Consider the following 71,378-nt stretch of genomic DNA (forward strand, 5'->3'; position numbering starts at 1 on the left):
ATGATTTCATGATTCCTGTATTGATTAAAAACGATGTGTTAATGTCACAAATTTCTAAAACAAATATTGGCTGTGAATTTTACCTTTTTCGAACTTCCATCTTTCTGCTGCAAACTGTTAATTTACTATTAAATACTGTTAATTTCACGCTATCGTTTTATGCTTGCAGGTGTACAGAATATTTTGATCATGTTTATTAGAATTATATTAGAATCTGAGATATTACAATACAAAACGTACACTTGAAAAAATATACACTACATCGGAATTAGGCAAATCAAAACAAAATGAAAAATTGTTGAAATAAAAATATTATTGTAGATTCAACAATAAAAACATTATTGGTTCCACAATAAAATCTTTTTGATGCAATAATAGGCCTATTATGAATTCAACAATATATTTTTTAGATTTAACCATACCAAATTCTTCTGCGTGAACTTAATAATTTTGTTTCGTGTTTACAACATGAGTGCAGTATTCTTTGGCTGTTTGTTTCCAAATGTCAAACACGTCCTGCATTGCAATGTTAATGAAACATTGATCAGATTGATGAGAAAAAAAACAATGATCACAATAAACGCTCGAATTGACATCTTGATGCTACTTTTTCGTGCTTTGATGTTTTTCCAATGTCTTCAATGAAACTGAATAGAAACAAGGTGCTTTTAGGAAGATGTTGCGTGTGCTACTTGAGACGTACTTTGGACTCTGCAAAACGCTCCGATCGAATAGAGCTCGCTGCCGTACCAAACTGACTATCTACAAAACGCTTATTAGACCGGTAGTTCTCTACGGACACGAGACCTGGACGATGCTCGTGGAGGACCAACATGCACTGGGAGTTTTCGAAAGGAAAGTGCTGCGTACGATCTATGGTGGAGTGCAGATGGCAGACGGTACGTGGAGGAGGCGAACGAACCACGAGTTGCATCAGCTGTTGGGAGAGCCATCCATCGTTCACACCGCGAAAATCGGTAGACTGCGGAGGCCGGGCACATAGCCAGAATGTCGGACAGTAATCCGGTGAAAATGGTTCTCGACAACGATCCGACGGGAACAAGAAGGCGAAGTGCACAACGGGGAAGGTGGTTCGATCACGTGGAGGCCAATATGCGGACCCTCCGCAGACTGTGTGGTTGGCAACGTGCAGCCATGGACCGAGCCGAATGGAGACTTTTATGTACTGCACAGGCCACTCCGGCCTTAGTCTGGTAATAAAAATAATAATTAGAACAATAAATCTGGATCATTCGATGAGGGTCTAAGATGCTCAACGAATTTTAAAATGCTGAGTCTAAGTTACGGTCGCCATTTTTAATGTCTAATAAATTAAAACTTGCCGTTTCTTGACACAAATAGCTACACATTTATTTCTGTTATCGTATAAAATGATTAACAGCAGCAAAGGCTTTGCGTTTTGTCTCTTCACAAAAAAATACTTTCTCGTAAACTTCGGACTGGATTGAAGGGCATTTTTTTTCTTCTTCGGAACCAATCCAGAACAGTGCCATCTTTAACATCCTATTTATGTTTCTTTTTGTCGTTAAAATGCTGTTGCTGTTCGACTTCATCATCATCTTCGACTAGTTCAACGGCACACTGCCGCGGGAACCACCCCCGTATTCGAGGTAGTTTGTGCGTTTCGGTTAGGGGTTCAGACTGTTGTTGCGATTTCGGCTGTTTCTTCTTCTTGTCCTTCTTGGTGCCGTTTTTGGGTTCTTCAATCTCTTCGAATATCTTTTCTCCAAATAGCCAATGTCTGCAAAACGGAATACGGAATAATATAAAAGAAGGAAACTGAAAACTCGGAATTGATCCAATTGAAACTTACTTCCGCCAGCGTGTAACACGCACTTTATCACCAACATCCAGCTTAATTCGAGCTTCATCCGTCAATGGAGGACTGAGACAAACTCGGCATCCTTGGGACCACAAAGGGACCCAACTACCGGAGACCGGTTTAAGAATAGAGTAAGTCCGCGTTCGAGCTCTCTTCGCCGATTTCTGCAGCAGTTGCTCACGCTAGAAACAATCCAATATTGTAAATACAAAAAATTTAAAGATCGAATTAAAAAAACTTACAGTTAACGTGAACTGATCGCATCCCTCCGCTACCACCCACTCGATCCCATTACCTACTGGGGCACAAGTCCAGCTGGCCACCTGTTTAACATTCTTCCACTTTCCCAAATCGTACGGATACTGGAACGTGTGGTCTGTGCCCTCCCGCAGGTGTTGTGCCTTCTCCAGAATCCAATCCTCGATCCCGGTGCGATTGTTAACTATAGCTCGTGCTTGGAAGAAAAGCAACATTCCAACAGCGATGATAACCCCGATCGCCAGCCCCACGTTGAATACCCCCAGGATCAAACTCCACAGCCCCAGATACACGGTCGCCTTCGAGTACTGTCCGTAGTACACGTACCAATCCCGGTGCAATCCTGCGTAAAGTGCTCCGCATAAAATCACCGTGGCGTGGATGCATCCCACCACAGCAAACGCCAGGAAGCACGTAAAGTACGCATGGTTGCCCCAACCGACGCAGTGGTTGATCCATGGACAATGGTGATCCATCTTGATCACACAGCGATCGCACTTCCGGCAGTGATGCGACCGGGGAGCTTTGAAACCCTCACAGGTGCCGCAGTACTGTAGGAACTGTTCATCTTCGGGGTTCTTGGGACGCCACCGCAGCGGCAGGAACTTGGGCCCCACCAGCGATGCCATCACAAAGTTGAACCCGGTACTGGCGGACAGCATCAGGAAGATGGTTTGATTTAGGAATCCTCCAAACGACCGATTAGGAGGCCACCACATGGCGTTCAAGTACAGGGTCATGAAGGTGATCGATTTGATGATGCCTGAAGAAAAATAAATCAAACGATGGGTATTAGTGTTTTATTTTAATTTGGAGTGCCTAAGGTGATAAACATGTAGACTGAAAAACAAGAATGTTGAATTCTGTAATATGCCTTCATTGATCTTTATTCTATCACTTTACATCTTCTCTTATTATTCTTTGGCTTTAAATTCCCACTTGAGCTTGGCCTGCTTTTAATCCTTCTATTAGCTTAGAAGCTTGGCTTAGAAAAGCTTTCAATTAATAAATAACTGAGGAATTATTGATTGAAAGCTTTTCTATGCCCGCCTTGACTATTACTTGTCCTATACTTTTGAGGTCTGTACTGAAAAATATTTAAAGAAAAAAAATAATCAAAAAAAAATGTGGATATACGTCAAAACATAACATTTGTGTTCCGAGTAAGTAAAATTAAAACCAAATTGGCTTGAACGGGTAGTTCAGCTCTATTTTTATTATCTTCTTTATAAGTTTCGGCACAATCCTTGGAAACATGGTTCGGCAATTAATGTTTGACTTCCGTCAACAAAGGCTTGCGTAGATTCGGTTAGGCCATGCGAGGAAATGTTTACCCATAATCAAAGTAAACACTATCTCGGATATTTTATCGCTTGCACCGCGCACACGGACATATCGTGGTCGTTTATGCTAATCAATTTGCTTCCACGAAATTGCCCGGCACCTTTGGGGGTTGTTTTTACAAGTTCCACATGTGCACGAGGCACGACAGGATATTCGCGCGTACACTTGAATGTCGCCGTGCATTCGGAGGAGGGGTCAACCGTTTACGTGCGCCACCCAGTGAGTGACAAACTAGGCGCTCCTGTGGAGAGACAGAGAGTGAAGTCCACATAGTTTCGCATGACTAATGGCGGTTACCTGTTTTTGATCCCACCCGTTCGATACCGTCGATTGCACAGGGCGAATCATTTCGGTGTCGGTTGGAATTGTTATACGATATGACTTAATAAGGGTCGGGCATGTAGGCATGCGGGTGGAAAAAAAGGAAGCTCAATAGTGAAATCACGAACTAGGTCAAACCTAATCCTAGTTTAATTGGGAGCTCTTGATTGAAGGCTTTTTTGCTGGACATTTCACGAATTTACATTTTTTGACAAGTTAAGCAGATTTAATCTGGAAAAACGTCTTGAAAACGACCAAATGGATATTTATTTTTCTTTCATAATATTTCACATGGATGTGACCAGGGTAGCCCGTAGCTCTTGGAAGGTGTGTCTTTCTTGTCTACGAATTGTAATGACGGTGTCAGTTCCAAATTTATGAACGGGTGACGATAAAACTGTATTAGTGACGACAATATATGCCGAAAGTAGAACAGCAACATGTTTTAATGAGGTTTCTGCACACAAATCAGCTGAAGAATTTTCCTGTCAAGCGACCTAGCATTTATTTAGCTGATTCTCAATTAATATTCTCAAACCGAAATTCATACAACCAAGATAAATGAATGAAACTAAGTGTACGCATAACGATGATTCAACACATTTATCATATTTTGTTCTTTTAATGTCAATGATATTTGCCCTAATTTTTATAAAATTTAGGATCAAAAAATATTGGTAAAATAATTAGATTTTATTATTTCTCTCCACCTATAACTGTTTTAAAAGATGTTTAGAATTCCCAAACATATCGTACTAAAATGTATGTTTGAAAAATCGTTTATTAATCTTGATCTCGGTCGAGGGATGAATTGTACCTGTCTACTTTATTGATAAAGCTTTATGTGAAATTGAAAAAAAAAATCCGAAAGTAATAAAGATGAAAACAGTTACTGGTTTAGGGTCATTTGGCCGAATGTCTGCCCGAATGGATGAATACCAATATGTCAATACGTTAGGAAATCCTGCTAGGAGAGTTAGTCAGTAGGGGCAGTTTTATGCAACGTGGCGCATCACGCCACGCCGCACTGCAAATCAGGTGTTAGGCTGCGCAAATGCGCAAGGTAAGCATAATTATTCATAGAAGCGAACTAGCAGCGTGGCTCGCTCTATTTATTGTTCTAGATTTCGTAGTAAGTAGTCGTTAAGTGAAGTACGCGGAAATAATGCATTTTAAAATTTAGTTTTTAAAAACTCGTTAAAGAAAAAGAAATGTTAAAGAAATCCCTAACTGGTGTAAGAAATGGGGTTGCGGGTGATTTGTGGTGTTTAAAAAAAAGATATCGACGACAGCTACAGCCTCAAGGACCGCAGAAGCTGAAAAGGCAACCGGACGACGAACGATGTCCGACATATCGCAACCCACAGATGTTCTTCAAACTCACGTAAGTTTCACCGCATCTTCTACCCTTTACTCAGCGATTTAAGTGAGTTTAGTGCGTCCATAATTTCACGAAATGACCCCTACTACTTGAGCTACGTGATCAAATGACGGCCCGAAATACAAAATTCGGAGATGCGTTTAAGCTCCCCGATCCGTTAAAATTCTTGTCCGAATTTTCGGGCAACAAAAAAAAACTCGCAGCATGGCTCAAGGAGGTCCTTGACCTCTATAACGACTTTAAAGTCAAAACACAAAATGGAGGATACACCCTCTCCAGCCTATACGTAAGTGCTATGAAAAACAAAGTTAAAGGGGAAGCTCGCACGTTTCTTTGCGATAATGGCAACCCCAATACGATAGACGGTATAAAAACGATACTCGTTGAACATTATGGTGACGAGTAGGACTTCACCACGAACCTATCCACGAGGCTTCCAAGCCTCTTGAAAGGAGGCTTCCGAGCCTCTTGAAAGGAGGCTTCCGAGCCTCTTGAAAGGAGGCTTCCGAGCCTCTTGAAAGGAGGCTTCCGAGCCTCTTGAAAGGAGGCTTCCGAGCCTCTTGAAAGGACGCTTCCGAGCCTCTTAGAAGGAGGCTTTTGAGCCTCTTGAAAGGAGGCTTCCAAGCCTCTTGAAAAGGAGCCTTCCGAGCCTCTTGAAAGGAGGCTTGAGGCCTCTTGAAAGGAGGCTTCTGAGGCCTCTTGAAAGGAGGCTTCTGAGCCTCTTGAAAGGAGGCTTCTGAGCCTCTTGAAAGGAGGCTTCTGAGCCTCTTGAAAGGAGGCTTCCGAGCCTCTTGAAAGGAGGCTTCTGAGCCTCTTGAAAGGAGGCTTCCAGAGCTCTTGAAAGGAGGCTTCTGAGCCTCTTGAAAGGAGGCTTCCAGGCCTCTTGAAAGGAGGCTTCCTGAGCCTCTTGAAAGGAGGCTTCCTGAGCCTCTTGAAAGGAGGCTTCTGAGCCTCTTGAAAGGAGGCTTCTGAGCCTCTTGAAAGGAGGCTTCGAGCCTCTTGAAAGGAGGCTTCTGAGCCTCTTGAAAGGAGGCTTGAGCCTCTTGAAAGGAGGCTTGAGCCTCTTGAAATGAGGCTTGAGCCTCTTGAAAGGAGGCTTCTGAGCCTCTTGAAAGGAGGCTTCCAGGCCTCTTGAAAGGAGGCTTCTGAGCCTCTTGAAAGGAGGCTTCTGAGCCTCTTGAAAGGAGGCTTCCTGAGCCTCTTGAAAGGAGGCTGGAGCCTCTTGAAAGGAGGCTTCTGAGCCTCTTGAAAGGAGGCTTCTGAGCCTCTTGAAAGGAGGCTTCCTGAGCCTCTTGAAAGGAGGCTTCGAGTCTTGAAAGGAGGCTCTGAGCCTCTTGAAAGGAGGCTTCCGGGCCTCTTGAAAGGAGGCTTCCAGGCCTCTTGAAAGGAGGCCTGAGCCTCTTGAAAGGAGGCTTCTGAGCCTCTTGAAAGGAGGCTTCCTGAGCCACTTGAAAGGAGGCTTCCTGAGCCTTTTGAAAGGAGGCTTCCTGAGCCTCTTGAAAGGAGGCTTCCGAGCCTCTTGAAAGGAGGCTTCCTGAGCCTCTTGAAAGGAGGCTTCCAGGCCTCTTGAAAGGAGGCGTGAAAGGAGGGCCTCTTGAAAGGAGGCTTGAAAGGAGGCTTCCAAGCCTCTTGAAACGAGGATTCCGCGGCTTTTGAAAGCGGGCCGCCGCGCCTCTTGACAGGAGGCTTCCGAGCCTCTTGAAAGGAGGCTTCCGAGCCTCTTGAAAGGAGGCTTCCGAGCCTCTTGAATAGAGGCTTCTGAGCCTCTTGAAAGGAGGCTTCCGAGCCTCTTGAAAGGAGGCTTCCGAGCCTCTTGAAAGGAGGCTTCCGAGCCTCTTGAAAGGAGGCTTCCGAGCCTCTTGAAAGGAGACTTCCGAGCCTCTTGAAAGGAGGCTTCGAGAGCCTCTTGAAAGGAGGCTTCCAGAGCCTCTTGAAAGGAGGCTTCCAGAGCCTCTTGAAAGGAGGCTTCCAGAGCCTCTTGAAAGGAGGCTTCCAGAGCCTCTTGAAAGGAGGCTTCCAGAGCCTCTTGAAAGGAGGCTCTGAGCCTCTTGAAAGGAGGCTCTGAGCCTCTTGAAAGGAGGCCTGAGCCTGGAAAGGAGGCTTCTGAGCCTGTTGAAAGGAGGCTTCTTAGCCTGTTGAAAGGGGGCTTCCGGGCCTCTTGAAGGGAGGCGACCGCGCCCCTTGGAAGGAGGCTTCCGAGCCTCTTGAAAGGAGGCTTCCGAGCCTCTTGAAAGGAGGCTTTCGAGCCTCTTGAAAGGAGGCTTCCGAGCCTCTTGAAAGGAGGCTTCCGAGCCTCTTGAAAGGACGCTTCCGAGCCGATTGAAAGGAGGCTTCCGAGCCGCTTGGAAAGGAGGCTTCCGAGCCTCTTGAAAGGAGGCTTCCTGAGCCTCTTGAAAGGAGGCTTCTGAGCCTCTTGAAAGGAGGCTTCCGAGCCTCTTGAAAGGAGGCTTCCAGAGCCTCTTAAAAGGAGGCTCCCAGAGCCTCTTGAAAGGAGGCTCCCAGAGCCTCTTGAAAGGAGGCTTCCAGAGCCTGTTGAAAGGAGGCTTCCAGAGCCTGTTGAAAGGAGGCTTCCGGGCCACTTGAAAAGAGGCTTCCGAGCCTCTGGAAAGGTGGGTTCTGAGCCTCTTGAAAGGAGGCTTCCGAGCCTCTTGAAAGGAGGCTTCTGAGGCCTCTTGAAAGGAGGCTTCTGAGGCCTCTTGAAAGGAGGCCTGAGCCTCTTGAAAGGAGGCTTCCGAGCCTCTTGAAAGGAGGCTTCCGAGCCTCTTGAAAGGAGGCTTCCGAGCCTCTTGAAAGGAGGCTTCCGAGCCTCTTGAAAGGAGGCTTCCGAGCCTCTTGAAAGGAGGCTTCCGAGCCTCTTGAAAGGAGGCTTCCGAGCCTCTTGAAAGGAGGCTTCCGAGCCTCTTGAAAGGAGGCTTCCGAGCCTCTTGAAAGGAGGCTTTCCCAACTTTGCCAGTAGAGGACAATATTTTTTTTTGCAGTAGAGGACGTACGTTGCAGCAGTATCTCCGTGAATACTTTGAAAATCCTTATACATATCTGTCGCGGACAGATCGGAGGGGAGGTAGTAACGGTTGGGAGCGTGCTCTCGGCGATAATGCGATACTGTAGGACCATATGACATAATATGCTTCTCTATGGCATCTCGTTTCTCTGTATTTCTTTTGTACTTCCCTCGCTGGGACTCCTTCAGCTGCTCACCTTCATCACACCGATAAATTATGTTACTGTTGGAAAGAATTTTAGCTTGGCGTATATATTATTTAAACCATGTGAAATATATTTACTTTCCCACAGTGATCACTGTACCCCAGAGTATTCAAAAACAAAACCTTCCGACAAACTTTAAAAGAAGAACCATTAGAATCTATCAATTGAAACATGAAGGTGTTACTTTTTCTCGGATCTTCACCGTCTTCAAACTTGTAACGACGACGTTTCTTTTATCTCCATGCAGTGGACGTGTTGGCGAATGTACTTTTTTTGTTGCTTTAGATCTAGCGTCTAGAACAAGGTATTAATACGAGTTCTGTCGTCTTAAAAAAATAGTACATCGCACTCCCGCTTACATTCGCAACCGACAAGCCTTACTTGGTGTGAAATGCGGCGCTTTTTTGCAATGCTTCTCGCACGTTGCTCTCTTTTAGTAGTTTTTCGCTTCTTAGCACATTCATCAACGGCCGTATAGCTGCCATCCGAATCAATTGCACTGCTCACTGAAGATTCTCCTAGAGATTTCACATAACTCACCCAAGGGTTAGGAAAATCTTTGGATGGGAATAAATCATCGTTGTCATCGCCAAATCCCGTAAAATCACCTTCCGAGCGTGTGAGGTCGTAATGCACCGTGCTGTCCTCGTCCATCTCATTAGCTTCCTCGTCAGAACTATCACCGCTATCACCATAAATTTGTAGATTTTGAAGGACCGACGTTTTCAACATTAAACACGAGCACAGAAACTGACAGAATAATTATGACATGTGCAAGAACACCCGATGCATCATAGTAAGCGCTGACACTGTAATGCATTTATTCACGTATAATTAGGTGAATAATAAACGCATGTCAGTTTCACTCATATATTTGGGCGTTTTAATTAATTATTTGAAAATTAAATTAAATTAACATGGAACACTATATGATACAGTGTGTAGCGTGGTTAGGATGCGAAATCCCAAAACTAGAACTTTTTTTAGAGACAAATAAACAGGAGAAGCGTTGAGACTTTTCTCGCGTTTTTCTCGGTTGCTCGGTTTTGCTAGTGAGACTAATATGCATTTATGGGCAGTTACTAGCACTCTGATCTACACGCTCACCAGTTTCAAAGTCAACGATGTCCATCCATACAGCACCTTTCAAATTTTGCCATTACTAGTTGACATTCCAACGTTAAACATTCCTATCCTGGACCGCCCTATATGACACATTTAATACTTAATTAGAACCATTGTAACAACGCTAACAATAATCGCAAGTGTTTATATACACGTGTCTCATGCACAACCAAGAGAGGAAAGTTGAAAACAATAGACTTCCGCTCATTTCTTATTTGAATTTTAGTTTTCCGAGCCCAAACCAAAACAAATTTTTCCACATGGTCTCAAAGTCTTACAATACCTTGGGTATCATAACTCGAAACGAGCTGACCATGTAAACTGTCGTACGAAAGTAATGTTGAGTCGAGATGTACAATGAGGCCTTAGTTTTAAGACTAAAGTAATTATAATTGTAAAACAGTGTAAATGAATAACCATGTACACTGAGGAAATAATACTCACTTATGGCTGTCAGGGGTCCCCAGTGGAAGAACCGCCAGAAAATTGCCAAAATTCCACTCGTCATTATTCTATGGTTATTGCCTGTGACGTTTCAATCATAAATCTGCCACAGTCTGCCTTCTATGTATCACTTCTGCAGCAACAGAGCACTATTTTGGTTATGGTACTTGCTCCCTTCACACGGCGAATGTGACAAATGCGATGAAAAACAAACAAACTGAATCACTGAAATAGAAAAAATGGTGAATTTATTACTCAGTTATCGAATGATTGTATCAAATTCACTGAATTTCAGTAAAGTCGATAAATTGCATTCGTTTACAGCTTATTTCAGTGATTGTTTCACCTGTGTCATGCTGAAAATGAGACAGTCAGTAGTCACTTACCGAAATTGACGATGACATTCGATTGACAGTCAACAAACCTAAATGGTGAAATTTCGGGGATAGTAATACTAGAGTTTTACATGTAGTCACCAAACCTTCTTAGGTAAAATGAAAACTATCACGGCAAAGTCATCAGGAAAGTTAGCCAATCACCTAAAGGGAAAGGTAGAATTCGACGATGTTTAGCTACGCTTTCGGTGCTTCAACGCCTACGGCACCGACAGCTACCGACTGACCGAGTGCTCGTCACGCAATGAACGGTGTTGCTCGGGAAGCATTCATTCATCCAACAAGAAAGGATAAAGCAAACACTAACACTAGCACTGCTACATATACGATACCTGACACCGATACAAATGAGAAATCAACTAGTGAACTATTTACCAACAAAATTAGCGATAGTAGGAAATAAGAACCGACAGTAATTAATTAATGAAAGATAGATAATGATTTTAAGCAATAGCTAAATTATTAATAAAGAATGTTTTACTAGAAATTTTATGAAATTTAGCTGTGACTGTAATTGCTTTCGACTGACAGTTCTGTATAATGACATGATTGATTACAATTTGGGACACTACAATCGCACTGCTTTACCGACTACAGAAATGCAAACTGACAGTTTATATTCATATTTTAATCTCAACATTTCAGTAACAATCGATAAACGTACCTGTCGGTATCACATTAGTAAAATTAATTTTTTTTTTCTCAAAATAAAAATAGAGATAAACTTATAAGCAAAACAGAAAAAGTTTTCAAAGGGTTCGACAATCCATTACAAATTTGCAAAATAAATTCGCGAAACTCTTACTTGTGTTAGTTCTGTCCGAACCGAAGCAACAAAACACAACCAACGATATAAATTCCGGTTCTTCTGTGAACAAAGATGTAAACACAAAAACAAACATGAATGAATGAACCTCGCGAACTGACGACGACGGCGGAAGTGTTGCATTCGGGCTGAAACCCTCTCTGGACAATCCACCCGTCAGCCAATCGCAGTAGTAGCTGCCCGATCGACCATTGCGTTGGTTGAGATCGAATCGTCGTCGTTGTCGTTGCCGCGATCGTCCACCGAATACTCCTACGAGCCCAACAACAAAGGCCGAAACAAACCCGTTCACCTTTCTTCAAGTGCGAGGGAGAGCAAGAAAAAAAGGGAAAATTTGTGCTACACAGAGGGTCGCACACCTGTTGGATGCGGTTGCATTAGAGTTGCAGAGGTAGGGTTTTTCATTCATTAGAATGATTACATTTTCTTTATTCAATGGAATGTCACCAAGTGTAAGCAGAGTGAAATTCGTTCTCGAGTGAAAGTGAAATCCAGTGAGTGAAGAATCCTGAGTCGTTGACCTACATTTATCCGTATGTGAACGTGTCGGAAGAGTAGGAGAGTTTTTGCATTCGTCATCGAAACGAGTTGTTGTTGGGGTTGCTGCAGAGGAAATCGAACAACTCGTAAATGCATGCCTGTGGTGTTGTGCAAAGTGATCTATTAGAAGCAGAATAGTGTTTTTTTATCATTCTTGGCAGGTTCTTGCACCTGCTGTATGTCCATCGACAGCAGAATCTGCTGAGGTACTTGAACCCGCTACCGCTTTACTGAGGAAACATCTTTAAAATGGACCAATTATAGTCAAATTGGAATTCATTGTGCCTGCGGCAGTCGTCATTCAATGACTGCGTTCAAGGAGAAATCTAAATTTGGCTTGAATCTGGGAGTGTTAAACATTCATTCAGAGATCGAGGTTATTCAGTGCTAATCCGTTGCCATCAGTTTTGAAGAATGGATGTTGATATGCGAAGGAAATCATCGAAGCGGAAGCAGACTGTATAAAAAATAGGGGTTAAGCCACTATTTTTTTTGTTTTCTAATCTTATTTGCCTACTTTATTTACCTATACAGTAAATTACTTTATTGTTTAGGTAGAAACTTGAAGAGCCAAGAGCTGCCATTTCCCTGATCCTTATTCAACAGCGCTGTTTGTACCTGTCGGTGGATTTCCAAACTCTCAGCTACATCGAGTTTCCATGGGGAAGAGACATTTCTTAAGATTTTAATATTTGATGCCGTAATTGGGTGATTTTCCTTATACACATGCTCTGCTACCTTAGATCTAAATTCGTAATGTAATCCCTTATCGTTTTCTCTTTTCGCCTTACTCACTTCCGCCATATGTTCCTTAAACCTTATATCTAATGATCTTTTGTTTGGCCTACATAGATTTTTCACATTGGGAACAACTTATCTTATAAACGCCTGCCTTATTCAACATTTCTACTTTATCCTTCGTTGAACCCAATAGAGACTTGAGTTGGTTGCTTCTACTGGAGAATACTAGATCGATGCCGAATTTCCTTAGTCGAGGGCGTAGCTGGTTGGTGATGTGTTTATCATATGGGACCGAAACTCTTTTCAGCGGCTCCTCTATCGGTGTCAGCGTTGTATGTCCATTTCGTCGTAGGGTCCTTTCCTTCTTGTTGATGATCGCTCGTATAGTCCTCTCCTGGTATCCGTTGATCTTCGCTGTTTCCAAGATGTATTGTAGTTCCTTCGTTTTTCCTTCTTCGCTCAGGGGTATCGTCTGCATCCAGTGGATCATGTGATGAAATGCTGCCATTTTATGTTGGTACGAATGGTTCGATGTATATGGGATGACTCTCATGGTGTTCGTGGGCTTCCTGTAGATTTCGAGGCTCAATGTTGTATTTGCTTCCCTGATGACCAGTAGGTCCAAGAAAGGTAGTTTACCTTCTTTTTCTTCTTCGAAGGTAAATTTGATGTCCTTATGCACGTTGTTTATCGCTTCCAAAATCCTGGGTGGATCCTTTCGGTTGATGATGCTGAAAATGTCGTCGACGTATCTCCACCACTTCTGGGGTAGTATTCCTTGTTCTTGTAGGTTGTTCTCCAGATTCGCCATGAACAGTTCGCACAAAAACGGTGATAGCGGATTTCCCATCGGTGCTCCTTTCGTCTGTTTGTAGTAGTTGCCACGAAATGTGAAGTATTTCTCCGTCATGCATAGCCTTGCCAGATTTAGGTACATCTTCACCTTTCCTCGCCATGTTGTTTCCATCCTTTGTGTTAGCAGCCAATCCTCTTGAAGATTCAGAGCATCTTTCACTGGAACGCTAGGGAACAATGCCGCTACGTCGAATGATACCATTATGTCCTCTTTTTCGATGTGTCCTGATTCCAACAGCTTCTGGGCGAAATCCTGGGTGTTGATGACTGACCTGCTGGGGAATGGTTTCGGCATACTTTGGAACTCCTTTACCAACCATTTGGCTATGTTTTGGGTAGGGGAACCCACTGATGAAACTATCTCTCGCATCTCCTTGCCGGGTTTATGGATTTTTGGTAGTCCTTTAATCCTAGGTAGAACCGGGTTTACTGTCTTTACTCGGGCTTCTCCGATGATCGCCTTACACTCCTTTATTGTTTTGTCCGTGAGTCGTATTAATCCTGGTAGCGGATCCACTCTCAAATGTATATAAGGTCCTCCGTTGATTTTCGTCGTCATCTGTTCGTCGTAGTCCTCTTTATCCATTACCACTACTGCGTTTCCATTATCGGCTTTTACGTAGTATACTGGTTTTTCCTTAAGCTCCTTTAGAATCCTCCTTTCGTCATGGTTCGTTGTCCCGTGCCGCCCTTCTTTGATGGCGTCTGCCACGATGTTCCTCGCTGTATTTTGATCCTGTTGCTCGATGTTTCGGGAAATCGCTGTCTCCATGTCCACGATGATCTGTTCCACGTCTGATTTCTGTGTGATCGCATACCCCAGTCCCTTGTTGAGGTGAGCTAGTTGTTCCTCCGTAAACTGCTGTGTCGAACGGTTCACGACGAATTCTTCGATGATCTGTACGGTGGGTTTGTCAGTACGGATTTCCTCTGCTGATTTCGCTCACAAGTTGTTCAGTCTTTCCTTGTGCAGTCTCCGCTTCCGGTCTGATTCACATTCTTCTGCCCTCTTTACCTTCTTCAAAAACAGGTCGAATGATTCCGGGTTATCCTTAGCTAACTTCAAATGCATATTGTAGCACTCCAAAGTCACTCGTTCTAATTTAGCGTAATGCCTCTTTATCGATGTCTTCATGAACTCGGACTCTGCTTTCTTATTAATACTTTTTGGTACATGAGATCCCATCTTAATCTTATGGCTGGTGGATAAAATTAACTGGTGGAATGAAATTCCCTTTCTTTTCCAATTGCAAACTTGGGAGAAGGATGACCATTTGATTTAAATCGTCACCAATACTATCATTCGCTCCCTATAAAACGTCTTCTTTTACATATATAAATTCTTCTTTTGAAGGAATTAACCAGAAAAGTATTTTTGTAAGAATGTTGAGTCTTAAAAATGAAAATCCTCCCGAAACAGCTTGTTAGTCGTCGACTAATCTTGAATCCCTCTCGACTGCAGGTTTATTGATATCTTCTCAATTCTGTGTCTAAATAATTGATGGAAAAACAGACATATCTGTGTAGATCAGTTCGTGAATGAACAGCCGTTTGGTAATGGTTTGGCCTGGACCGACAGAAGACACATCTTACATTCAACGCTGCTAAGATACGAAAAAATAAAGAGTATTAGGAGGCCTCGGCAAGGTCTACTGAGTGATATAGCTGATATGTATTGATACTTTGGTGAAATATGATTAAAATATACCTTTGCTCATATAAAAAGTCAATTATGCTGTTAGATGGCTACCACACATTCCCCTCGTTCACAAAAAAAAAACAGTTTCAATAAGTTGCGGTACAAAGGCGTTCATATAGATTTCCAAATTTCAATAATACTTCTCAGTACTATCTAAGCAATCAGCTGGTATCAAGCCGCTGTTTCTCCGGTGGACCTCGTGGGAAGCAAGCGAAAACCAGATGGCGTTCTCGGGTCGCGAAATTTTCCCCCGACGGACTACGTGGGATGCAAGCTGCAAGGCAATGTTCAAGCGCAAAGCAGAAATCTCCAAGTCAGTATAAATATCTCCCTCTCTCCAAGGCCACGTTCCGGGCAACCCGGGGACCTCCACCCGGGTCATAAGTCCCAACCGTTTCAGCGTCCTGGGCTCCCCGGGCACTCCAACCCGGGCAATAAGTCCCACATCCACCGTTCCTCGCCCACTTCCGGTGGCTCTAGCAGCGCGGGCCCCTCTCGGTCACGCAGCGCAGCGTCCAACTCCTTCTCGTCGTCATCCTCCGACGCATCGAGCTCCGGGTCAGTCAGTGGATCTCCTTCCTCCATTGGCTCTGGCCTGCCCAGGATACCCTCAGGAGCAGCTTCAGGTACTGTAAGTAACCCCCCTTGTATTAAATCGTCTCCTTTCCAACTCCGGCCCTTTTACTGGAGGTCAAATTCTGCCTCCAATGGAACATTAACGGGTTTTGGAACAACCTTCCAAACCTCGAGCTGATGGTGCACCAGCTTACCATGGACCATTGCTCTCCAAGAGGTCAACCGTGTATCCAACACCCTCATGGATCGGACCCTAGGAGGCAAATATCGTTGGATTAGCAAGGTTGGGACTAACTTCAGACACTCCGTAGCCATCGGGGTATTGCAGAACATCCCTTTTGATCCCCTCGACATCGAGTAAGAGTTGCCGGCTGTCGGTGTCCGGCTACATGGAGGTATGCCAATCACGATTATCAACGTGTACATTCCCTGCGGCGCCTTCCCCGCCGTCAGAAGAAAAGTAAGAAACTTGATTGAAACTGTTACACCCCCCTGCTCCTCCTTGGGGACATGAACGCTCACCACCCCATGTGGGGAGGGTCAAGGACCGACCCTCGCGGCTCCGTCCTAGCCGAAGCGTTTAGAGAAGGCGATCTCGTCACCCTTAATGACGGGGCTCACACCTTCTTCTTCGGGCACTCCGCAACTGCCATCGACCACAGTAAGTAGGTCCGTTCTGCCGCGTTGGTAGTAACCACTACCCGGTGCTGATCTCCACCAACACTTCCCCTCCTGTGGAAGTCAAGCGGCCCCGTTGGAAATACGACGAAGCGGACTGGGAGGATTACGAGCGCGTCACGTCGATCGCTTGCGCGGACCAACCTCCCTCGTCCATCTCCGACTTCACCAGCATGGTCCTTGCCGCAGCACAGCAAGCCATTCCCCGGTCCAGCGGTCGTCCCGGCCGTCGTGCTCTCAGATGGTGGTCCGAGGAAACTCGGCGTGCAGTCAAGGCCAGGCGAAAAGCCCTCCGGGCATTGAGAAAGCTAAGCACCAACCACCCTCTCAGGCCAGACGCCCTGGACTGTTACAAGGAGAAACACCGACAGTGCAAGATTATCATCAGGGAAGCGAAGTCCAAGCAATGGGAGGATTTCATCGACAGCATCAACCCGTCCCAGACCTCCGCCGAACTTTGGAGGCGGGTAAATGCGATTAGTGGGAAATCGAGGGGATCTCCAATCCACCTCGATCAGGGCAACCGTACAATCTCAGACCCTGCACAAGTCGCGAACGCTCTCGGTGACTACTTCGCTTCCCTGGTAGCTGTTTCCCAGTACCCAGCCGACTTCCAGAGAAACATTGCTACCCGTAATCTCCACCTTCACACCACTCTTATTCCCGCGGACCCCCTGGCTGCCTACTGAACCGCCCTTTTTCAGCAGGAGAGCTGGCCCATGCGCTTGTCAAGTGCAACGGGAACTCATTCGGGCCGGATGAGTTGGGGTATCCCATGATTAAACGGCTCCCTCCGGCCGCGAAGGCCCTTTTTCTAAACCTCGTCAACAGCATTTGGGAAAACCGCACTTTTCCCGACGAGTGGAGAAAAAGCTATGTTATTCCCATCCCGAAGAGCAGTGTGAACAGTCGCGATGCCTCTAAATTCAGGCCAATCTCCCTGACCTCATGTGCGTCAAAAACCGTTGAAAGGATGGTCAATCGGCGACTTAGGGAAAAACGAGAAGCTGACGGAAGATTTGGCCACCGTCAACACGCGTTTCGTCCAGGATATGGCACCAGCACCTACTTTGCCAACCTGGGCAGTGTGCTCCAAGGATCGTATGAGGAAGGCAAGCATGTTGACCTAGTGTCGCTTGATATCGCCAAGGCTTTTAGCCGGACCTGGACCCCATTGGTCCTTAGAAAATTGCAAGATTGGGGTATCACAGGCAACATGCTTGCTTTCATCAAGAACTTCCTCTCTCGTCGAACCTTCCAAGTGCTTATTGGCGGAACAGCTTCGAACGAGTATCCTGAGGAAACTGGCGTCCCCCAAGGGTCGGTCCTAGCGGTAACCCTTTTCCTTATCGCTATGGACGGGGTCTTCAACGTTCTGCCCGCAAACGTATACTTGTTTGTATACGCAGACGACATCTTGTTGGTCGTAGTCGGTCGTAGTCTTGTTGGTCGTAGCTTGCAAACCCCGCGTTAACTCTCTCAAAAAAACACCGCACTAACAACAGGAGCACAAGGTTAAACGTCGGACAAGCCATTATCGATAGCCGCCTGCTCTATGGCCTAGAGCTTACATGCCCTGCCTACCGAAGCCTAATCAACATCCTATCGCCTGTTTTTAACAGCTATGTCCGGACAGCCTTTGGTTTACTCCCGTCCACTCCCGCTGAAGCTGCATGTGTTGACGCTGGCATCCTCCCTTTCCGGCACCGTATCTTAATGGCCATTTGCCGCAAAGCCGCCTCTTTCGCTGCCTCTACCTCAGGTGAAGTCAGGATCCCTCTCCTCGATGAGGCTGACCGGATCCTGAGAAGTGTAGCCGGTACCAGTCTCCCCCCAGTGGCGCGGGTTCACTGGCACGGAGCGAAGGGCTGGCTGACGCCCTCAGTAAACATCGACCGCACCATCGCCTCGCGGTTTAAAAGGGGAGACAACACTGAGGAACTCCGACGGTCTGTTTCAGAACTGCTCGCAACACGTTTCCGGAACAGCGAAATCCGGTACACTGACGGTTCCGTATCCAGCCGAGGAGTCGGCTTCGGAGTCTACGGACCCAATCTGGCCAGGTCGGAGAGCCTGCCACGCCAGTGCAACATTTTTTCCGCTGAAGCCGCCGCCGTCTTTGTTGCGGCCACTATCCCAGCAAATAAACCAATCGTGGTCCTCACGGACTCTGCAAGCGTGGTTTCTGCCCTCCAAAGCGAGACACCCAAGCACCCCTGGATCCAGGGAATACTATCTGGAATGATACCCGGTACCACCTTTGCCTGGATTCCCGGTTATTGCGGCATAAGGGGAAATAACGAGGCTGACGCCCTGGCTAGTGTCGGACATGAGGGCCTGTTATACACCCGTTCTGTCCCGCTGGCCGACGTTAAGAAATGGACGAAGAGCGTCGTCGGCCAGGACTGGGCTCGGATATGGAGCAGCAACAGGGGGCTCTTCCTTAGGAAAATTAAGGGAACCACCGACTCCTGGAATGAACCAGCCACCCAGAAAGAGCAGCAGGTCATCTCAAGGCTCCGGACTGGCCACACAAGGGTTTCTCACAATTTTGGTGGGGGCCCTTTCCGGTCCACTTGTGAACTATGTGACACGGAAAACAGCGTAGAGCACTTTGTCTGTCGGTGTCCCAAATATGACTACCCCCGAAACCTCTACGGAATACCGGGTAGCATTCGGGACGCACTGGCGGATGGCTGCCATCTTTTGCTTCCTGAAAGACGCCCGTTTATTTCACGAAGTTTAGCATCCCGACAGCTCACAACATGAAGCCTCGGGAATGAGGCCTTTTACATCAGGCGAACGGGCATTTCCTAAATATAAGTCCCGAGTTTTCTGGTTTTCGAAATCAAAGTTTGTGCAACTTAGCTAAGATGATTTCTCTACATTCGACTTCTTGGGTCATACCCTGGGGTGGGACCAAGGATGGGACACAATCTTTAGTCTAGTGGCGTGGCATATTCAAGCCTTGGCAAAAAACATAAAGAAGCAAAAGCAAAAAAAGTACAATAGAAAAATATAGTGAGATTCTGTTTTCATATTGTGCTCAATATTATCGTATTGATCAGAGAATGTATTTGTTTCAGGAAACCGTAGCAATTATGGACACGAACTACCCCTAGAACTGACTAGTTCTGCGACTGAGACAACCTAAGTTGAAAATTGAATCGAACAGGATTTTCCTTAAACAGCACCAAGATTACCTAAGATATTAGTTTTATATCACCAAATAAATGTTTCGATTTCGAATTCTTCGTGAATTGAATATTCATGTGGCACTAAGAACAGCTGAAAACCATCGAAACAAAAATACTGCAACAGCACAATAAAACAACAAATTTCAACGGTAACTACGATAGCACTTCCCAAAATCAACTCAGTGTCGTAACTTACGTAACGACTCGCAAGCGCCAATAATGACTTGAGTCATTGAACCACATGGATGCTAAATAAATGCATGATTTGTGGTAGATCCTTCCACACTAAAGGCGCCTGTCCAAAATCCAGTTTCTAGGGATGCTATTCACGCCAAAAAATGAATTCCAGTTCAAAGTTGATGAAGAAAAACATCAATCAGCTTTCTAATTTTCCAGATAGTAATATGTAATAATTTAACACAAGGGTGTTAACGATCATTCAGTAATTTGCGTTCGATCATTTAGTAGTTTGTCAATAACACATTCCAGAAGCTGAATTTCAAAATATGTTGTTGTCGGATTTTCTCTCTTTTTTTTTTGTATAGGCCAAGCACAACAAAACACAAAATTCAATTTGAACTTAACTTTATTTTTTTCAATTTTTTTTTCCAATTTTTTCTTTTCCAACATTTTTCACATCTGCTGTCAACAACGTTCGTCACAAAACTGATCATTACTATCCACGGATTGTCTCTCCAGCCATAAACACTCTTAAAAATTGCCCAACAAATTAAATGAATTTCAACTCTAATATATTGCGTAACATTTTTAAAATAAATGTATACTGTACACTATGACACAGTTTTTATTTGTTGATTGAGTATTAGATTAAAGGAATATTTGAAATTCTACTATATACTATTCTCTACATCCTTCTCCTCCGCTACTCTCGAAAACTGAAACATATCACACAAATTACAATAATCAACATTGAAGTTTTCCTGGATATGATTGGCATTCTCTGAAAAGATAAAAAAATATTAATCTTATATTATTTGGAGAACTATTTGGAAACGAGACTTACCAACGATAATTCATAATTGTATCACATAAATTATAACCCCTTATTGAGTAACAGCTAACTGAGCTCCACGTACTCTCTCGTCATGTTAGCAACCTCGGTTTTACGCCAAGGCAAAAGTTGATCTTTGTCATGTAATCATGGAGAGAACTTACCACGCTCTAGAAGGTCACTCTTGCATCAAAATCAGGAAATTGACTAAAACTTTTTTTGCTTATTTCATTCCTAACATTTTCTAACTCTACACATAAGAAACAGCTGATTTTAGTCATGCAGTCTTGAAGAGAGCTTACCAGGTTCTAGAAGGTCAATCTTGCATCAAAATCAGGAAATTGTCTACAACTGTTTGCTTATTTTGTACCATACATGATCTAACTCAACACACAAGCAACAGCTGATTTTAGTCATGCAGTCATGAAGAGAGCTTTCCAGGATCTAGAAGGTCAATCTTGCATCAATATCAGGAAATTGTCTACAACTTTTTGCTCATTTCGTACCATACATGATCTAACTCAACACACAAGCAACAGCTGATTTTAGTCATGCAGTCATGAAGAGAGCTTACCAGGCTCTAGAAGGTCAGTCTTGCATCAAATCAGGAAATTGTCTAAACCTTTTTTTCTCATTTCGTTCCAAACATGTTCTAACTCTACACATAAGCAACAGCTGATTTTAGTCATGCAGTCATGAAGAGAGCTTACCATCAAAAACAGGAAATTGTCAACAATTTTTTGCTAATTTCGTACCATACATGATCTAACTCTACACACAAGCAACAGCTGATCTTAGTCATGCTGTCATGAAGAGAGCTTACCAGGCTCTAGAAGGTCAATCTCGCATCAAAATCAGGAAATTGTCTAAACCTTTTTTTTGCTTATTTCGTTCCAAACATGTTCTAACTCTCTACATAAGCAACAGCTGATTTTAGTCATGCAGTCATGAAGAGAGCTTACCAGGCTCTAGAAGGTCAATATTACATCAAAATCAGGAAATTGTCCTCAACTTTTTGCACATTTCGTACCATACATGATCTAACTCTACACACAAGCAACAGCTGATTTTAGTCATGCAGTCATGAAGAGATCTTACCAGGCTCTAGAAGGTCAATCTTGCATCAAAATCAGGAAATTGTCTACAACTTTTTGCTTATTTCGTTCCAAACATGATCTAACTCAACACACTAGCAACAGCTGATCTGAGTTATGCAGTCATGAAGAGAGCTTACCAGGCTCTAGAAGGTCAGTCTTGCATCAAATCAGGAAATTGTCTAAACCTTTTTTTTTTTTTGCTCGTTTCGTTCCAAACATGTTCTAACTCTCTACATAAGCAACAGCTGATTTTAGTCATGCAGTCATGAAGAGAGCTCACCAGGCTCTAGAAGGCCAATCTTACATAAAAATCAGGAAATTGTCTTCAACTTTTTTGCACATTCCGTACCATACATGATCTAACTCTACACACAAGCAACAGCTGATTTTAGTCATGCAGTCTTGAAGAGAGCTTACCTGGTTCTAGAAGGTCAATCTTGCATCAAAATCAGGAAATTGTCTACAACTGTTTGCTTATTTTGTACCATACATGATCTAACTCAACACACAACCAACAGCTGATTTTAGTCATGCAGTCATGAAGAGAGCTTTCCAGGCTCTAGAAGGTCAGTCTTGCATCAAATCAGGAAATTGTCTAAACCTTTTTTTCTCATTTCGTTCCAAACATGATCTAACTCAACACATAAGCAACAGCTGATTTTAGTCATGCAGTCATGAAGAGAGCTTACCAGGCTCTAGAAGGTCAGTCTTGCATCAAATCAGGAAATTGTCTAAACCTTTTTTTCTCATTTCGTTCCAAACATGTTCTAACTCTACACATAAGCAACAGCTGATTTTAGTCATGCAGTCTTGAAGAGAGCTTACCAGGTTCTAGAAGGTCAATCTTGCATCAAAATCAGGAAATTGTCTACAACTGTTTGCTTATTTTGTACCATACATGATCTAACTCAACACACAACCAACAGCTGATTTTAGTCATGCAGTCTTGAAGAGAGCTTACCAGGTTCTAGAAGGTCAATCTTGCATCAAAATCAGGAAATTGTCTACAACTGTTTGCTTATTTTGTACCATACATGATCTAACTCTACACACAAGCAACAGCTTATTTTAGTCATGCAATCATGAAGAGAGCTTACCAGGCTCTAGAAGGTCAATCTTGCATCAAAATCAGGAAATTGTCTACAACTTTTTGCTCATTTCGTACCATACATGATCTAACTCAACACACAAGCAACAGCTGATCTTAGTTATGCAGTCATGAAGAGAGCTTACCAGGCTCTAGAAGGACAGTCTTGCATCATATCAGAAAATTGTCTAAACCTTTTTTTGCTCATTTCGTTCCAAACATGTTCTAACTCTACACATAAGCAACAGCTGATTTTAGTCATGCAGTCATGAAGAGAGCTTACCAGGTTCTAGAAGGTCAATCTTGCATCAAAATCAGGAAATTGTCTAAACCTTTTTTTTGCTCGTTTCGTTCCAAACATGTTCTAACTCTCTACATAAGCAACAGCTGATTTTAGTCATGCAGTCATGAAGAGAGCTTACCAGGCTCTAGAAGGTCAATCTTGCATCAAAATCAGGAAATTGTCTTCAACTTTTTGCACATTTCGTACCATACATGATCTAACTCTACACACAAGCAACAGCTGATTTTAGTCATGCAGTCATGAAGAGAGCTTACCAGGCTCTAGAAGGTCAGTCTTGCATCATATCAGAAAATTGTCTAAACCTTTTTTTGCTCATTTCGTTCCAAACATGTTCTATTTCTACACATAAGCAACAGCTGATCTTAGTCATGCAGTCATGAAGAGAGCTCACCAGGCTCTAGAAGGTTAATATTGCATCAAAATAAGGAAATTGTCTTCAAGTTTTTGCTCATTTCGTGCCATACATGTTCTAACTCTACACACTAGAAACAGCTGATTTTAGTCATGCAGTCATGAAGAGAGCTCACCAGGCTCTAGAAGGTCAATCTTGCATCAAAATCAGGAAATTGTCTACAACTTTTTTGCACATTTCGTACCATGCATGTTCCAACTCTACACACTAGAAACAGCTGATCTTAGTCATGCAGTCATGAAGAGAGCTTACCAGGCTCTAGAAGGTCAATCTTGCATCAAAATCAGGAAATTGTCTACAACTTTTTTGCACATTTCGTACCATGCATGTTCCAACTCTACACACTAGAAACAGCTGATCTTAGTCATGCAGTCATGAAGAGAGCTTACCAGGCTCTAGAAGGTCAATCTTGCATCAAAATTAGGAAATTTTCTACAACTTTTTGCTCATTTTGTACTATACACCACCATACATTTTTTTTGTTGCTTATTTCGTTCCTAACATGTTCTAACTCTACACATAAGCAACAGCTGATTTTAGTAAGGCAGTCATGAAGAGAGCTTACCAGGCTCTAGAAGGTCAATCTTGCATCAAAATCAGGAAATCATTTCGTACCATACATGTTCTAAACCTACACATAAGCAACAGCAGATCTTAGTCATGCAGTCACGAAGAAAGCTTACACGGCTCTAGAAGGTACAACTTTCACTCAGAAACATCAATCCGTTTTGCATTTTCTTCCAACGGGTCAAACGGAATCCAACGTCTACTCGAATGAAGAATTATTTTGCACGCACCAACCCGCTCAAGGGTTTGGATTTTCTTCCAACGAACCCAACCGGGTTCAACGTCCACTCAGACGCACCAACCCGCTCAAGGGTTTGGATTTTCTTCCAACGAACCCAACCGGGATCAACGTCCACTCAGACGCACCAACCCGCTCAAGGGTTTGGATTTTCTTCAAACGGACCCAACCGGGTCCAACGTCCACTCGAATGTAGAAGACATTAGAGACGCACCAACCCGCTCAAGGGTTTGGATTTTCTTCCAACAGACCCAACCGGGTCCAACGTCCACTCGAATGTAGAAGACATTAGAGACGCACCAACCCGCTCAAGGGTTTGGATTTTCTTCCAACGAACCCAACCGGGTCCAACGTCCACTCAGACGCACCAACCCGCTCAAGGGTTTGGATTTTCTTCCAACCGGGTTCAACGTCCACTCAGACGCACCAACCCGCTCAAGGGTTTGGATTTTCTTCCAACGGACCCAACCGGGTCCAACGACCACTCGAATGTAGAAGACATTAGAGACGCACCAACCCGCTCAAGGGTTTGGATTTACTTCCAACGAACCCAACCGGGATCAACGTCCACTCAGACGCACCAACCCGCTCAAGGGTTTGGATTTTCTTCAAACGGACCCAACCGGGTCCAACGTCCACTCGAATGTAGAAGACATTAGAGACGCACCAACCCGCTCAAGGGTTTGGATTTTCTTCCAACGGACCCAACCGGGTCCAACGTCCACTCGAATGTAGAAGACATTAGAGACGCACCAACCCGCTCAAGGGTTTGGATTTTCTTCCAACGAACCCAACCGGGTCCAACGTCCTCTCAGACGCACCAACCCGCTCAAGGGTTTGGATTTTCTTCCAACGAACCCAACCGGGTTCAACGTCCACTCAGACGCACCAACCCGCTCAAGGGTTTGGATTTTCTTCCAACGGACCCAACCGGGTCCAACGTCCACTCGAATGTAGAAGACATTAGAGACGCACCAACCCGCTCAAGGGTTTGGATTTTCTTCCAACGAACCCAACCGAGTCCAACGTCCACTCAGACGCACCAACCCGCTCAAGGGTTTGGATTTTCTTCCAACGAACCCAACCGGGTTCAACGTCCACTCAGACGCACCAACCCGCTCAAGGGTTTGGATTTTCTTCCAACGAACCCAACCGGGTCCAACGTCTAATCAGACGCACCAACCCGCTCAAGGGTTTGGATTTTTCTTCCAACGAACCCAACCTGGTTCAACGTCCACTCAGACGCACCAACCCGCTCAAGGGTTTGGATTTTCTTCCAACGAACCCAACCGGGTTCAACGTCCACTCAGACGCATCAACCAGCTTTATCAGACTTTCAAATTGACTCAATAACATTTAATAATTTAATGTGTTGTCAAAAAACTACGGATAACGGCTGTTCTCTTTGATCATACACGTAAAAAAATAACCTTATATGTTATGGCAAAAAACCATTCGAAGATACTTATTCTCTTCATTATGCCACCTAATGAATGATCCCATATCAAAAAGCTAATAACATTCATGAAAATGAAAAGTATAAGTTTTGGAATGTATGTGACTATTTTTTCTTATACATATCATTAAGCGCCTGTTTTGGCAAAAAAGTATTAGAAATCTTAATAATAAATAACCTTAAATTTTTTTACGTGTATGATTACATCAATACAATATTAATAAATACAATAAAATTCTTCTACAACCCTGTGTTCCCATAATTCGGAAAAAAAAATCTTTAAGAGCCCTGCAACGTCCGTAATCATAAAGTCAACACCAACACCAGCTCCAAATAATTCAATCAGATAATCAAAAGCAATTCGAATCAAAACAATTACGAGAATGATACGACAGAGGTTGTCTTTTTTTTACATCTCTTCTTCTCCTGTTGATAAAAAATACTCAACTCATTAAACACTATTCCATTTCACCTTCGGTAGTTGTAGACAATAAAACTCATTAACAGCCCTGTATTGTAGTCACAATTTGAATGATCTCCCAAACAACCCTGTATTGCACATCCACAAATACAACATTCAGCCCCGGCACAAGCTAAAGACAAATCTATCGGCCCATCTGTTCTGTAGCATAATCCGGCATAAATCAAACAACACAACTTACCTGAATGGTTGCGCAACAAGAAAACACTGTTTACTTCATAATTTGAAACAAACACACATTGTAATTAGGGAGCGTAGTTTCACTACCGACCTGGCCATTGTCGGATTTTCTCTCTTTTTTTGTATAGGCCAAGCACAACAAAACACAAAATTCAATTTGAACATAACTTTATTTTTTTTCAATTTTTTCTTTTCCAACATTTTTCACATCTGCTGTCAACAACGTTCGTCACAAAACTGATCATTACTATACACGGAGTGTCTCTCCAGCCATAAACACTCTTAAAAATTGCCCAACAAATTAAATGAATTTCAACTCTAATATATTGCGTAACATTTTTAAAATAAATGTATACTGTACACTATGACACAGTTTTTATTTGTTGATTGAGTATTAGATTAAAGGAATATTTGAAATTCTACTATATACTATTCTCTACAGTTGTATGGTGGACTTCTAGTGCGAAGGTTTTTCTACAACTTTCCCGAATGGTTCGTTATTAGAATTCAACTAATAACGGAGTTAGACCGCTAGTTGCAGTAACTTCAACTAAATGATTGGAATTTTGTTATCATTTAGTCTAACTTACTGCAACTATGGCTATAACTCCGTTACTAGTGGAATTCAAACAACGAACCATTAGGCAGAGTTGTAGAAAAACCTTCGCACTAGAAGTCCACCATACAACATATTTTGAAATTCAGCTTCTGGAATGTGTTATTGACAAACTACTAAATGATCGAACGCAAATTATTGAATGATCGTTAACATCCTTGTTAACAAACATTCAATGTCCGAGATCATTTACCATTCGAGCAATTTTAAACATGTATATCTATACGAGTATCACTTTTTTTTTTCACTAATTTTATTTGCTAATTATCTAATACATGCATTCATCTCTTAGACCAGGTGTTCCGTGTTTTCTTAACACTATCATCCTTATTTGCTATGTTATATTTTTAGTTATTATTAATACATTTCAATTGCCTCTGGCAGTTAGAATTTTTCCTCTGGTTGAATTGAACAATGTAGGAATTACAATGTTTTCAACTTAAACTAATCTTAACCTATTTTATACTAAGGGTACAAGGAGTTAATCGCTGCAATAGAAGATTGCAACGATTTTTGTCTAAAATTGGAAATTATTTTGTTGGACATTTGTTGCAATGTCTCAATATTAGAAATTCTATGAAGTTCATTGGTACTATACCACGGAGGCAACTTCAGAATCATTTTCAGAATTTTATTTTGAATCCTCTGAAGTGCCTTCTTTCTGGTATTGCAGCAACTAGCCCATATTGGCACAGCATACAACATGGCTGGTCTAAAAATTGGTTTGTAAATCAAAAGTTTGTTCTTAAGACAAAGTTTTGATTTTCTGTTTATAAGTGGTTATAGACACTTAATATATTTGTTACCTTTGGCTTGAAGGCCTTCAATGTGATTTTTAAAAGTTAATTTTTGATCTAGCAGAAGTCCTAAATATTTAGCTTCGCTAGACCAATTAATTGGAACCCCATTCATAGTGACAATATGTCTGCTAGAAGGTTTCAAATAAGAAGCTCTCGGCTTATGTGGGAAAATTATAAGCTGAGTTTTGGAAGCATTCGGGGAAATTTTCCATTTTTGCAAGTAAGTGGAGAAAATATCCAAACTTTTTTGCAATCTACTACAAACGACACGAAGGCTACGCCCTTTGGCTGAGAGACCTGTGTCATCTGCAAACAAAGATTTTTGACACCGGGGCCTGTAGCATAATCGAAATTTCACTAATAATATTAGTAGAGTAGCTTGTAACTTGTATTTTTCTGTTGCATAATGAATCTACAAGTATCAAATTACAAGTCTAATATTACAAGTAAAGCGCACTAATAATATTAGTGGAATTTACAAGTAACTGTTGCATAAAGAAAATACAAGTACAAATTATTAGCGTTGGCTTGTAGTTTCTGTTACAAGTATGAATGGTGCTGTAATTTAATTTACAAGTAGCTTTTATTTTATTATTTCAGCTGTGAAAAGCAAATATACATCTTTTCCTGCATCGTTTTATTGTTTTAACGACTTAAAATAAAAAGAAACTATTATCCAAAGTGCATTAAATTATCATACAGTGAAATACTATGCACTAAGAATAAATTTCTTGTTCCAATACAAAACTGAGAATTATGAAATTTTTCAAAAATCTCATGAGAAAGCAGAAATACTTTAAGTGCTGACGTCAATTTAGTGTAAAATGACTCTTCTAACACCACGTTGTTTACCTTAATCCACGTAAAAACATATTACCCAGAGCAAAGTTTAGTAACTTTAGTTTACCTAAAAATGACTTGATTCAAATGTGAGTTGTCAATACCAAGTGTGAGTTGTCAATGCCATGCCAATACCAAGAAACCGGATTGAATCAATACATTAAAGAGAGAAGGAATATAAATTCGTTTTCCGTGTATATCTATCGCAGAATTCTATGCAAAAACTTGCAGAAAAACATAAACAAATCATTTATCGCTGCATTGACAGTGAACTGTCGGATGAATTTTGACAGGTAAATGAACCTGACAGACTTGTCATTTCAACCTTACTAATAATACAAGTACTAATATTATTAGTTGGCGAATCACTTTTATGCAACACAAATTACAAGTACTTGTAATTTTTTTGACTTGTAACTTGTAACTTGTAGCTAATATTATTAGTCTGATTATGCTACAGGGCCCTGGTGGTAAATCAGGTAAGTCAGAAGTAAAAATGTTATACAAAATGGGCCCCAGTATGCTGCCAGCTCTTACAGGTAATCTATCAGATTTAGAATTCTGATAGTTTACCTGCAGTGAGCGATCTGATAAATAATTTCGGATCAGTTTAATAATGTACAGAGGAAAATTAAAATTCATCAATTTTACAATCAAACCTTCATGCCAAACACTGTCAAATGCTTTCTCTATATCAAGAAGAGCAACTCCAGTCGAATATCCTTTAGATTTGTTGAGCCGAATTAAGTTCGTAACTCTTAATAACTGATGAGTGGTTGAATGCCCATGGCGAAAACCAAATTGCTCATCAGCAAAAATAGAATTGTCATTAATATGAACCATCATTCTATTTAAAATAATCTTTTCAAACAGTTTGCTTATTGAAGAAAGCAAACTGATTGGGTGAAAACTAGAAGCCTCAGCTGGATTTTTGTGCGGCTTTAAAATTGGAACAACTTTGGCGTTTTTCCATTTATCTGGGAAGTATGCCAATTGAAAACATTTGTTAAATAAATTAACCAAAAAGGATAAAGAGCTCTCAGGAAGTTTTTTGATAAGTATGTAGAAAATACCATCATCACCCGGTGCTTTCATATTTTTAAATTTTCTAGTAATAGATCTCACTTCATTCAAATTAGTTCCCAACGAAGGGTCAAAAACATTATTTTGGTTGAGAATGTCTTCGAAGCTTCGTGTAACCTGATCCTCAATTGGACTAGTGAGACCTAGACTAAAATTATGGGCACTCTAGAACTGCTGAGCAAGTTTTTGAGCCTTTTCGCCATTTGTTAATAAAATTTTATTTCCCTCTTTAAGCGCTGGTTTTTTAAGAATTTTCGTTAATTTCCAAAAGGGTTACGAACTGAGATCCAACTTCGAGACATTATTTTCAAAGTTGGTATTTCTCAGGATAGCGAAACGTTTTTTAATTTCATTTTGCAAATCTCGCCAAATAACTTTCAACGCGGGATCGCGAGTTCTTTGGTATTGCCTTCGCCTCACATTTTTAAGACGGATCAGTAGCTGAAGATCGTCGTCAATAATAATGGAGTTGAACTTAATTTCACATTTAGGAATTGCAATGCCTCTGGCTTCGACAATTAAATTTGTCAAAGATACGAGCGCATTGTCAATATCACTTTTGGTATCCAAAGGAATATTAACATCAAAATTCCTATCGATATATGTTTTATATAAAACCCAATCAGCTCTATGATAATTAAAAGTAGAGCTGATTGGATTATAAATGGCTTCTTGTGAGATTTCAAATGTCACAGGAAGGTGATCAGAGTCAAAGTCAGCATGAGTTACCAATTGGCCACACAGCTGACTTGAATCCGTTAAAACTAAATCAATTGTAGAAGGATTTCGACTGGAAGAAACAAGTAGGGCCATTGGGATATTGAATAGTATAATATCCCGCAGAACAATCTTCAAATAAAATTTTGCCGTTGGAATTGCTTTGAGCATTATTCCATGAACGGTGTTTGGCATTGAAGTCACCAATTACAAAGAATTTTGATTTGTTCCGAGTCAGAATTTGAAGATCAGCTTTCAACAAATTCTTTTGCTGCCCATTGCATTGAAAAGGCAAGTAGGCTGCAATGAAGGAAAATTGACCAAAATTTATTTCAACAGAAACTCCCAAGGTTTCAAAAACTTTGGTTTCAAACGAAGAAAATAATTTATGTTTGATACGTCTATTAATGACAATGGCGACCCCACCACAGGCGCTGTCAAGACGATCATTTCTGTAGATAAAATAATTTGGATCTCTTTTAATGGAGAGTCCGGGCTTTAAATAAGTTTCTGTTATAATGGCAATATGCACATTATGAACTGTTAGGAAGTTGAATAATTCATCTTCCTTACCTTTTAAAGAGCGGGCATTCCAATTTAGAACTTTCACACAATTATTTAGATCCATTAAAACGGAGTCCGATAACACATTTTTGTGTGTACTTTATACCAACCTGAACAGCTTCAGGAATGGTATTTGCTTTGAACATTGCATCAATCATGTGATGCAATTGTTCAGTTAAAAAATCAAAATCGGAAGCAGTCATGCTACCTGAATCGGCAACATGACCATTATTTTCCGTTGGGACATGGGTCTAAACCTCATTTTGAGAAGAGAAATTTTGTCTACCAGCAGCGATGTTTGCATACGTAGGTACATTGGAAAAATTGGAATTTACTGAAGTGCTTGCTACCCGTTGACGAGCGGCAAAATTTGTTTGTGAATTGTGGTGGGTATGAATTGCTCGACCGGTAACTGGTTTCGAAATTTGAGCGTTTGAAAAATTTCTACCCGTCGAATCTGGGATCTGATTGGAATTTCCCGTCATCAGTTTTGCACGTCATCAGTTTTGCACGGGAATCTTCTCTCACAGGACATGCGTCCTTGGCGTGAGAGGTTCCACCACAAATCATGCATTTAGCATCCATGTGACAATGTTTGGTTCCATGACCCCACTTTTGGCACTTACGGCACTGGGTGGGGTTTTGGAATTTTCCCCCAGGCCTGCGGAAATGTTCCCATGTAACACGGACATGGGACATAATACAGGCCTTTTCCAAACTTTTCATATTATTTAGTTCACTTTTGTTAAAATGAACTAAATAAAATTCTTGAGAAATGCCCCTCTGGGAAGTACCAGAGTGGGATTTCTTTTTCATCTTAATTACTTGGACTGGTGAAAATCCAAGTAATTGAGAAATTTCAATTTTAATCTCATCCAGTGATTTATCATCACTGGGAGACCTTTCAAGACGACTTTGAACAATCGCTCAGTTTTGTCGTCGTATGTGAAGAATTTATGGCGCTTCTCAGTTAAATACTGAAGAAGACGTTTGCGATCGTCAAAGGATCCCGGCAAAACGCGGCAGTCACCCTTCCTAGCAATCTGAAATGAAACCTTGATCCCCTGAAGGTTACTCAAGATTTCATTCCGAAAGCCAGAAAACTCGGCAACAGATACCACAATTGGCGGAATCCCTTTGCTTTTTCGCATGAATCGAATCACCTGGGCTAGAGGTATATTCGTTTTGCTCAATTTCATCATTAATCAAATCGAACTGATTGCTCAGTTCGATTGGAGAAGAATTATTTCCGATATTAGAGTTAGAAGGAATATCTGAATTCTCCAGCTTCCTTCTATTTTTTCCGCGCTTTGGCAGGACGGTCTTGAAACCTTGTTTCTTTGTAGGAAGTGGAGAATTCAGAGACTCCCCCTTCCTCTTGTTTTTATTAATGCTCATGGCTGAGCGTGGAGACGTGACCTTCTAAGATTTTTTTTCCCAGAACGGTGTCCCTGCAGGATTACCACCGCTCGTCGGAATTTTACTTCCGCAAACGGGTCCAACGTAAAACGAAGGCACGGGTCCTTGCAAAGATCGTAACGGGATCAGTGGGTACAAATAGCGCTAAGAAGCACCGTTGAAATTAAAATAGCTTCGGGTAGTATTAAAAACTTCCTTCCGCAAAAAGAGAAAGAACCGCACAGCACGAAAGCACGATGCGGTCTGTATACGAGTATCACTGATGAAAGGCAAAGTATCGCTTTTAAAAATTCACCTACAAATAATAAATTTTGAACCCGCAAAAAACGGTTATGATGTGGATTCTTGTAGCATTTCTGCTTCCGATTTTGATTTTCCAACTGAACAATTACATCACATGAGAGGCGATTCAAATATTACGTCCACTATTTTTTGAGAAGTTACATTGCTATAACGTCTACAAAAACCCAACTTAATTCACCGAGTAGTGATACCAGAGTGTAAAATAATCGAAAATTTTTGGTGAATTCCACCTCCCTTCAGTTGTCAGCTCACTTTCAGACGCATTCATAGTCGGCTCTGGACTGTCAATATTCGATTGAATATTAGTCATTGAATATTTATGCACATTCTACAAATTGATAAATTATCTGAAATCTAAACACATTTTAAATGAGTGAAGTAATTTATCACATAGAACTGAATCCGATTTGCATCCATGAGGCATTTTCAATGGTAAACATCAATATGTATATAAAAATCTCATTTTGGCCAAAAATGTTGCATATGCAGTTTCTCAAACAAACGGTTCAAATATGGATGAGTGTGATTAATCCACAATTGCCTTGGGTGGCTGGACCGTATTTATCACATTATACCACTAAGATAACTTAACGAGGTATATATATGAAGGGGCTGTAGTCCCCCCTAGGCATCGGGGCTAGTTACGCCAATAAGATATTCTTTTAGGATCATTTGGCCGGAGTTCTGCCAAATCAGACCAAGCGCCAATGAAAAATTTACAATTTTTCCACCAAGGTTTTCGTGTAACAGATTCAATTATTCACAGATCGCATCGGGCATCGTTCAACGCCATTACTGATGATATCCTACAACAAATGTACGCATGATTTGACATAAAATATTTTCCGTTTTCCCTTTGTGAACTTAATATCACAAGTCAGGCCTAAAGCCGCTTGGTGTGGTTTGGCTCAACACCGACCATTAGGAAATTACTTTAGGAGTTCTTTCTTAAATTTTACCTGGGCATTTCTTCGAAATTTCCTTCAGATACTATTCCGAAAATTCATCTAATATTTCCTATTTCATACTATGATAAATTATCGGAAACATTCCACCAAAAAAAATTTCCGGTATAGTTCAAGCAGGAATTTTGGAAGAAATTTCACATGGTTTTACTGTAAGAATTTCCGACGGATTTCCTGTAGAAAGTTTCTAAGATTTTTCCGAAGAAATTTTCAAGTTTCTAAAAAAATCTTTGAAGAAACCTACCAAAAGAATTCGTGAAAAAAATTCCGAAGAAATTTTCAATTTTTTTTTATAAATTTATTTTTGAACTAATTTCCAGACGATTTTCTGGAAAAAATCTCTAGACTAAATTCCGAAAAAAAAGACTAATTAGAGCAGCGGTTCTCAACCTTTTTCTTGCGAGGTACCCCTTCGAACTTTTGCATTAATTGAGGTACCCTCTATTTTTTTTGCTGTATATGAAAATAATCGTAACTTTTAAGATATATGCAAAATGGACCTGAAAACTAATGGAATTATGGCTCTCCATAAACTTTTCTGAAATTTTCATTTTGTTTGAAGCTTCCCACTTCAAATTAAGTTCATTTATCGGGTATCTTAAAGAATTTTTTTTGACTATTGACTATCCGAGCGCATTGAAAGGAGATTTCTCAGCCTCTTGAAACTGGGATTCCCCGCCTCTCCCGAGACAACCTTCCGAGCCTCTTGAAAGGCGGTTTCGAGCTACTTAAAAGGAGGCTTCCGAGCATCTTAAAATACGCCTCTGAGCTGCTTGAAAGTATGCTTCCAAGCCTCTTGGAAACATAATTCAGAGCCCCTTCAAGAGAGGGTTCCAAGCCTCTCGAAAGAAGGCTTCTAAACCCCTTCAAGGATAGTAGGCTTTCGAACATCCTTGAAGGAGGCTTTCGGGCCTCTTGGAAGGAGGCTACCGATCTTCTTGAAAAGAGGTTTCCTAGCCTCTTGAAAGAAGGTTTCCGAGCCTTTTGAAAGGAGGCTTCCAAGTCTCTTGAAAGGAGGCATCCGAGCATCTTCAAAGGAGGCTTCCGAGCCTCTTGGAAGACCTTACGAGCCATTTTAAGGAAGGCTTCCGAGCCACTTGAAACGAGGCTTCTGAATTACAAATCTTGAAGGGAGGTTTCCGAGCTCTTGAAAGGAGGCTTCCAAGCTTCTGGAAAAGAGTGTTCCGAGCCTATTGAATGGTGGCTTTTTAGCCACTTGAAAGGAGACATAGGAGTATCTTGAATGGACGCTTCAAAGCCTCTTGAAGGAAAAAAACCGAGCCTCCTAAAGGGAGGCTTCAAGGGTTCCGAACCTCTTGAAAGGAGGCTTCCAAGCCTCTGGAAAGGAGGCTCCCAAGCCTCATGAAAGGAGGCTTCCAAGCCTCTTGAGAGGAGACTTCCAAGCCTCTTAAGAGGAGACTTCCAAGGCTCTTGAGAGAAGACTTCCAAGCCTATTGAGAGGAGGCTTCCAAGCCTCTTGAGAGGAGGCTTCCAAGCCTCATTAAAGGAGGCTTCCAAGCCTCTTGAAAGGAGACTTCCAAGACTCTTGAGAGGAGACTTCCAAGCCTCTTGAGAGGAGACTTCCAAGCCTATTGAGAGGAGGCTTCCAAGCCTCTTGAGAGGAGGCTTCCAAGCCTCTTGAGAGGAGGCTTCCAAGCCTCTTGAGAGGAGGCTTCCAAGCCTCTTGAGAGGAGGCTTCCAAGCCTCTTGAGAGGAGGCTTCCAAGCCTCTTGAGAGGAGGCTTCAAGCCTTTTGAGAGGAGGCTTCCAAGCCTCTTGAGAGGAGGCTTCCAAGCCTCTTGAAAGGAGGCTTCCAAGCCTCTTGAAAGGAGGCTTCCAAGCCTCTTGCGAGGAGGCTTCCAAGCCTCTTGCGAGGAGGCTTCCAAGCCTCTTGCGAGGAGGCTTCCAAGCCTCTTGCGAGGAGGCTTCCAAGCCTCTTGCGAGGAGGCTTCCAAGCCTCTTGCGAGGAGGCTTCCAGCCTCTTGAGAGGAGGCTTCAAAGCCTCTTGAGAGGAGGCTTCAAGCCTCTTGAGAGGAGGCTTCCAAGCCTCTTGAGAGGAGGCTTCAAGCCTCTTAGAGGAGGCTCAAGCCTCTTGAGAGGAGGCTTCCAAGCCTCTTGAGAGGAGGCTTCAAGCGTCTGGAGAGGAGGCTTCCAAGCCTCTTGAGAGGAGGCTTCCAAGCCTCTTGAGAGGAGGCTTCCAAGCCTCTTGAGAGGAGGCTTTCAAGCCTCTTGAGAGGAGGCTTCCAAGCCTCTTGAGAGGAGGCTTCCAAGCCTCTTGAGAGGAGGCTTCCAAGCCTCTTGAGAGGAGGCTTCCAAGCCTCTTGAGAGGAGGCTTCCAAGCCTCTTGAGAGGAGGCTTCCAAGCCTCTTGAGAGGAGGCTTCCAAGCCTCTTGAGAGGAGGCTTCCAAGCCTTTTGAGAGGAGGCTTCCAAGCCTTTTGAGAGGAGGCTTCCAAGCCTCTTGAGAGGAGGCTTCCAAGCCTCTTGAGAGGAGGCTTCCAAGCCTCTTGAGAGGAGGCTTCCAAGCCTCTTGAGAGGAGGCTTCCAAGCCTCTTGAGAGGAGGCTTCCAAGCCTCTTGAGAGGAGGCTTCCAAGCCTCTTGAGAGGAGGCTTCCAAGCCTCTTGAGAGGAGGCTTCCAAGCCTCTTGAGAGGAGGCTTCCAAGCCTCTTGAGAGGAGGCTTCCAAGCCTCTTGAGAGGAGGCTTCCAAGCCTCTTGAGAGGAGGCGTCCAAGCCTCTTGAGAGGAGGCGTCCAAGCCTCTTGAGAGGAGGCGTCCAAGCCTCTTGAGAGGAGGCTTCCAAGCCTCTTGAGAGGAGGCTTCCAAGCCTCTTGAGAGGAGGCTTCCAAGCCTCTTGAGAGGAGGCTTCCAAGCCTCTTGAGAGGAGGCTTCCAAGCCTCTTGAGAGGAGGCTTCCAAGCCTCTTGAGAGGAGGCTTCCAAGCCTCTTGAGAGGAGGCTTCCAAGCCTCTTGAGAGGAGGCTTCCAAGCCTCTCGAGAGGAGGCTTCCAAGCCTCTTGAGAGGAGGTTTCCAAGCCTCTTGAGAGGAGGCTTCAAAGCCTCTTGAGAGGAGGCTTCCAAGCCTCTTGAGAGGAGGCTTCCAAGCCTCTTGAGAGGAGGCTTCCAAGCCTCTTAAGAGGAGGCTTCCAAGCCTCTTGAGAGGAGGCTTCCAAGCCTATTGAGAGGAGGCTTCCAAGCCTCTTGAGAGGAGGCTTCCAAGCCTCATTAAAGGAGGCTTCCAAGCCTCTTGAAAGGAGACTTCCAAGACTCTTGAGAGGAGACTTCCAAGCCTCTTGAGAGGAGACTTCCAAGCCTATTGAGAGGAGGCTTCCAAGCCTCTTGAGAGGAGGCTTCCAAGCCTCTTGAGAGGAGGCTTCCAAGCCTCTTGAGAGGAGGCTTCCAAGCCTCTTGAGAGGAGGCTTCCAAGCCTCTTGAGAGGAGGCTTCCAAGCCTCTTGAGAGGAGGCTTCCAAGCCTCTTAAGAGGAGACTTCCAAGGCTCTTGAGAGAAGACTTCCAAGCCTATTGAGAGGAGGCTTCCAAGCCTCTTGAGAGGAGGCTTCCAAGCCTCATTAAAGGAGGCTTCCAAGCCTCTTGAAAGGAGACTTCCAAGACTCTTGAGAGGAGACTTCCAAGCCTCTTGAGAGGAGACTTCCAAGCCTATTGAGAGGAGGCTTCAAAGCCTCTTGAGAGGAGGCTTCCAAGTCTCTTGAGAGGAGGCTTCCAAGCCTCTTGAGAGGAGGCTTCCAAGCCTCTTAAGAGGAAACTTCCGAGCCTCTTGAACGAAGACTTCCAAGCCTATTGAGAGGAGGCTTCCAAGCCTCTTGAGAGGAGCCTTCAAGCCTCATTAAAGGAGGCTTCCAAGCCTCTTGAAAGGAGACTTCAAGACTCTTGAGAGGAGACTTCCAAGCCTCTTGAGAGGAGACTTCAAGCCTATTGAGAGGAGGCTTCCAAGCCTCTTGAGAGGGGGCTTCCAAGCCGCTTGAGAGGAGGCTTCAAGCCTCTTGAGAGGAGGCTTCCAAGCCTCTTGAGAGGAGGCTTCCAAGCCTCTTGAGAGGAGGCTCCAAGCCTCTTGAGAGGAGGCTTCCAAGCCTCTTGAGAGGAGGCTTCAAGCCTCTTGAGAGGAGGCTTCCGAGCCTCTTGAGAGGAGGCTTCCAAGCCTCTTGAGAGGAGGCTTCCAAGCCTCTTGAGAGGAGGCTTCCAAGCCTCTTGAGAGGAGGCTTCCAAGCCTCTTGAGAGGAGGCTTCCAAGCCTCTTGAGAGGAGGTTTCCAAGCCTCTTGAGAGGAGGCTTCCAAGCCTCTTGAGAGGAGGCTTCCAAGCCTCTTGAGAGGAGGCTTCCAAGCCTCTTAAGAGGAGGCTTCCAAGCCTCTTGAGAGGAGGCTTCCAAGCCTCTTGAGAGGAGGCTTCCAAGCCTCTTGAGAGGAGGCTTCCAAGCCTCTTGAGAGGAGGCTTCCAAGCCTCTTGAGAGGAGGCTTCCAAGCCTCTTGAGAGGAGGCTTCCAAGCCTTTTGAAAGGAGACTTCCAAGCCTCTTGAGAGGGGTCTTCACAGCATTTTGAGAGGAGGCTTCCAAGCCTCTTGAGAGGAGGCTTCCAAGCCTCTTTAGAGGAGGCTTCCAAGCCTCTTGAGAGCAGGCTTCCAAGCCTTTTGAGAGGAGGCTTCCAAGCCTTTTGAGAGGAGGCTTCCAAGCCTCTTGAGAGGGGGCTTCCAAGCCTCTTGAGAGGAGGCTTCCAAGCCTCTTGGAAAGAGGCTTCGCAGCCTCTTGAGAGGAGGCTTCCAAGCCTCTTGAGAGGAGGCTTCCAAGCCTCTTGAGAGGAGGCTTCCAAGCCTCTTGAGAGGAGGCTTCCAAGCCTCTTGAGAGGAGGCTTCCAAGCCTCTTGAGAGGAGGCTTCCAAGCCTCTTGAGAGGAGGCTTCCAAGCCTCTTGAGAGGAGGCTTCCAAGCCTCTTGAGAGGAGGCTTCCAAGCCTCTTGAGAGGAGGCTTCAAAGCCTCTTGAGAGGAGGCTTCCAAGCCTCTTGAGAGGAGGCTTCCAAGCCTCTTGAGAGGAGGCTTCCAAGCCTCTTGAGAGGAGGCTTCCAAGCCTTTTGAGAGGAGGCTTCAAGCCTCTTCAAAGACCTTACGAGCCATTTTATGGAAGGTCTCCGAGCCACTTGAAAGGAGGCTTCCGTATTCCAAGCATCTTGATGAAAGCTTACTACCTCTTGAAAGGAGGCTTCCAAGCTTCTGGAAAAGAGTCTTCCGAGCCTATTGAATGGCGACTTCTGAGCCCCCTGAAAGAAGGCTTCGGAGTATCTTGAAACACTTTTGAGCCTTCCGAGCCTCTTCAATGGCGGATTTTAGCCACTTAAAAGGAGGCATAGAAGTATCTTGAATGGACGCTTCACAGCCTCTTGAAGAAAAAAACCCAGATTGATCCACCTAGCAGTGATTGTGCCTTTCTCGTACATAATTGAACAATCCAACCCGGAAAATTAATTGAAATGCTGAGTTATTTGTGAGTGGATTTTCAAATGTTCTAAGTAAAGTATTATTAGCGTGTTCGTTCGTTTTATTCGAGCTTTTTTTATTGTGCTTTAAAGCTGCAGAAGCGTTATGGCGCTATGAACGTAACTTGCATGCTATTAAAACTTGTGTTGCATTTGTTGCACTCAAGTCTTGTACTAAAACGAGTAGAAAAGCTTGCGTGGGTTTATTCTACAAGGCATTTTATAGCATGTTATGACTTTTTCACGATATATCATAACTATTTGAATATTTAGAATTTTTTAGAATGTGCAATCGTTATGAAATTCAATAGTGATCAACTACGCTTTATTCTTTGTCGATTGCAACTTGCTGCGAGAGAATCGGTTAAGAATTACTATGTGAAAAATTGGCTAATGTTTTTTATGGCACATGTGCACACACACACACATACACACGGACAGACAGACATTTGCTCAGTTCGTCAAGCTGAGTCGATTGGTATATAACACTACGGGTCTCTGAGCCTTCTATAAAAAGTTCGATTTTGGAGTGAAATGATAGCCTTTCGGTACAACTTTGTTGTACGAGAAAGGCAAAAACCGATCCTCCGTAAGGGAGGCTTCAAGCCTTTTGAAAGGAGGCTTCCGAACCACTCGAAATGAGGCTTCCGAGACTCTTGAAAGGGCCCATGTAGCACAAATCAGCTCGATTTAGTTGCAGAAACTCATATACGACTAAATTTGGTCCTAAATATGATTCAGCAACTCGTCTATGACAAGTGTGTTGCTTGGGGAGCCTTACGAGCCTTTTTAAAAAAGTCTTCCAAGCCTTTTAAAAGAAGGCTTCCAAGCCTGTTAAAATGAGGCTTTCGAGTCTCTTGAAAGGAGGCTTCGGAGTATTTTGAATGGACTCTTCCAAGCGAGAGAGCCTTTTGGATGAAAAGATGCGTCCAAACCACTTTAAGGTTTCTGAGCCACTTAAAACAAGGCTTTCGAGCCACTTAAAATTAGGCTTCTGAGTATATTGAAAGGACGTTTCTGAGGCTTTCGAGAGTACGGTTCCAAGCCTCCTGAAAAAAGAATTCCGAGTATTTTTGAAGGATGGCTTCCGAGCTTCTTGAAAGGAGCCTTCCGAGCCTTTTAAAAAGAAGGAGAAAAAAAATTTTAGGAAGAAAGACCTCTAGGAAGGAGGCTTCCAAGCCTCTTGAAAGGAGACTTCCGACCCTTTTAAAGGAGGTATTCGAGCCTGTTGACAAATGCTTTCCGAGTCCTTTGAAAAGATCCTTCCGAGGCTTTTAAAAGAAGCAGAAAAAAAGAAAGTTTATAGAAAAAAGCTTATACGAAGGCTTCATGGCATCTTGAAAGAAAGTTTCCGAACCTCTTAAAATGAGGCTTCTGGAGCTCTTTAAAGAAGGCTTCTGAACCTTTAAAAAAAGGCTTCCGATCCTCTTGAAAAGTATCCTCCAAGCTGCTTGGAAGGAGGCTTCCAAAAAGCGTAGACGGATGCTTCGAATTCCTTTGCAATTAAGCAACTGAGCTTTTCGGGAAAAAGTTTTCATGTCTCTCAAATGGAGGCTTCCGAATCTGTAGACTCTAAATTTTAATCAAGAATCATATTCTTAACATATTATTCAACATTCTGTTTGATCAGGTAGATTGCACAGAAGATCTTCAAATTTTTTTCGTTCGTGGTTTTGTTCTTTTGATCTTTTGTCATGCAGCCCTTTATCCATTGTAATGATTGTGGAGGACAGGATTCAATAGGCCATGATTTACTGATCGCCATGCATATTATGTGCAAGACAAAGTTTTAAAATAAAAAAATACAAAATGTTCAAAACTTCATCAAGTTTTGATAAAAATTGTAATTCATCCGCCATTACGCATTTTTGTCCGAGGTATCCCCTGGGCCCAGCGAAGGTACCCCCAGGGGTACATGTACCCCAGGTTGAGAACCGCTGTAATAGAGGTTTTCAGCCCTTGGCTGGCTCACCTCAATGAATATCTTGTTGATTTGTTTCGGAATTCTGCCGGATTCGTTCGAAGATTTGTTTTGGAATCGTTCGGAATCTGCGGATTTCTTTGACGATTTGTTTCAGAATACCTCGACGATTTTCTTCGGAATTCCTCGACGAATTGCTTCGGAATTATTCGGTGATTCGCTTCGGAATACATCGACGGTTTGCTTCGGAATTCCTCGAAGATTTAGTTCCGACTTCCTCGACGATTTACTTCGGAGTCCTTTGGCGAATTGCTTCGGAATTATTCGACGATTTGCTTCGAAATCCTTCGATGTTTTGCTTCGGAATCCTCCAACGTTTTGCTTCTACATCCCTGTAACATTGCCTACGAGATCCCTGAAACATTCACTTTGGAATTCATGGCGACGAAATATCTGAAATATCCCCGTTGGAACTCCTGAAACATTCCCATCGGAATTCTTGAAGGATTCCATTCGGATACTTATGTAATGCAATGTTCCCGTTGAAATTGCTGAAATATTCCCGTCGGAATCCCTGGAAGATTTCCGTCGACATCCCGGGAGGATTTGGAATCTCTGGAGCATTCCCTTCGAACTCCCTGGAACATTCCTGTCAGAATCCCTGGTGGATTGCCTTCAGAATCCTAGAAGGTTCCCTTCGGTATGCTTGGATGATTCCCGTCGAAATCTCTGAAGATTCTTGTCGAAATCCCTGGAACATTTCCGTCGGGATCACTAAAGAATTCGCATCAGAATGCTTCGAGGAATATTGCATTTTTTTTTTCATTAAAAAGATAAAATGTTTATAAAATATGCACAAATCTTCATTAACCACCGGTGGGAACCTGACGGCGATCCGTCACATATTGTCTTTCGAGTGTGCGGGACAATGCCGAGCGCAACAACACTTAGATGCAACAGCCTTACGCTCTCAATTTGAGTCGTTGTAGCAATCATCGGCTGGTAATCAAACACACTTTGATATTATGGGCTAAAACAGAAAGAACGTCCTTGAGAAAAAAATATGAGAAATAAATGAATCATTTCCCTTGTCATAAGACGAGTTTTTACAATCCCATTTAATTCCACCACTTAATTGTATCTTGACAGATACGTATTTCGACCTCAACAATAAGGCCGTCTTCAGTGCCTCGTACTTGACTTGACTTTGAGGTCGAAATACGTATCTGTCAAGATACAATTAAGTGGTGGAATTAAATGGGATTGTACAAACTCGTCTTATGACAAGTGAAGACATTCCACTAAAAAGCTCAAAATAATTTTTTTAACAAAATGAAATATTTGTTTGAGAAACTGCATAAGTCCATTTTACACAATTTCGAAAAAAACAACAAAAAACTGTTTTTGAACAAATTGGCACCGAATCTTTCGATTTCTTCGATACAGATCAATAGTTTTTGGCAAAACTCAACACCCTGGGGCACTTCTGGTGCAAAAACTGTAAGCAGTACTTCACAATTGCTCTTCAAAGTGCGTGGACATATGTAGTTTCTCAAACAAACGAAAAATAATTCATACATTCCTGAACAAAAAATTTTTTTTCGGATTTCTTGCCAGAATACGTATTTTTGGACGAGGATTCAGAATACAGTCCCTTCCCGATTTTGGCAACACGACCGAATTTTAATGTTGCCAAAATGGGGATGTTGCCAAAAACGGGAAAAAAAATCATACAAAATTTCTAGTTTTGTTTGTTTGCTTGATTGAAGCTAAATACTTAGAATATGTACTACAAAGTATGTGGAGTGTGTTTAAGTGATGCACGTGCATCATAATTGTCATTTTTGCGATATTATTCATAACTCGGAGATTGTAGCTCAAACAAAATTGAAACAAACTCAAGAATGGTAATCAAACGATAATGTAACGAATTAGCCAATTACATAATATAAATTTAATAATAAATAATATTTGAAATTAACAATAGCGTCGGCCATGTCCTTATAAAAAAAATTATAGTGATAAAAAACGTTTATATAGTAGTCCATTGAAGTGCTGACTTCAATCTGACATCTCATATTAATTTTAGTCCACCGAAAATGCTTGTTTTTATCATAATTCACTATATAAATCAAATAGCGATCCGACGAATACAAGATGACTAAGTGTGCTACATATTTCGAATTCTTATATAATAGATTTTGATAGAGGCAAACTTTCTTGTGGTCGGTATGATTAAGAGTAAAGTTCTGTGCACAATTTTCGCTGACATTATGGAAAAAACGAACGCAAGGCATAAGACGTTCCATTGTTTTAGAAAATGGTAACGGAAATCTGCATTCTGCACATTGGTCAAACGTATCCAATGTAGTTTGAGTATGGGTTAACTACACTCGACTCACTGAAACCAAATCCCTTTGCACTAGTCGGTCTCCTAACACTCAAACCAGGAATATTTCAGGCAACAATGATTGATCCATGAGCACTAAGTGCACCTCGCACTACGAGTGATAGTGTGGCCAAGTGGAAACTGGAAGACCATTTGCGGCATGCCACCTCTGACACTCGGTAGCAGTCAACCTACTGGTGCTCGCTGCAGGTCATCGCACTCCAGTTCTCCATGCAATACTTTCATTATTATAACTTTGAAAAGATGGAAGAATCATACATCAGACTAAAGCAAAGCAGATCGGACTAGTGATTAAAACGTTGACGACGAAGTAGGCTCAAGAGAGGCAACGGCTATTCGACAAAATCAAGGTGACGATATCATAGCATAGCATAGCATAGCATAGCATAGCATATCTGACCGCACACTATCCTGGGTTGGCTGTCGATAGGGACGTTAGATGCGCCAGAAAAACAGCCTGGGGCTTGGCATGTTTTTCATTCAACGATCCCTTTGTTCAACACCTGGCCAGGTCCTTACGATCAGTGGGGATTTGGGTGGGAATTGTTGATTAGATACCTACTTAACAAGCTGCGGAGAACTCGCGCGACCTTCATAGGTATCTGGAGTTGGAATTTGGATGGGTTATTAAGGGGTGCTTTTCTTGGCGAAAAAGCTTGAATATTATATTTTTATTGGTATTGATATTGTAAAATGTGATGTTTTGTTCTTGAATGTAATATGAATGAATGGATTTTGGCAAAACAATTCCATTGATTTTGCATTCTGCAGCATATTTCTGAAATAATAAATTGTAGTAATATTAGAGTGTGATGAGTGTGATGCGTCTTCAGAATCTACGTCAGCACCCAATGTTTCTGAAAGTGAAGATTATTGTCATTTGGTTAGGTAAATCGTTTATGACAAGATGATTGTTTATAAATGTTTATGCGAGATTATTTAAAATATATGGAGCTCCATGGTAATTTGAGAAAATGTATGGGAATATTAAGAATAAGTGTATAAAAAACGTTAAAATTTATGAAAATCAAAGGAGAGCAAATTGATCCTTGGCGTGAAACAAACTTCACCAGCAACACTTGTTTCAGCTGAAAAGGAAATACAAATATTTAGATCGGCATTGTTTGAAAAATAGTTTACAGTGTCCCTGACCGAAGGACCTCAGCTTCAAGAAATCAGCGTCACTAGATCACCGTGTGTCAAAAATTATAAAAATACAAATGGTAAAAAATATTAAAATAAATATGTTTCTTCTATTGTATTGAAAATGTTACCTTTCCTTTGTATCTTGTCAGCTCCTCCCGTTTTTCTAAAGTTTGATCATCGAACGTATTAAAATTTTGTCAGATAATAACGTCTTAGGCAAATGATGCCCTCTCGATCTTCCCGTATTTTTTTAGTAAATTTTTAATAAATATTTTAATGAAAATGTGGAAAAATAGATATTAGAAAATATGACAATATGAAGGGATTAAAAAATGTATATATGAAAACATGAGAATATGAAAATATTAAAAAATAAATATGAACATTTGAAAATATAAATAATAATGAATATGATAGTAAATAAAAATATCAAAATATAACAATATGGATATATGAAAATATAAATCATGAATATATGGAAATATGTTATATAACTGAAATATGAAATATAAGAAGTAAACATTGAAACAAGCAAAATTATGAGAATATAACACGTGAAAGCATAAGAATAAGAAAGTGTGAAATATGAAAATAACTTCACACTTTCGCATTATTATATTCACATGCTATAAAAATGAAAATATGAGAAAACGAAAGTATGAAAATATATATGTATATAAAAAATAATAATATATGAAAATAAAAATATATGAAAATAAAGACATATGAAAATATAAATAAATGAAAACATAAACATATAAAAATATGAACGCACGAAGAAACGAAAATATGAAAACAAGATAAAATGGAAATATAAAAATTTGAACATAGTAAAATATGAATAAATGATAAAATGAGAACGTGGTAGTATGAATACATATTTGAAAAATATATAAATAGAAATATGAAAATATATAAGTCAAAAATATAGTTCCTTATCAGCATTGTATGGCAGCATAAAAATACAACATAATGAAATTATGAAAGCATAAAAAAAAATATAGAGATAAAAGAATAGCAAAATTTGAAAATATGGGAGTTTAAAAATATGACATTAAAAAATTAATTAAATATAGAACATATAAATATGGAAAATTGAGGAAATAAATATACGAAAATAAGAAATTATTCAAATTCCAAATTAATGAAAAAATGAAAGTGGAGTAAAACTCACGTTTCTTTTGAAATTACTGTCCATATTGGTATCAGAAACCAAGGTAGGTGTAGTCCTTGATTTCAATCTAAGACAAAAATTACAAAAGCGTGAGGATTACTACTCCGTACTACGCCTATCTGTACCGCAACTAGGGGAGGGAAAGGAAATGTTGATGTGATACTTAAAGAGAGGCTCTCGACTCAGCGACACCCTCATAAGTACCACGGAGTTGGATATTGGGAAGGTATTCGTTGGGTCAGGATTTGCCTGTAGCTGGCAATGTGACCGTGGTAGATCTTACCCCGTAACACACCACGTAAAGGTGTCTACCCAGCGTTACGGGTAGACAAAATCAAGGTGACGATATCAGCAGACAAATTCGGAGACGCAACGTGACAGGAAAGCGTACGTACGAGATCTGGACAATGCTTGTGGAGGACCAACGCGCACTTGGAAAAAAAAATGGTTCTCTACAACGATCCGACAGGCACAAGAAGGTGAGGTGTGCAACGATCAAGGTGAATCGATCAGGTGGAAGACTATTTACGGACCCTACGTAGACTGCGTGACTGGTAACGTACAGCAGTGGACGAAGACGACTGTTATTTACCGCAGAGGCCACTCCGGCCTAAGGCTGAATAAATAATAATTTCGATTTTAAGGACGGCTACGCAGTCTTGAATTATTGAAACAAGATGTTTATTTATCCGACGTTTCGACACGGGGATGGTGTCTTCATCAGGGGAAAAATACATCCCCTGATGAAGACACCATCCCCGTTTTGAAACGTCGGATAAATAAACATCTTGTTTCAATAATTCAAGACTGCGTAGCCGTCCTTAAAATCGAAATAAAAATATACAGTCGATTTCTCAATAGTTCATAAACAATAATAAAACCACATGTGACGCATCACTCGCCTATCGAAGCAGCTAGAATTACACCAGCGATCTCATGGGAAACTTCACAGGAGCCACTTCTGATACTTCGCCATTACAAACAGATCACTCGAGAGCAGGCATTGGAAGTGTGAGTGAGCATTGTGAGCATTGACCTATTGCAATCTATGCTACATCCAAAGCCAATGAGTGAACTGCGTCACTCAGATGGATGCCAAACAACGAGTAGGAGCGATCGTTTCTGTGATAAACAATGAGCAACACCGTCTAACAAGCCAAGCCGTGGTGAAGTATCCATGTAAGCAACGATTTTTGCATTCGTTCTTTCAAGGTGATAAGATAGTCGAGATAAAGTATCAACGCCTGCCATTGAGTGTACTAGAGTTCCAGACTCATAGAGATCTTCATTTTTAGAATGCTTGAATGGCTTCTTCTACCAGCGCAACGGAACGACGTTCATTGTTGTGTTACCAAGTGATTCGCTTCACTCAATCGGCTTCCATTGGTGAGCGTTGAAGATCATTAAGCGGTGAATCATCGAACGTCAAATTTCAAAGATTTTAGGAAGCTCATAACATACCCCGCGGCAGAGCATCAAGTAGGTTTAGATTAACCCGATTTTTTCTCATGATCTGATTTAAGTCAATGCCTGCTCGAGAGCCTTACGGTTACATGTTACCAAACTCTGACCATTACTTTTGAACTGTTTGCAAACACGCTGGAATCAAAAGCCTCGTTATGCAATTGACACATCAGGAAAATGAAAAAGCAAACAGTGTTCTGATATTAATCGCTAGACAAATTTGGGTGAATTTTAAACAATAAGACTCTTTGAAATAAAATTGTTGCTTATTTTCTATATGGGAATTCAGCAGAAAGGCGGATAAAATGATAAAATGACAGTTTCTCGGTTGATACCAGAAAAGAGGCGCGTAATGAGCAGAACGACTTGATGGCTAGACAGCGCATTTCGAAAATCGATTGTGCCAATCACTAGCAATTAAACCTACTGGGATTGCTTGTTCCTGGATCACTCATGCAGTATCGGTTGCATTGTGATGTAAACAGCGGGCTTCGCTTAATAGGTGTTGTACTATGTACAACGGTGTGAGTCAGCATATCGACGATAAAATCAGTGAGATGCCAAAAATATGACATTCTACGGTGGGCTGGTTAGATTAGGGTAGTGTGACATGGAAAACGTGAATTAAAAGAGCCGAAAAGTTTCAATAGACATTGTTTGCAATGAGTGGTAATACGAGTGGTGGTTCATTAATTCAGTGAAAGTGCCCACTATTCGTACAGAGCCCATAATACGCATATAAACCTTAATGACATTCACTTTTGGTTTTGTTTATCCTATTACATATTAATAAAAAAGTTTTAGCTCTAAAAAGTAATAAAAAAAATATTTTTGGGGTTGTTGCCAAAATCGGGAAGAAAATGTTGCCAAAAACGGGTGTTGCCAAAATCGGGGGTAGACAAAAACGGGTGTTGCCAAAATCGGGATGGATCTCATTTTGGCCAAAAATGTTACATACGCAGTTTCTCAAACAAAAAGTTCAAATATGGATGAGCGTGATTAATCCGCTATTGCCTTGGGTGGCTGGACCGTATTTATCACATTTATACCACTAAGATAACTTAACGAGGTATATATATGAAGGGGCTGTAGTCCCCCCTAGGCATCGGGGCTAGTTACGCCAATAAGATATTCTTTTATGATCATTTAGCCAATTTTTCCACCAAGGTTTTCGTGTAACAGATTCAATTATTCACAGATCGCATCGGGCATCGTTCAACGCCATTACTGATGACATCCTACAACAAATTCACGCATGATTTGACATTAAATACTTTCCGTTTTCCCTTTGCGAACATAATATCACAAGTCAGTCAAAAAGCCGCTTGGTGTGGTTTGGCTGAACACCGACCATTTGGAAATTACTTTAGGAGTTCTTTCTTAAATTTTACCTGGACATTTCTTTGAAATTTCCTACAGATACTATTCCGAAAATTCATCTAATATTTCCTATTTCATACTATGATAAATTATCGGAAACATTCCACCAAAAAAAATTTCCGGTATAGTTCAAGCAGGAATTTTGGAAGAAATTTCACATGGTTTTACTGTAAGAATTTCCGACGGATTTCCTGTAGGAAGTTTCTAAGATTTTTCCGAAGAAATTTTCAAGTTTCTAAAAAAATCTCTGAAGAAATCTACCAAAAGAATTTGTAAAAAAAAAATCCGAAGAAATTTTCAATTTTTTTTATGAATTTATGTTTGAACTAATTTCCAGACGATTTTCTGGAAAAAATCTCTAGACTAAATTCCGAAAAAAAAGACTAATTAGAGCAGCGGTTCTCTACCTTTTTCTTGCGAGGTACCCCTTCGAACTTTTGCACTAATGTTGTTTGCTGTATATGAAAATAATCGTAACTTTTAAGATATATGCAAAATGGACCTGAAAACTAACAGAATTATGGCTCTCCATAAACTTTTCTGAAATTTTCATTTTGTTTGAAGCTTCCCACTTCAAATTTAGTTCATACATCGAGCATCTTACAGAACTTTTTTGACTATTGACTATCCGAGCGCATTGAAAGGAGACTTCTGAGCCTCTTGAAACTAGGATTCCCCGCCTCTTCCGAAACAACCTTCCGAGCCTCTTGAAAGGCGGTTTCGAGCTATTTAAAAGGAGGCTTCCGAGCATCTTGGAGGACGCCTCTGAGCTGCTTGAAAGTATGCTTCCAAGCCTCTTGGAAATATAATTCAGAGCCCCTTCAAGAGAGGGTTCCAAGCCTCTCGAAAGAAGGCTTCTAAACCCCTTCAAAGGTAGTAGGCTTTCGAACCTCTTGAAAGAAGGCTTCTAAACCCCTTCAAGGGTAGTAGGCTTTCGAACATCCTTGAAGGAGGCTTTCGGGCCTCTTGGAAGGAGGCTACCGATCTTCTTGAAAAGAGATTTCCTAGCCTCTTGAAAGAAGGTTTCCGAGCCTTTTGAAAGGAGGCTTCCAAGTCTCTTGAAAGGAGGCATCCGAGCATCTTCAAAGGAGGCATCCGAGCATCTTCAAAGGAGGCTTCCGAGCCTCTTGGAAGACCTTACGAGCCATTTTAAGGAAGGTTTCCGAGCCACTTGAAAGGAGGCTTCTGAATTACAAATCTTGGTGGGAGGTTTGCGAGCTCTTGAAAGGAGGCTTCCAAGCTTCTGGAAAAGAGTCTTCCGAGCCTATTGAATGGCGGCTTTTTAGCCACTTGAAAGGAGACATAGGAGTATCTTGAATGGACGCTTCAAAGCCTCTTGAAGGAAAAAAACCGAGCCTCCTAAAGGGAGGCTTCAAGGGTTCCGAGCCTCTTGAAAGGAGGCTTCCAAGCCTTTGGAAAGGAGGGTTCCAAGCCTCATGAAAGGAGGCTTCCAAGCCTCTTGAGAGGAGACTTCCAAGCCTCTTGAGAGGAGACTTCCAAGCCTCTTGAGAGAAGACTTCCAAGCCTATTGAGAGGAGGCTTCCAAGCCTCTTGAGAGGAGGCTTCCAAGCCTCTTGAAAGGAGGAGGCTTCCAAGCCTCTTGAGAGGAGGCTTCCAAGCCTCTTGAGAGAAGGCTTCCAAGCCTCTTGAGAGGAGGCTTCCAAGCCTCTTGAGAGGAGGCTTCCAAGCCTCTTGAGAGGAGGCTTCCAAGCCTCTTGAGAGGAGGCTTCCAAGCCTCTTGAGAGGAGGCTTCCGAGCCTCTTGAGAGGAGGCTTCCAAGCCTCTTGAGAGGAGGCTTCCAAGCCTCTTGAGAGGAGGCTTCCAAGCCTCTTGAGAGGAGGCTTCCAAGCCTCTTGAGAGGAGGCTTCCAAGCCTCTTGAGAGGAGGCTTCCCAGCCTCTTGAGAGGAGGCTTCCAAGCCTCTTGAGAGGAGGCTTCCAAGCCTCTTGAGAGGAGGCTTCCAAGCCTCTTGAGAGGAGGCTTCCAAGCCTCTTGAGAGGAGGCTTCCAAGCCTCTTGAGAGGAGGCTTCCAAGCCTCTTGAGAGGAGGCTTCCAAGCCTCTTGAGAGGAGGCTTCCAAGCCTCTTGAGAGGAGGCTTCCAAGCCTCTTGAGAGGAGGCTTCCAAGCCTCTTGAGAGGAGGCTTCCAAGCCTCTTGAGAAGCCTCTTGAGAGGAGGCTTCCAAGCCTCTTCAGAGGAGGCTTCCAAGCCTCTTGAGAGGAGGCTTCCAAGCCTCTTGAGAGGAGGGCTCCAAGCCTCTTGAGAGGAGGCTTCCAAGCCTCTTGAGAGGAGGCTTCCAAGCCTCTTGAGAGGAGGCTTCCAAGCCTCTTGAGAGGAGGCTTCCAAGCCTCTTGAGAGGAGGCTTCCAAGCCTCTTGAGAGGAGGCTCCCAAGCCTCTTGAGAGGAGGCTCCCAAGCCTCTTGAGAGGAGGCTTCCAAGCCTCTTGAGAGGAGGCTTCCAAGCCTCTTGAGAGGAGGCTTCCAAGCCTCTTGAGAGGAGGCTTCCACGCCTCTTGAGAGGAGGCTTCCAAGCCTCTTGAGAGGAGGCCTCCAAGCCTCTTGAGAGGAGGCTTCCAAGCCTCTTGAGAGGAGGCTTCCAAGCCTCTTGAGAGGAGGCTTCCAAGCCTCTTGAGAGGAGGCTTGCCTCTTGAGAAGAGGCTTCCAAGCCTCTTGAGAGGAGGCTTGCCTCTTGAGAAGAGGCTTCCAAGCCTCTTGAGAGGAGGCTTGCCTCTTGAGAAGAGGCTTCCAAGCCTCTTGAGAGGAGGCTTCCAAGCCTCTTGAGAGGAGGCTTCCAAGCCTCTTGAGAGGAGGCTTCCAAGCCTCTTGAGAGGAGGCTTCCAAGCCTCTTGAGAGGAGGCTTCCAAGCCTCTTGAGAGGAGGCTTCCAAGCCTCTTGAGAGGAGGCTTCAAGCCTCTTGAGAGGAGGGTTCCAAGCCTCTTGAGAGGAGGCTTTCAAGCCTCTTGAGAGGAGGCTTCCAAGCCTCTTGAGAGGAGGCTTCCAAGCCTCTTGAGAGGAGGCTTCCAAGCCTCTTGAGAGGAGGCTTCCAAGCCTCTTGAGAGGAGGCTTCCAAGCCTCTTGAGAGGAGACTTAAACGCCTCTTGAGAGGAGGCTTCCAAGCCTCTTGAGAGGAGGCTTCCAAGCCTCTTGAGAGGAGGCTTCCAAGCCTCTTGAGAGGAGGCTTCCAAGCCTCTTGAGAGGAGGCTTCCAAGCCTCTTGAGAGGAGGCTTCCAAGCCTCTTGAGAGGAGGCTTCCAAGCCTCTTGAGAGGAGGCTTCCGAGCCTCTTGAGCTTGAGAGGAGGCTTCCAAGCCTCTTGATAGGAGGCTTCCGAGCCTCTTGATAGGAGGCTTCCAAGCCTCTTGATAGGAGGCTTCCAAGCCTCTTGAGAGGCGGCTTCCAAGTCTCTTGAGAGGAGGCTTCCAAGCCTCTTGAGAGGAGGCTCTGCCTCTTGAAAGGAAGCTTCCAGCCTCTTGAGAGGAGGCTTCCAAGCCTCTTGAGAGGAGGCTTCCAAGCCTCTTGAGAGGAGGCTTCCAAGCCTCTTGAGAGGAGGCTTCCAAGCCTCTTGAGAGGAGGCTTCCAAGCCTCTTGAGAGGAGGCTTCCAAGCCTCTTGAGAGGAGGCTTCCAAGCCTCTTGAGAGGAGGCTTCCAAGCCTCTTGAGAGGAGGCTTCCAAGCCTCTTGAGAGGAGGCTTCCAAGCCTCTTGAGAGGAGGCTTCCAAGCCTCTTGAGAGGAGGCTTCCGAGCCTCTTGAGAGGAGGCTTCCGAGCCTCTTGAGAGGAGGCTTCCGAGCCTCTTGAGAGGAGGCTTCCAAGCCTCTTGAGAGGAGGCTTCCAAGCCTCTTGAGAGGAGGCTTCCAAGCCTCTTGAGAGGAGGCTTCCAAGCCTCTTGAGAGGAGGCTTCCAAGCCTCTTGAGAGGAGGCTTCCAAGCCTCTTGAGAGGAGGCTTCCAAGCCTCTTGAGAGGAGGCTTCCAAGCCTCTTGAGAGGAGGCTTCCAAGCCTCTTGAGAGGAGGCTTCCAAGCCTCTTGAGAGGAGGCTTCCAAGCCTCTTGAGAGGAGGCTTCCAAGCCTCTTGAGAGGAGGCTTCAGAGCCTCTTGAGAGGAGGCTTCAGAGCCTCTTGAGAGGAGGCTTTCAAGCCTCTTGAGACGAGGTTTCCAAGCCTCTTGAGAGGAGGCTTCCAAGCCTCTTGAGAGGAGGCTTCCAAGCCTCTTGAGAGGAGGCTTCAAGCCTCTTGAGAGGAGGCTTCCAAGCCTCTTGAGAGGAGACTTCCAAGCCTCTTGGAGGCAGGCTTCCAAGCCTCTTGGAGGAAGGCTTCCAAGCCTCTTGGAAGAAGGCTTCCAAGCCTCTTGAGAGAAGGCTTCCAAGCCTCTTGAGACGAGGCTCCCAAGCTTTTGAAAAGATGGTTTCCAAGCCTCTTGAGAGGAGGCTTCCAAGCCTCTTGAGAGGAGGCTTCCAAGCCTCTTGAGAGGAGGCTTCCAAGCCTCTTGAGAGGAGGCTTCCAAGCCTCTTGAGAGGAGGCTTCCAAGCCTCTTGAGAGGAGGCTTCCAAGCCTCTTGAGAGGAGGCTTCCAAGCCTCTTGAGAGGAGGCTTCCAAGCCTCTTGAGAGGAGGCTTCCAAGCCTCTTGAGAGGAGGCTTCCAAGCCTCTTGAGAGGAGGCTTCCAAGCCTCTTGAGAGGAGGCTTCCAAGCCTCTTGAGAGGAGGCTTCCGAGCCACTTGAGAGGAGGCTTCCAAGCCTCTTGAGAGGAGGCTTCCAAGCCTCTTGAGAGGAGGCTTCCAAGCCTCTTGAGAGGAGGCTTCCAAGCCTCTTGAGAGGAGGCTTCCAAGCCTCTTGAGAGGAGGCTTCCAAGCCTCTTGAGAGGAGGCTTCCAAGCCTCTTGAGAGGAGGCTTCCAAGCCTCTTGAGAGGAGGCTTCCAAGCCTCTTGAGAGGAGGCTTCCAAGCCTCTTGAGAGGAGGCTTCCAAGCCTCTTGAGAGGAGGCTTCCAAGCCTCTTGAGAGGAGGCTTCCAAGCCTCTTGAGAGGAGGCTTCCAAGCCTCTTGAGAGGAGGCTTCCAAGCCTCTTGAGAGGAGGCTTCCAAGCCTCTTGAAAGGAAGCTTCCAAGCCTCTTCAAAGACCTTACGAGCCATTTTATGGAAAGTCTCCGAGCCACTTGAAAGGAGGCTTCCGTATTCCAAGCATCTTGATGAAACCTTACTACCTCTTGAAAGGAGGCTTCCAAGCTTCTGAATGGCGACTTCTGAGCTCCCTGAAAGAAGGCTTCGGAGTATCTTGAAACACTTTTGAGCCTTCCGAGCCTCTTCAATGGCGGATTTTTAGCCACTCAAAAGGAGGCATAGAAGTATCTTGAATGGACTGTGAAGCCCTCGTGAAGAAAAAAAACCGATCCTCCTTAAGGGAGTCTTCAACCCTTTTGAAAGGAGGCTTCCGAACCACTCGAAATGAGGCTTCCGAGACTCTTGAAAGGGCCCATGTAGCACAATTCAGCTCGATTTAGTTGCAGAAACTCATATGACTAGATTTGGTCCTAAATATGATTCAGCAACTCGTCTATGACAAGTGTGTTGCTTGGGGAGCCTTAAGAGCCTTTTAAAAAAAGTCTCCCAAGCCTTTTAAAAGAAGGCTTCCAAGCCTGTTAAAATTAGGATTTCGAGACTCTTGAAAGGAGGCTTCGGAGTATATTGAACAGACTCTTCCAAGCGAGAGAGCCTTTTGGATGAAAGGATGCGTCCAAACCACTTTAAGGTTTCTGAGCCACTTAAAAGAAGGCTTTCGAGCCACTTAAAATTAGGCTTCTGAGTATATTGAAAGGACGCTTCTGAGGCTTTCGAGAGTACGGTTCCAAGCCTCCTGAAAAAAGAATTCCGTGTATTTTTGATGGATGGCTTCCGAGCTTCTTGAAAGGAGCCTTCCGAGAAAAGTTTAAAGAAGAAAGACCTCTAGGAAGGAGGCTTCCAAGCCTTTTGAATGGAGACTTCCGACCCTTTTAAAGAGGTATTCGAGCCTGTTGACAAATGCTTTCCGAGTCCTTTGAAAAGATCCTTCCGAGGCTTTTAAAAGAAGCAGAAAAAAAAATGAAAGCTTATAGAAAAAAGCTTACACGAAGGCTTCCGGGCATCTTGAAAGAAAGTTTCCGAATCTCTTAAAATGAGGCTTCTGGGGCTCTTTAAAGAAGGCTTCTGAACCTTTAAAAAAAGGCTTCCGATCCTCTTGAAAAGTATCCTCCAAGCTGCTTGGAAGGAGGCTTCCGAAAAGCGTAGACAGATGCTTCGAATTCCTTTGCAATTAAGCAACTGAGCTTTTCGGGAAAAAGTTTTCATGTCTCTCAAATGGAGGCTTCCGAATCTGTAGACTCTAAATTTTAATCAAGAATCATATTCTTAACATATTATTCAACATTCTGTTTGATCAGGTAGATTGCACAGAAGATCTATAAAAAAATTTCGTTCGAGGTTTTGTTCTTTTGATCTTTTTTCCTGCAGCCCTTTATCCATTGTACTGGTTGTGGAGGACAGGATTCAATAGGCCATGATTTACTGATCGCCGTGCATATTATGTACAAGACAAAGTTTTAAAATAAAAAAAATACAAAATTATCAAAACTTCATCAAGTTTTGATTAAAATTGTAGTTTATCCGCCTTAACGCATTTTTGTACGAGGTACCCCCTGGGCCCAGCGAAGGTACCCCCAGGGGTACATGTACCCCAGGTTGAGAACCGCTGAATTAGAGGAATGTCTAAAGATATTCTTGGACAAATTTAATGTCGGAAATGCCTACAGGAGTTCCATTGTCACTTCCGTTAGCAATTCTCTCGTATACTTCCAAAGAAATTCCTGAAATTTTGCCCTAAATTTGTGGAAGTGATTTTTGCTGGAATTTCCGATGGTGTCCGAAGGAATACCTGAAATAATTTTTGAATTGTATGTTCCATTCCAAAGAATTTCTAAAGCCTTTTTCAATAAATTAGACGATTGCATTGCATTTTATAGACGATAATATGCAATCAAAATTTCATAATCCTACTTAAAATTGCCTGACATTTTTTTCATTGATTTATCGCTTGACTGATTACGCCCCCAATTGTAATTCTTACTACTGATGCCAAATTATAAATGAACCAATTACGCCAAAAGTGCTGACATTAAGTTTGACATCAAGAGGTGCCATCATCTCAATTCGTTGAATAATCCATGTCAGTTCTTGGACGAAGATATTCAAAGAAGATAATCTTCATTCCTTTTATGCTATCTTCACCAGAAAACGTGAACAATACCGTCCAAAACTAATTAACCTTCATCCATTAGATTCCATCGTTTCAGGTGCTCGATTCCATCAGACACAAATACGACCAAACACGCCTCAAATCCAACGAACAGTCTACTCGCCGACGCGGCCGCACCGAAGATCATTCATCGCTTTATTGCTCTTCACCGACTCCCCCACATGTGCTACAGCAACAGTCATGAAAACGTGGCCGTAGGTAATGGTTGCCCATAACAGTAGCTGTTTGCTGCAGAAAACAACAGCTCAGTCAGCCGTCCGTATCGCAGCACAGCGGGGTTGCACAATGTCGAGCAGCTTCACCTGCACCGCTAGCACCTTCAATTCGGCGTGGGAAGTCTTCAAACTGAGGTTGCACTTTTGAAACTGTCCCAAGCAACCGGCAAACAACCGATGGAGCGGCAATTTGTGTAAGAAGGGCGGAATCAGTGCGTGAACAACTACGCTATTAGACTACAGTGGACTGGCGACCTTGGGTGCGTTTCGCCGAAGAGAATATGGCTGCCACCGAGATTGAAATTCCTTCTACTGCACCGCCGTCGGCAATGGCTCTGGCGGTGGTCGGAGCTGCCGACGAGGGAAAAGAACTGAACGGGATCGTGTTCGAATCCTTTAGCCACACCGGAACCATCCTGAAGGGACTGAACGAACTGCGCCTGAAGGGGGTGTTGGTGGATGTGACGCTGCGCACCGATGGGAAGGTTTTCCGGGTGAGTAGCGGCGGTAACGGAAATTGAACCAGTCCGCTCGGTGTGCGTGTTTTGGCTTTTGAAGGGCCTTTGTGCACGTTTTCATTGTGAGAAGCTTTGAGTTAATGAGATCGTATATTTTTAAATTCAAACGACATTGCGCCCTTTTCCACGGTAGCCAATTGTTTTTAAACTGCTTAGGTTGGTCATTATGATTCATAATTCCTTTTCCTTTGCCATTAATTTCAATATCATGGAGTAATACTTTCCATTGTTCCATTCAAAACTATTAGTACAAGCTTTGCATAACATCAAATAATGTCGTGATATCTATCTTGATGCTTCATTAGTCTGTTAGAAGTTTGGACGATTTGACGATTCGAAAAAAGTGGATAAGGAAATTTAAAAAAAAATGCTTTGACATTCAAATGAATTTCCCGGAAGTATATCAAATTAATTTTCAAAAGAATACAAAATAAGTTTCCCGAGGGACAATAAAATCTAAGTTCCCGAAGGGACAGGATATAATACATGGATAGGAATGATTAAACAATGATTCTTTTTTCTTATTTCCTTCCCTCAGGCCCACCGAGCGGTCCTATCCGCGTGCAGCGAATATTTCAGGGCGATGTTTTCCGACCATACTCGCGAGTCTCGTCTCAGTGAAATCAATCTGCACAACATTTCTCCGCTGGGAATTGAACTACTCTTGGACTACATCTACACCAGCAAGCTGTCCCTGAATCTTGCCAACATTCAGGAGGTGCTTTCGGCTGCAAGTTACATCCAGTTGGAGTCAGTGGTGGAGGCATGCCTAAACTACCTGGATCAGCAGCTCGATCTGGACAACTACATCGACGTGCTGATCATCTCGGAGATGTACTCGCTGAAACGGTTGAACCACAAAGTGTACCGCTTCATCTGTCACCATTTGAATGTGATTTCAAAGTCGGCGGAATTCTTCCGGCTTAGCGAGCGGCAGATTGAGCTGATCCTTGCCGGTGACTACCCGGTGACCTGCACGGAGATTGAAGTATTAGGAATTCTGCTGCGGTGGATTCAGGTGAACTGCGACGAACCGGACTCAACTGCTACCGCTACAACCAACGCCACCAACTATCGACAATTGATCCGGAATAACATACGATTTATGGACATATCGCTTCAGGAGCTGTACAATCTGCTCTGCTCGGAGGAATTCCAGTTTCAATGGATTGATAGGTGAGTTGTTTTTCCCGCATCACATTAGAATAACTGCCAGAAAAAAGCTTGGGAGACATTCTTCAGAATCTTTTACATTTGTTACTCTTCCCCAAATTTCGTTCTCCCTTCTACAGATTCGAACTGTACGATTTCATCATGAAGATCGGCGAGCAACGGTGCATCAAGTATAAGATCTCTCCGCTGAACAAAATTCAAAACTACCGGGGCCTGGAGTTGGCCATCATCAAGATCGGCGGTTTCGACCTGTCCGGCATTACCAATGAGATTACCTACTGCTTTCCAGGAGACGGTGGACAACCGTCTCCCGCCGGGAAGATCAAATTAAGCAGGAACCACTCAAATCCGGAGAGCGCCACAAGTGCAAGCACTCCCCCCTCCGATACGGTCCCAATCCGAATCATTGATAAAACAAAACGAAAAGCCTTAAAGCTGAACGGCAAATGGCGCTATCTGACGACGATTCCGCACATCAAGCAGAGCAATTTCGGCGTGGTGGTGCTGAACAACCATCTGTACGTGATCGGAGGCTGTTACGATATTTCACTGGAGGAGTACATCCACCCGTTCGGGTTCCGCTACTGTCCGATCAAGAACAAATGGGAAACAATTGCACCATTGCAGCAGGATCGATGCCGATTTTCGTTGAACGTAGTGGGACACAGCCTGATCGCGGTTGGCGGGAATAGTGAAATGGACGATGAGGGCGATAGATCGGCGTCGACTTGCGAGCAGTACGATCCCGTGACGGATAAGTGGACCTACATAGAGTCGTTGCCGGAGTATCGAACGCAGCACGCCGGAGCTGCTTTTGGGGCTACGTTGTTCGTTTCCGGGGGATTGGATTTGTACGGCTCGGTGTTGGACAGTTTGTGGAGCTACTGCAGTTTCAATGGGAAATGGGAAAAGTTACCGAATATGTTGCACCCACGAGCTGATCATGTCTTGTTCACGATCAACCGCAAGTTGTACGTTTGTGGAGGATGGTATGAAGTAAATGGGCAGCGTGTCTTAGCTGAAAGCATCGATTGTTACGACCTGTTCAGTAAAACGCCAGTTTGGCATCAGGTGACAACTATTCCTACTCCCAAGTGTCATGCGGGGATTGTGGCAGTCCAGGAAAAGATCTACATTATAGGAGGGTTTGGTTCGGACGACATCTTTCGGCTGACGGCTGCCACCGTTGAATGTTACGACGTTGTCGAAGACCAGTGGCATAATCTGAAGAAATATCCCAAGAACATTTGGGAGCACACTTGTGCAAATTTATACATTCCCAAATATAGGGACGACATGGAGGTGATCGATGACAACGGCGAAGATGAAGATTCTGAAGACGATGAAAACAGTGATAATGCTAGCAGTACTGCCATTTAAGGGGGAGTTTCTTTGCTCTCTGCAGTTTTAGACTTTGTAGGCTTAAGAAGCGATTATTTATTAATAAAGCGTACATATTTATTGACTAAATTGTGGCTCATTTTATCCGACTGTTCAACCAAGCTTGATGTTCAATTATTCATTCCACATTTTTTTTCACCCACGTGTTGTAGATACCAGCTACGTCTGTCGATCCGCCGGTTGAATCAGCCGAAACTACTCTTTTTTTCCTTGAGCAAGGGTAAACGGAAATCTGCATCCAGACACCTGAGGAGGTTAACTCAGGTAGTGTGGGGATGGGTATGTCATGTAACTCTTACCCGACCAGCTAGCACCAAAACCCTTTCGCCAGTCGGTATCCCCGGCCCGCAGTTAAGCAATACATCAGGGGGGACTATTGAGAACGCTCACGCTTATGCTAACGAGCTCGACGTTAAAACACACAGCATCGACTTCAAGGGTGGTAACCTCACCACCCGTCGATCGCAAGCTATGATAGTAACCTAGCGGTCCGTATCATAATCTCACGTTGGAGACGAGCACCCCGACAACAACCACCGCGCATGAACCGCAATGACCTCTATATCTTCATACGGAGGTCCCCGCAGCCCACCCGCGACATGTTGGTTGTCGGGGTGAGCAAAGTGTTCACTGCATCACAGGTGCCCTTACTGCACTCGTTGGTTTTGTTCAAGACGTCACCACCGCTGCAATTTCGACATAATCTGTTGAGATGCTGTGTTCACCGCATTCCATATAACTTCCCCCCGGGATCCTCTCGACGAGATTGTATCCATACCGCTAACAAGCAGCATGGCAGCATGTTCTACTTCGAATCGCGGGCAAGCGAACACCACATAGAGGACAGGTTCGCCACCTCATCTCATAGCTCCTATTTCTCCATCCCAAGAAAAACAAAGCAATGGAAAGGAGATTGGTTTGTTTATTATTTTTGTAATTTTTTTCAACAGTGAGCACGCATGTTGACAAAAAGAAGCGACGAATTTGGTGCCGTATTTCTTTGTATAGCGATGAGATGGATATATGTACAGTGAGATGGAGAACGGAACAGTTCCCCTACTTTGCCGACTCTACCTCACCTACACATTCTGGACACTCCGCAGAATCTGCGAAGCCAAACCTGTGTAGGATTTTTTCAAAGCGACCATGTTTAGACAACACCTGTGCTAGGTGGAAGTTGACCTGACCATGCTTTCTACCGACCCAGTTGGACACATCTTATAACCTTATAAAGATGAGAAACCATCCCACGAATAATCGAGTCATTCCAACTCAAAAGAGAGCCCATGTTTGACTTATCCTAGGGTTTTGTTGTAGTGTAGTGCGTGTGTTTTCGTCTATCCCACGGAGACGACTAGGCACATGACCGGAAAAAAAACTACCGGCACCTTACCGGCCACCCCGCTGCTTGACATGCCACTGACGAACTCGCACCACAATATCACCTTCTGCATGCTACTGCACTGATAATTTCCTCCAAAAACATTCCAAATCTTACCCAAATGCAATCCAAAGCTAAGCGGTGTTGAACTTCATTACTTATAAGATTTGAGAACAACCTTATAAAGATGAGAAAATCCATGCTTATCCAAATTCAATCCATATGAAATCCAATGCAAATTCAATCCAAATCAAATTCAAAGCAAATTCAATCCAAATCTAATTCAAGTCCAATTCAAATCAAATCCAATCTAATCTAATCCAAACTCAATCCAATTCCAATCCAAATACAATCCAAATCCAATTCAAATCCAATCTAAATTAAATCCAAATCCAATCCAAACGTAATCCAAATCAAATCTAAATCCAATCCAAATCCAATCCAAAGCCAATCCAAATCCAATCCAAATCCCATCTATTTTCCGTTGGTCTTCCATACGCTGCTTGTAGTTTCACAAACTACAAAACATTTTTCAAGCCACCTTTCAGAAACGCCTTAAAGTTTTGTAACCCATAAGCCAATTCCACCGATCTTCCAGACGCGTGTTGTATTTTTTGCAAACCACAAACCAATTTCTTACGGTCTCCCAGGCAAGGCTTTGATATTCTTCAAACCACAAACCATTTTCCAGCGGTCTTTCAGATGCGTTACCACAAACCATTTTTCAACGGTCTTCGAGACGCGTCTTGTGATTTTGCAAACCACAAATCATATTCCGACGGTCTTCGAGACGCGTCTTGTTATTTAGCAAACCACAAACCATTTTCCGACGGTCTTCGAGACGCGTCTTGTGATTTAGCAAACCACAAACCATTTTCCGACGGTCTTCGAGACGCGTCTTGTGATTTAGCAAACCACAAACCATTTTCCGGCGGTCTTCGAGACGCTTCTTGTGATTTAGCAAACCACAAACCATTTTCCGACGGTCTTCGAGGCGCGCCTTGTGATTTAGCAAACCACAAACCATTTTCCGACGGTCTTCGAGACGCGTCTTGTGATTTTGCAAAAACTTGAATTTAACTCACCACATGAAATCAGCGACAGGATCAAAAAATAGACTGGCAGGATCGCCAAAATGTGTGGCCCTAAATGGCCGGAACAAAGTTATGACAGCGACTCTCCGTGGATGCGTGTGCACGCCGCGGAGGTCTGACTAGAAGAGGAAAAGTCATGGCTTGCTGTTCGCCGATTGACACGCTGATGTGTGAATCTATTAACACACGCTGAAGGCATTTTACTCAAACCCCACAGTGCTGATTGATGGGAAAGACACTTTATTTCAGTGGGTCAGAGGCCAAAACAAGGTCAGCACAACTTACAGGAATCACACCAAAATATCACACGGGGCAAGAGGTAACACTTAATTTATTCCGCGCGCGCGTGATCCACTCCTGAGCCGCGTGAGATGTACGATTGGATTTACTCCGACAGGATCGTACTTTGTGATTACGTGATGTCGCTTGATTACATTCGACTTGTTAAAAGTGTTCTGTTGTATCGTTGTTTTTGGGTGTGGTGATTTGACATGGCAACATTTAACTACAACCCCTTTGTTGATTGGTAAGGCTGAGAGCTCAACAAGATGCTCGATCCACGGAGCAATAGCCATCTGCCACATACATCAAGCAAAGGAGCAGGTTACAACCTCACGGATTTAACTGTACAGGTCCCTACCCTTATCCTCGTTTGCTGCAACCCATGGCGGTTATGCTCCACCACGACTTCCGTCTTGTGATGTGCAAAGGACAATCGCCTCTAGTTGAGCCATTCCTCCACTTTGCCAATCGCATATGAAGCCTTCAGTTCGACTTCGCCGAGAGTGTCTCCTGTTACCTCTAGCATTACGTCATCCACGAAGCCTTCTATTTTCCCTAGTAGCACAGTTCAGATCGATTTGGTTGCAGCAACTCCAATGTGACTAGATTGGGTCGCATATGAGTCACAGTGACTGATATGTGACAAGTGTGCTACTCGGGATTCACACCGGCTGGGAGACTTAAGCGTAATACTCCGTCGTACATAATATTCCACAGAACCGGTCCGAGGATCGATCCCTGTGGAACACCCGCAGACACTTTGATCGACTTTTTACCAGCATCCGTGTCGTATATCAGCACTTCATTCTGAAAATAACTTTTCAGTATCCTGCACAGGTAATCCGGAACTCTCAATCGGTGCAGGGAGTCAGCAATAGCTGCCCAGCTAGCATTGTTAGACGCATTCTTTTCATCGAGTGTAATCAATGCACAGTACCTAATACCTCGCCTGTTCAAACCGCTCGCTATCTTGGCCGTATCATACTGGTTGCTGGATAGGCCACCATCACACTCTGTATAAGCCAACAATCTATTCAGGATGACCTCCTCTAGCAGCTTTCCAGCTGTGTCGAGTAGGCAAAATGGTCTGTATGCCGAAGGGTCCCCCGGCTGCTTGCCGGGCTTCGGAAGTAGCACCAATTTCTGCCGTTTCCATCGATCTGGGAAGTTTCCTTCGTCCACGCAGCTCAGGCAGGCAGCTCCTGAACATATCTGGATCAGCAAAAATATCGTGTCTAAGGACCAGGTTTGGAATATTATCCCGGCCTGGTGCCTTATTGAGCTTAAGTTTCCTTGCAGCTACGAAGAGCTCCTCATTAGTCACTAGCGGTATCACGTCGACTGACTCGTACGGGGTAGCGGGCTAGTTCGATTATTCATGCCTCGGAAATAACCCTTCGACTATTTTGGCCAACATCTCCGGAGATTTCTCAGGTGGCGTGCTGTTAGCCCTTGCCATCACCATCCTGTATGCATCTCCCCATAGATTGTCGTTTGCCATCCTGCACAGCCGCTCAAAGCAGAATCTCTTAATAATTTGATCTTGTAGTTCAGAGCTCTGTTTGCTGTCTGGAACACGCAGCATCTCTGGACCTTTTCAGCGTCTGTTCTGGCACGTCGCAGCCTTCTTCTTGCTCGGAAACAGGTTCTACAAAAGTCTGCAATTGTGTCAGTCCACTAGTACGCAGTTTGCCGATTTCCGGGAGGTTTGGTCCTCCTAGGCATCGTCACATCGCATGCACGAGTTAGTACATCGATTAACTCATCGCCACTTAATCTCGTTGTTCGCCTCTCCTATCGTAGTGATTCCTCCAAAAGTTCTGGGTTGAACTGCGAGGTGCGCCACCCTAGATTAGTTTTTCCTTGTGGTTGCGACAGGGGTATACCGGATCATGAACGAATTTCCTGATGATCGCTGGAGGTATGCCCCTCATGGACCTTCCATTCTGGCTCCACCGTCCATCCCGCGCTGCAGAAGGTCACATCGAATCACCGGTCGGTCCCCTGAACGTTGGCACTTGTCCTTCGTTCAGCAGGACTACGTTCAATACCGCTATCGACTCTAGCACGGTATGACCTCTAGCGTTTGTGGACCGGGACCCCAGTCCACTGCCCACGCATTGAAGTCGCCTGCTACAACTAATGGTTTTAAGCCAGTTAGTTTCGCTGCAAGAATGTCCACTACCCTAGTAAACTCCACCTGGGAGGACAGTAGCAGCTACAAAAGTAAACAACGTTTAGCTTTGCTATGACGAAACCCTCATCATCAGGTGATGATAATATCTCCTGGATGGGGTATCGCCCGCACGTCCAGATGGCCACCATCTGAGACTTATCCGCAATCCAACTGCCGTTTCCAGCAGGGATGCGGTATGGATCGGACAGCAAGGCTACAGTTGTAGCAGCAGTTGAGCCGCCTTGCAGTGGTTCAGGTTTAGCTGTGTTACCTGCGTGTCTGGATCCTTCTAGAGGCCGGACAGGCCTGGACACCGGTAAGGTGTTTGTTGTCTGTACCCGGGGGACAGATCAGACACCTTGGTGCAGCCTGACAGGTGCGAGCTTGGTGGCCTTCAGCTCCACACCTACGGCATAGCTTACTGCGATCAGGTCCATTACAGTCACAAGACTTATGACCGTTGCCAAGACACCTGAAGCAGGTCTACTTAGCGGACATGCCGGCCAACCTACTTTCAGTTTAGCCCAATCCATTACCTTTTTGGCCTCAGCCTGAGGTACTTGGAATGAGGCAACCTGCATTCCCGCGTAGCTTTTGCGTAACCGAACCGCAGACTCCTGGATCTCGACATTGCACTGATCTCTCAGGGCGTCGACCAGGTCTCTGGCCTCGGTTACTTCATCCAAGCCCTTGCACTGGATGTTTGAAACTTTGCTCCTCTGTCAACTTTTTGTACTCAGAACTTTTCTGAGCAGCATCTCGCTTCAAGACGAGAATCATCTCGCCTTCCCGCGTCCTTCGGATGCAGTTGACATCCCTTCCTAGGCCAGTTTGTCGTTAACTCTCATGAAGAAGTGAAAGGAAGAAGTTGAAACGGATTTGGAATTGCGAGGAAGAAGGGCACTATAAGAGTGGGCAATGAGCACTTATATTAAAAATAATTATACACAAGCAATAATAAAAAAATATTCATTCCAGTTTTTGACCTGCTGCAAAGACCAGCTGCGACAAGAAGTTAATGAAAATCGGGTGTGACCGATGTGAGCATTGGTTGCTCCCGCGCTGCGTGAAAGTTACGGTGGCGCCAAAGAAGGACAAGAAATGGTTTTATTCGGAAGGTGTCTGCCAAGTCTGTTTAAAAAAGGTCCCAGAAGATTCGGATCGGGCAAGTATGAAGTCCAACGAGCTTCGATTACCGGCCTTGCCTTCGTCCGTGGAAAAAGGATCAAAGCCATAAATGCGGAGTCTGTTGCGCGAGAAGGAGTTGGAGATCAAGAATGCTTTAAAGGAACGGAGAATGGCACAAAGACGCGACCCGAGACAAGACATAACACTTATTGTTCTTACAATCGTCAAAGGAGTTAAAAATTACCTTTCGATCGACCGGTTTTGGGCGCGATGTCACTCATCTTCAGGACATTGTCCTGACTCCTGAAGATGGGTAACCCTTTGACGATTGTAAGAACAATAAGTGTTACGTTAGCACCAGTAGGGTGAAACGCCTGTCATCCGCGGTACAATGGCACTCTACCCAACATCGTGTTTGGTACTTCTGTTTTTGGTACCCAGTTTCTGGGTGGTATACCAGAATTCAGCTGCTCATTTTGGGTGATTGGTTTGTGCGCAGTTAGTGCTAATTATCGGCAATTAACTTGTCCTGGAAAAACCTTGTAATTAGTTCAGGTATATCGAGCCTTTTGTGTTTGTTTGGCTTTTTTATGTCGAAAAATATCCCGTCGATACTTCCGAAGCTTTGTTACTATGAATTAAACGAGATCAAAACAAAAACATTGTACGTCATATTCAATGAATAGTGGGTAGGCGTCTGAGTCTTCTCTTCAGTCACCTGGTTAGCACATACAAAAATTCTTTTAAAGTGAACGGAGAATAGTCATGGACCGTGGGGTGCGAGAAAATGAGCTACAACAGGATCGAGAGCTTCGCGAGAAAGAGATTGAGTAGAAGAACCTTCACTTCCAAAGGGAGCTGCAGGAGAAGAAGGAACATCTAAGCCGCATTCAAAAGATGGATCAAGCCCATCAGGAACATATGTCGTCTGTGGAACCGAAGCTGAGGGAAGCGGAAACAGACAATGGCTGAAAGAAAACGGAAGTGGATCCGCGAGAAGCTTTTTCTGAAAGAGTCGACCTAGAAGGTTTTTCTGGAGAAGTCGACTAGCTAACGGAAGCAAGCCTGAAGCTGTATGCTCAGAAAACCAAAGACCTCGAAGAAAATCATTCAGGAAGAAGTGAAAGCGATGCGGAAAATGAAAGGGAAAGCAACGTGACAACCCCAAACGGACTGGGGCAGCCGCAACAAGAACCGAGCTAGGGTCAATTGGCCACTAGTAGCGGATTAACCAAGAAGCTTCCCAATTTCTCCGGCAAACCCGAAGAGTGGCCGCTTTTCATCGGAGCATATCAGGCGTCCAACGAAGCTTGCAGATATTCAGACGTGGAGAACTTCGTGGTGAGACTTCAAGACTGCTTGAAGGGACCGGCGCTTGAATCGGTTCGTGGTCAACTTATCTCCCCAAAAATCGTTGCCCGCATGATCGCGAAGCTACGTCAGTTTAACGGATGTCCAGAGTAGGTACTGCAGAACCATCTGGGAAAGGCTCGCAAACTGGAACCACCCAGAGCCGACGAACTGCACAGATAAAAATATGTTGTGATTTTAAATGTATTTACATGCACATATTTGGAGCATGCAAATAAACGTAACATTCAACCGATCTTACTGTTCTTTTGAATCGAAATAAATTCAATCAGTGTTTGCTTGTAAAATTCAATCAAATTTAATTGAATATCAAATGCTAAGGGGCCAACCACAAAGTACGTCACGCTCCTAGGGGGGAGGGGGGTTCCGACCAACGTGACGACTCATACAAAGATTTTAGAGGTTTAATACATAAAGTGTAACGAAGGGGGGAGGGGGGGTTGTAAATCACCAAATTTTGCGTGACGTACTTTATGGATCTTCCCTAATTCGTTTGATAGGGTTCGCTGCAATTTTACACGTCGTTGTCAAAATTATTTGCTGTGTGGCTAGTTTCATATCGTTCGGAAACGCTGCGGAACAGTTGTGCGATCACTTGGAAGCAGCAGATCTCACTCTCCACTTTGTTAACCCGATCCTTATCCAAGATCAAGATAACAAATTTCTGGACGGAGAAACGGCAATAAGCCATTTTATGAGACAGATTCGAACAGCTGATCGAAATTTTGAGTGGACGGCTCGGTCTTTGTTTTGGTAAATTTGCATGTAAACCATCATCATTTCGTCATCATCAACATCATTTCATTTCATTTTCGCAAATGTTCCTTGTAAAATGTAAATATTAGTATTTGGTCTCCTGTCATTTGAGCTTTCTATAAAATAGCTTATGGGTCCACTATACAAGGGGAAGAAGAACGCAGCGACACTTCGACCGTTTATCGATTTTCTGTCGGTCATTGTGACTGATGCCTGCGAAGCGAACATCAACATCGAGTATAACTCGGACAGGAAAACGGTACAGTCCTAGCGAAGTTATGTCTTCCGGTGTAAACGAGACCTACAGGAAGCAGCAGAAGCCATGCAAGGTATGTAAGCGCTCGGACCACCGACTGTGGTTCTGTCAGGACATCAAGAATTTATCTTATGCAGATCGGATGACAGTCGTTGCCAGGTGGAAACTGTGTCAGGTTTGTCTTAATGATCATGGGGGTCAGTGTCGCTTTAAGATTCGACGCAATGTAGGTGACTGTAGATTGCCGTTTTCACGTGTATGGCGGTGAGAGCGGTACACTTGGAAGTGGTGCGCAGTATATATACACAATCTTTCTGATGGCTTTTCGACATCTTTCTTGTATTTGGGTGGCAGTAGACACTATCATTCTGGAAATGTTTCTGTAATCATCGTCTCGCAAAGCCATGAAGTTAGATACTCATATTTGAATTATTCCGATCCGTTATCATTTCATCATATTCCCGGAACCGTTTTTACAGAAATGGTCATATCTCTGCGTAGTTTTGATGAATTATAGATCTACAGTCACCATTGGCCGGCATATTAGTTCTAGTTTTTGGAGAAGGAATATTATCGCGCTTATCTTTTTCTAGAATGCTGCGGCGGTCTAACACTCGCAGGCTCGATTGCGAAGGTAAACGTCAAGACAACTGCCGGGTTGTTAAAAGACAGGGAGATTTTTCCTGCTCAAAACAAACCACGTGTTTTTGTGAAATGACAACAGTGCTCGATTGTATTAGTGAGAGGCAACCGGAGTTACTGAGTACATGGAGAGTGTTTATCATGGCAAGTGCATACGGTGGGTGAGATTTTCATTGAATCTGTTGCGTTTAGTGACCGTTGCGATTACCTGAGATGCAACCAGCAGGAAGCCGCAGTACTCTATTTTATCTCGAGATGCATAATAAAACATGATGAAAGTAAACGTCATATAAAATGACAAGCAGTGGAAAAAATCTTGAATATCTTAAACATACCATCGAAAAACCTGAACCATCTCCGGTGGCCATGGATCTATCTCAGGTTTTGTATAGAGACAGTATTCTAGAAGAGTGTCCGCTTCTGATGGTCCTGGTTTCATCCAAATTGGATTATTCTACACAAAGTAATGCTGATTTGAATTTCGACATAATTTTAACTATCTCAACCTTTTTGTCAGGGGGGTCCCGTAACGTATAGTTGGCTACAGGTTCGCCTTACAAGCGAATGGTTATGGGTTCGATTCCCAGCCCCTCCACCAAACCCTCGTCAGTCGCCGGATCCGCAGCCCATAGACCAGTGCATGATGACGTAGGTTGACAGTTCACAGAGCTATTTCACCTGGACTTACACGGAAGCTCTCGAGTACCCATTAATGGGTATTTTCGTACCCATTTTGAAGAAAAGCGGCATAACTCATTAAATGAGTAAACACGATTTACTCATTAATGAGTATTTCCCCTGAACTTCAAATAATGGGTATTTTGTGCTCCTGAATTTTATTTGCAAAATGGGTAAATATGCCCCAATTTTTATTTTTGTAGATTTGAGGTTATGTATCATAAATATTGTGAGTTTTCGAATAAGCTCTTAAATTGATTTGTGTAATTAAGGAATGGTTTAGAAATCAAGAAAACATTTATTACGGGTTTTGAAAACATTTTGATTGAATCTTGCAGTCGACAGCTGACATAAGCTTCCTCTTCAATTGGAAACGATCACAGCTCCCAACTTCTCATTCCGCAAATGGCATATTTCCTCTCGTGACATGATATTCCCCAATTTGGCCGAAAATGATGTTGATTCGTCGGGCTCCAAACTGCAGGGGATGGTATTCCTGTTCGCATGAATCCGGAACTGTATTTACTGTAACAAACCAAAGAAATCATAGGAAAGTCTATGGTTATGTATTGCGGATAGAAAAAACTTACTTTTTGTCTCAATACCATACTTCCGCTGTAGTTATATTTACATCAATGGATTTATGGATGTTCAGCTTTTCGGCCGCAACTGTTTTCGGATCACACAAACTCTGAAAAAAGTACACTTCGGAAGCTGATGATAATTTCTTTGGAAATTAGCCTTTCTGTGAAAAAAATATGGCGGCGCTGTACAAACATTGACGGGTAATATTTACGCATTATCGTTGTCAGAAGAGAAAGTAAATATTGATGTTAATTTACCCATTTTATGTTGTTATAAAAATGCCCATTTTTTGACGTCTCCATACTGATTTCAAAAATGGGTATTCTGGACCCATTTAATGGGTACTTACAAATGTCCGTGTAGTCTCCGGCGAAGCATCCGATAAAAATGTTTGGTCATTTTATTCGCATGTAGATGTCCTTTGTGATTGATTTCATGCTGAATGCAAAGAATACCACTGAAATACTCTGATCAAAGCAATTTTGAACTAAAAATATGAATTTTAATTTTCCCCTTATCGATTTTTCTTCTAACACCTTGTAAACAAGCTCTGTGAACTGTCAAAATAAGTGATGTTAAGTTAGAGCTTGCATTGGTCTATACGGTGGCGTTTGGGGTACGCGCACGCGCCTTACCGTCACGGCTGCCTGATGACGACTGGCAACTTGTTCTTCTTGGAGGCATTCCTCCAACATTACCCGGATTAATGGCAAACCGAACAATGCAACGATCATAGTAATACACGACATGGACAAACGGATACAATCACGATGAGATGGACTGGCAACGACAACAATAATGGTAATGAAAATCTGAAAAAAAATGATTCTGTGGTTTAACAAAGTAATTTTGCTATATGGGCAGAACTATTTGAAAATTATTGATCTGTCACATTTAAAATTGAAATTAATTTGAGTTTAATTCCAGAAATGATGCAGAACTTAATGAATCTGAACTATACGATTTCCATTACCTACTTTACCCCACTTTACCTTATAGCAAAAAATCTCGTTTTAGCGGCGTATTGATGGCTGTTTATCATCGCTATATCAGCACTCACAATGTAACAGTCAACGACCAAGGATGGGAACTGATTCCTGTTTTCGCTGCCATTAAAGGTAGAAATGTTCGAATGTGTATGCAATCATTTCGTTCAGGAGTTATTCTATATGGGGTCACCAACCGATACGTTCCTTAGATGCGGTAATAATTATTACATTTAACTGCGATTGCATTGGTCATCGGATGCTCTCTAGTGGACATAATGGATTTTCTCCATCTCGACCAAGTCAATCGTGCATAATTTGCTTGGCCGTATAATACTGGATTTATGTTTCTGTCCATTCGAGTTCCTTGCTGTTGTAGAACGCATAACCAGAGGCTGTTTATAATTTAAAAATAGTCATTAACGTTACCGTGGCCTGTACCTGAAGGCTGCCTTTGGTAAAATTTAACTCATACTTCTTTGTAAGTTATCTCGACTTAGATTTTCCGTACTATTTACTCTATTTACTATAGGGTTACCGAAGGTGATATTGGCATAGGATGTTAGGCTAATCACGCACATAAATCATTCATTTAGTGATAACACATCGTTTTGTAGTGCAATAATTATCACCGCTGCTTTAGAAAAGTGTATCGAGCATATTTTAGTTACACTACGCTAGATTCCCGCACTTTTTCATCCAATAAACGCAATAAACTTGCGTGACCTAGGGGTTTTCTCAAAGGGGATTGGTAGGGCTTTCTTTTGACCGCGATACCACCCCCAAGGTACTCAAGTGCCATTAAGCTCTAACGTCGCAAAACGAAGTAGATACATGAAATATATGTTATAGTAGAAGTGAGTTTGAATGTTTCCCTTTTTTGTGGGACTTTAACCGTTTGTGGCGGTCATTCTTCCCAATA

The 71,378-nt window shown here is 43.2% G+C and overlaps 2 protein-coding genes across 5 annotated transcripts; one reads left to right on the plus strand and one right to left on the minus strand.

Annotated features, from left to right (window-relative positions):
* Window positions 1-1,345: 1,345 nt before the first annotated feature.
* LOC134205777 (palmitoyltransferase ZDHHC6-like) lies at window positions 1,346-11,107 on the minus strand. Of its 2 annotated transcripts, none has more exons than XM_062681361.1 (5): window positions 10,983-11,107; window positions 9,924-10,148; window positions 2,086-2,864; window positions 1,835-2,025; window positions 1,346-1,762 (listed from the first exon to the last, which is right to left on the minus strand). In XM_062681361.1, the coding sequence occupies exons 2-5, from the start codon at window positions 9,985-9,987 to the stop codon at window positions 1,525-1,527; spliced, it is 1,272 nt and encodes a 423-aa protein (XP_062537345.1). In that variant the 5' UTR covers window positions 9,988-10,148; window positions 10,983-11,107; the 3' UTR covers window positions 1,346-1,524. The 2 variants fall into 2 exon arrangements, with proteins under 2 accessions (XP_062537345.1, XP_062537344.1); XM_062681360.1 differs by lacking the exon at window positions 10,983-11,107 and adding an exon at window positions 10,310-10,624.
* A 46-nt stretch (window positions 11,108-11,153) lies between these two features.
* LOC134205775 (kelch-like protein 9) lies at window positions 11,154-59,184 on the plus strand. Of its 3 annotated transcripts, none has more exons than XM_062681357.1 (4): window positions 11,157-11,535; window positions 55,837-56,523; window positions 57,086-57,723; window positions 57,840-59,184. In XM_062681357.1, exons 2-4 carry the CDS (start codon window positions 56,311-56,313, stop codon window positions 59,098-59,100), a joined length of 2,112 nt encoding a protein of 703 aa, XP_062537341.1. In that variant the 5' UTR covers window positions 11,157-11,535; window positions 55,837-56,310; the 3' UTR covers window positions 59,101-59,184. The 3 variants fall into 3 exon arrangements, with proteins under 3 accessions (XP_062537343.1, XP_062537341.1, XP_062537342.1); XM_062681358.1 differs by lacking the exon at window positions 11,157-11,535 and adding an exon at window positions 11,681-11,890; XM_062681359.1 differs by lacking the exon at window positions 55,837-56,523 and having other exon boundaries at window positions 11,154-11,535.
* The last annotated feature ends 12,194 nt before the right edge of the window (window positions 59,185-71,378 follow it).

The sequence above is a fragment of the Armigeres subalbatus genome, chromosome 1 (assembly GCF_024139115.2).
Source record: "Armigeres subalbatus isolate Guangzhou_Male chromosome 1, GZ_Asu_2, whole genome shotgun sequence".
Lineage (NCBI taxonomy): Eukaryota > Metazoa > Arthropoda > Insecta > Diptera > Culicidae > Armigeres > Armigeres subalbatus.

What these genes read in the sequence shown, in the direction of transcription:
- LOC134205777 (XM_062681361.1), bottom strand. Translation starts at nt 9,987, where the DNA reads ATGACGAGTGGAATTTTGGCAATTTTCTGGCGGTTCTTCCACTGGGGA. An exon ending in GCGATCAGTTCACGTTAACT is followed by an intron (nt 2,026 to 2,085) that starts GTAAGTTTTTTT and finishes GATTGTTTCTAG; the next exon opens with CGTGAGCAACTGCTGCAGAA. An exon ending in CGTGTTACACGCTGGCGGAA is followed by an intron (nt 1,763 to 1,834) that starts GTAAGTTTCAAT and finishes TCCGTTTTGCAG; the next exon opens with ACATTGGCTATTTGGAGAAA.
- LOC134205775 (XM_062681357.1), top strand. Translation starts at nt 56,311, where the DNA reads ATGGCTGCCACCGAGATTGAAATTCCTTCTACTGCACCGCCGTCGGCA. An exon ending in CCGATGGGAAGGTTTTCCGG is followed by an intron (nt 56,524 to 57,085) that starts GTGAGTAGCGGC and finishes TCCTTCCCTCAG; the next exon opens with GCCCACCGAGCGGTCCTATC. An exon ending in CAGTTTCAATGGATTGATAG is followed by an intron (nt 57,724 to 57,839) that starts GTGAGTTGTTTT and finishes TCCCTTCTACAG; the next exon opens with ATTCGAACTGTACGATTTCA.